This window comes from Gossypium arboreum, chromosome 4, assembly GCF_025698485.1.
Source record: "Gossypium arboreum isolate Shixiya-1 chromosome 4, ASM2569848v2, whole genome shotgun sequence".
NCBI lineage: Eukaryota > Viridiplantae > Streptophyta > Magnoliopsida > Malvales > Malvaceae > Gossypium > Gossypium arboreum.
This window is the reverse complement of record NC_069073.1, coordinates 117359985-117421889: the sequence shown is the minus strand read 5'-3', so window position 1 is coordinate 117421889 and position 61905 is coordinate 117359985. Positions and strand designations below refer to the sequence as shown.

The 61905-nt window shown below is 31.1% G+C and overlaps 7 protein-coding genes across 13 annotated transcripts; 2 read left to right on the top strand and 5 right to left on the bottom strand.

Moving 5' to 3' along the window:
• Window positions 1-11895: 11895 nt before the first annotated feature.
• Window positions 11896-14363, bottom strand: LOC108459781 (uncharacterized). Its single transcript, XM_017759184.2, has 2 exons — window positions 13294-14363; window positions 11896-12766 (listed from the first exon to the last, which is right to left on the bottom strand). Exons 1-2 carry the CDS (start codon window positions 14162-14164, stop codon window positions 12411-12413), a joined length of 1227 nt encoding a protein of 408 aa, XP_017614673.1. The 5' UTR covers window positions 14165-14363; the 3' UTR covers window positions 11896-12410.
• Window positions 14364-19743: 5380 nt separating this feature from the next.
• LOC108459476 (uncharacterized) lies at window positions 19744-22481 on the bottom strand. The gene is made up of 2 exons (XM_017758849.2): window positions 21501-22481; window positions 19744-20234 (listed from the first exon to the last, which is right to left on the bottom strand). The coding sequence occupies exons 1-2, from the start codon at window positions 22258-22260 to the stop codon at window positions 19894-19896; spliced, it is 1101 nt and encodes a 366-aa protein (XP_017614338.1). The 5' UTR covers window positions 22261-22481; the 3' UTR covers window positions 19744-19893.
• A 4053-nt stretch (window positions 22482-26534) lies between these two features.
• LOC108458214 (probable protein phosphatase 2C 9) lies at window positions 26535-28850 on the bottom strand. 3 transcript variants are annotated; one of them, XM_053026551.1, is made up of 6 exons: window positions 28598-28850; window positions 28214-28323; window positions 27749-27988; window positions 27349-27625; window positions 27105-27259; window positions 26535-27020 (listed from the first exon to the last, which is right to left on the bottom strand). In XM_053026551.1, the coding sequence occupies exons 2-6, from the start codon at window positions 28238-28240 to the stop codon at window positions 26880-26882; spliced, it is 840 nt and encodes a 279-aa protein (XP_052882511.1). In that variant the 5' UTR covers window positions 28241-28323; window positions 28598-28850; the 3' UTR covers window positions 26535-26879. The 3 variants fall into 3 exon arrangements, with proteins under 3 accessions (XP_052882511.1, XP_017613008.1, XP_052882512.1); XM_017757519.2 differs by having other exon boundaries at window positions 28453-28849; XM_053026552.1 differs by lacking the exon at window positions 28598-28850 and adding an exon at window positions 28442-28549.
• A 4060-nt stretch (window positions 28851-32910) lies between these two features.
• On the top strand, window positions 32911-36355 carry LOC108457892 (ubiquinol oxidase, mitochondrial). The gene is made up of 4 exons (XM_017757093.2): window positions 32911-33526; window positions 33989-34117; window positions 35007-35495; window positions 36112-36355. Exons 1-4 carry the CDS (start codon window positions 33185-33187, stop codon window positions 36169-36171), a joined length of 1020 nt encoding a protein of 339 aa, XP_017612582.1. The 5' UTR covers window positions 32911-33184; the 3' UTR covers window positions 36172-36355.
• Window positions 36304-39109, bottom strand: LOC108457893 (copper-transporting ATPase PAA1, chloroplastic-like). Its single transcript, XM_017757094.2, has 4 exons — window positions 38677-39109; window positions 38351-38404; window positions 38110-38263; window positions 36304-36640 (listed from the first exon to the last, which is right to left on the bottom strand). Exons 1-4 carry the CDS (start codon window positions 39037-39039, stop codon window positions 36600-36602), a joined length of 612 nt encoding a protein of 203 aa, XP_017612583.1. The 5' UTR covers window positions 39040-39109; the 3' UTR covers window positions 36304-36599.
• An 847-nt stretch (window positions 39110-39956) lies between these two features.
• LOC108460584 (potassium transporter 7-like) lies at window positions 39957-46890 on the bottom strand. 2 transcript variants are annotated; one of them, XM_017760129.2, is made up of 11 exons: window positions 46471-46890; window positions 44899-45464; window positions 44393-44621; window positions 44021-44269; window positions 43832-43882; window positions 43077-43337; window positions 42763-42815; window positions 42518-42635; window positions 42152-42406; window positions 41393-41915; window positions 39957-40926 (listed from the first exon to the last, which is right to left on the bottom strand). In XM_017760129.2, exons 2-11 carry the CDS (start codon window positions 45190-45192, stop codon window positions 40389-40391), a joined length of 2571 nt encoding a protein of 856 aa, XP_017615618.1. In that variant the 5' UTR covers window positions 45193-45464; window positions 46471-46890; the 3' UTR covers window positions 39957-40388. The 2 variants fall into 2 exon arrangements, with proteins under 2 accessions (XP_017615618.1, XP_017615617.1); XM_017760128.2 differs by having other exon boundaries at window positions 46484-46812.
• An 8194-nt stretch (window positions 46891-55084) lies between these two features.
• LOC108460805 (serine/arginine-rich splicing factor SC35) lies at window positions 55085-59634 on the top strand. 4 transcript variants are annotated; one of them, XR_001867670.2, is made up of 9 exons: window positions 55085-55361; window positions 55467-55545; window positions 55636-55715; window positions 55819-55885; window positions 57110-57169; window positions 57662-57868; window positions 57955-58141; window positions 58283-58339; window positions 58699-59634. XR_001867670.2 is itself a non-coding variant. In XM_017760464.2 (8 exons), exons 1-8 carry the CDS (start codon window positions 55286-55288, stop codon window positions 58286-58288), a joined length of 762 nt encoding a protein of 253 aa, XP_017615953.1. In that variant the 5' UTR covers window positions 55085-55285; the 3' UTR covers window positions 58289-59634. The 4 variants fall into 4 exon arrangements, 1 of the variants encoding a protein (XP_017615953.1); XR_001867669.2 differs by having other exon boundaries at window positions 58696-59634; XR_001867667.2 differs by having other exon boundaries at window positions 58283-58383; window positions 58696-59634.
• Window positions 59635-61905: the final 2271 nt, after the last annotated feature.

Here is a 61905-nt window from a genome sequence, read left to right as displayed (position 1 = left end):
GGGGAGCATACGACCATCGATGCTACGACAACCACCAACCCATGTTACGACATCCAACTTTAAACCAAGAGGGGTAGCATTCGGCGTGAAATGTTGCTACTTCGATTCAACAATGGCCAAATATAATGCACAGGGTGTTTTTGTCTGTATAATCATATTTAACTTGTTAATAAGCCTATAATTGACCTAATTAGGTCATACTACACAACTACTATATATATCAGCTCAAACCAACTGATTAGGGGATTTTTTTCTACAGATTTCTATTTAGCTGTTAGTAAATTAGGGTTTTTGCTTTTATGTTTTCTTAGTCAGAAGATTTCTATTCCAAAGTTGTGACGATTGCGAGCGGAGAATGTTTCAAATTCATGCTTTTAAATTGATTCATCAATAAGCATTCTTTTTTCTCATTATTTTATTTATATATCTTTTATTAATTTTTTTAATTGAATGTTTGTGTAAATATTAGAATAAACTTGCACTTATATATATATCACATAAATCAATTGGTTAACTTATTAATGGATTAAGTGAATAATTATCTAAAATTGAGTATTTATTTAAGTTTGCTAAAAACTTAGTATACTAGGATTGACAATCCTAGTAACATATCTAGACAAAAGGGTATCCTATTAGGTAAACCTGTGGTAGACTTGTGATAAGCACTGAGACTGAAAATGTATCTGTATGCCTAGGTGAGCCCAAAAGGGAGTCCTAGGTAGTAACTTTTAACGAAGATGAGAATGAACGGGTAATCCTTGTTAAGAGTGGTGAATAACTCAATTAAAGGTAGTTATCAGCTTAGTTAGTAATTAGTGATTCAAATGACTCTAGGCTAAGTAACTCACATTCTTGAAACTATGAATAAGAAGTTCTGATAGTTTAACCTAGGTTTAGTTTTAGTTTAATTTAGTTTTGTCTTCAATCAATTTGGAATTTGCACCATTAATTCGTAACTCGACTAGATTAGTAATTATTTTTAGGTAATTAATTTAGTAATAATTTTCTCCAATCTAGTAATCCTTTAGGTACAATCCTCGAAAAACTTCCCAGTGTTTCATTGCAAACTAAAACTATATTACAATTTGATCTATTCGCTTGCAAATACCGTTTTTAACATATATATATTCAATTGCATATTTTTAAGTCCCTACGTACAAACTTTAGGGCGCGATCAGAAACTGAGGAATGCCTTCCATTGATGATTCTGGCATTCCCTTATATAAGCTTTGCAAAAATGTCGTGAAACCACCGCACAACCGTGTGGTTGGACTATTTGCTTCCTGTTCCTGAAACAAATTAACTGGAATTGTTGTCAAACTCAGACCACCTTCCTCTACATTAACAAACTGGCATATAACTCTAGTATAACATTTTTAATTGAGCTCAAATGTATCATATCTAACAGAGTTCATTGAGGGTACATGTCTATATTTCAAGCTTGGAATTCTCCTCCATGTTGAAGTCGAGACTTTCCCTCTAATTCTTAACAGAAGCTCATTTAATTTGATGCTCAAGTTAAAAGGCAATTTTGTAAGTTAGGCTGATACAAAAACGACCTATATTTCGATGTCACAAATTTGACCATTGTAATAAATAGCAGCTCTAATTTCTCTACTCATCTTCGCCAAAAAAATCAATTTCACATGTTTAATATAAAATTAAAATGAAAACGTTATACAGAAAAATAAATACTCATTAACCGAATTAAAACGACATCAAATTTACTTACTTGAACTAATTTACTTTGTTTGGTCGATTTTTCAATTTTAGATTTTTAACATCAATAACCTTCTCCTTAACATACAAATCTTCTGCTCAAAATTTAATTCTAAAAATCTCTTCATATCAATCTTCATTTTATCAGAAACTCTACCACTGAATATGAAACATATTTCAAAATGTTGGAAAAGATTGAACATGACAAATAAATAAATAAAACGCTTTTAAGAAGTGTTTTTCTAAAATGTTTTTAAGATCATACGAAAAGAAATGAGACATAAATTTTATCCTAAGACTCTTGAATTTTCATAAAACTTTATACCAAAATTCTCAAATTTTCAAAATTCAACCTAACGATTACTTTTTAATTATTTTTAAGTTTAATCAGACAATACAAATATCAAAATCAATTTATTTTCTTAAATATTAATTAAAACAAGTTAACATATGCCTAATTGTCTACGGAAAAGTATACTTTTATTCAAAAGCTAATCCCTAGATTTCAATTATATGAGTTGTCAAAATTTAATATTTGATGGGTCATGGTCAGAATTTGCACTAATAAGTCTAATATACTGTGTAAAAGCACGTTGCTAATTCCAGATTGAAGGCCGTACTGAATTTTTTATTTTATCTATTACAATTGATTAACAAATAATTGTGCCATCAGAATCTCAATTATATTCTTTAATACATCTAATTAATTATAGACTTATAACTTCAACATAAAAAATATTAAGAGAAACTAGATTAGAATTTTTAACATAATTTATAATTTATTTAAATAATCTTGTTATAGATTCTTATCATATTTATTTTTTAAAATTATACCTAAAATTACTCATAATTCCTCTTCAACGCATTTGAACGCAGCATTTTCCAGCATTAACAATAATATACATACCAATCGAGTTAAAATTCTATCGCTATAAATAAATTTATAATAAAAACTAATTAATACAAATATAGCGATGTGTACATAGGACAAATTTGATAATTTGGTGGGTGAGTCAATATCGTTGCCCTTAATCATCTTTGACATAGTCGTCACTATGGGCCCACTCACAGCCTGTCCTCTCCTCTTGAATATTCAGGATGGTTGTATTGAATTTATTGAATCGATAGTGGATTAATATATTAAATTAGAAAAAGATGTTGAATCGATTAAGGTTAAAATGTGTTTATAGGTACTTTTAGAATATTATAAATTTTGTTTTTTTTAATTTTAAAATTTAAATTTAATTCTTAATATTTTTGTTATGATATTTTGAAATAAAAAATTACTTACTTAGTAATTATGTAATTAAAAATAAAAAGACTTCTCTAATAAGACAAATATATTTTTTGATAATTCATTTCAATTACACTAAAGTAGAAAAGATTGAGGAGGATCTCAAGGTAGTAAGTCCTCTGCTAGATTTTCTGATTTATACACCTGAATGTAGGCTGGTTTTTTACGCAAGTATGTTGTTTATTATGTTAGGTTCGTGTTGCTGAGTATGACAATGTGCACAGGCAACTTAATGCCATAAACCGAAAGCAAAGTGGAAAGTTTGACTACTGCTTCACTTGATTGTTGCATATGCAAGAATGTTTTGTTTTTAATAGCAAATTTATTTTTGCCTATTTTTAGCTTGGTTGTTCATGATCTATTTAATCTAGTCACCCTAGAGTATATCATTACTTCGGAACACTTAATTATTGGAGAAGTTTTTTTTTTTTTTTTTATTCTTTTTGGTTTTATAAATTTATAGACGTGAAATGCCTCTATTTTAAAAGTTAAAAGTTTTGGTTAAGAAGTTTAAGAATTAAATTGATAAAATTTGTAAATGTGAATGATTAAATTTATTGAATTATATAGAACTAGAATTAAATTGATAAAAATATAAATATTAAGGACTACAAGTATTATTATAGTAATTAAACCATTATCAATTCAACTACGGGCAATCAAAATAGGGAAAAATGCTAATAATTCATTTTTAAAGTGGCTAGCTGCATAATTATTTAATATATTTCTTCAAAAATAATTTATGATTTAATATATTTTATTATTAAATCATTTGCAATTAGTTTCGACATGACACTATTATTTAATATAATAATTGAATAGTCTTTTATTATTATTTTTATATCTGTGGTTATCAATTTTTTATCCACATTCCACTGTCATTAAAACGGGTAGGCAACGTGGCCCTTGCCAACCAACATTTCTGCTAATTTAATAAGGTTAAAATATGTCGTTAATCCCTATACTTATATAAATTTTGAGATTTCATCCCTATATTTTTAAAGTTAAAATTCAATCCTCCTGCTTTTCATTTTAAAATAATAGTTTAAAATCATTATCATTGTTGGTAGTTTTTTTAAAAAAAATTCAATTTAACACGTGTATTTCACTTCATATGTGAACAGCCTAATCAAAGTTTCAAGTTGATAAAATTTGACAGAAGATATTTACGACATTAATGACTAGAAAAAACTTTTAAATAAAAATAACTTTTATAAGTACATAAACTAAATCTTAAATTTTTACATTTTGACCACTTAAGTATTAGAAACATCCATGTTCTAATTCCCACTAATCATTCATCTAATTTGTAATAAACAAAGTATTGCAATCAAATCATTAATTATATTTTATAAAAAAAAGATTATACAAAACAAAAGTGTCAAAATAGTAATATTTCCATATAAAAAATTAGCTGGTGAAAACTACAAGAAGATACCGCATCACATGCACTCGAAAAAAACAAAAGAAAAAGTGAGTAAAAAATTTAAAACTAAAAATTATTGTGTAGCCATCAGATTTGAGTTCGATTTCAAATAATCTTATTTTTCTCCATTAATTATTTAAAAATTATTGAATGCAATATATAATATTCATAATTTTATGATTCTTTAAATAAAATAATTATTATAAAGTAAAAAAAAAATTGTTAAGGTGCAATCCTAATAGTTAAATTTGTTTATTTTTACTGGTAAGTAATCTTTTGTTTATTAATGTATTTTTATTTTCATCACTCAAATACGAAAAGTTATAAATTGATCATTATATTATTGAAAATGTATTTTATGATCATTTCTCCATTAAATGTTTAATGGAATGTTGATATGGGTTCTTTTTCCTTCTTCAAAACAAGTCCAGAAAAAATAATAATCAATATTTGCTTTGATACTGATTTTTATGAACCTAACACATAGTGCAATCTGAGTTTGAGTAATCAACTATCTCTAAGTTATCAGGTAAGCACGTAATCTTTTGTCTCTTTAAGGAACATTATCGTTTTCTTCATAGCTCTTCAGTGTTCTACATACCAAAATTAAATGCAATATCAGTTCTAATACAAACTTGAGCTTACATTAAACTTCCAATAGTAAAAGTGTATATGATACTTTAAATTTTTGTTCTCAAATTAAACCTATCATCTCTTATAAAAAATCCTTATAATTAGGAGCAAGTAAATATCATCCACATAAAAAAAAACAAGAAGGAAACAAGTTTCACTCCCACTAATTATAAGATACATATATTGGTCCATGATGTTTTATCTAAAAAAAACAATAAAAATTTAAATACCATTGGCGAGAGACTTATTCAATCTATATTTAGATTTATTAAGCCTGCATAAAATTGTTAACCATCGCTAAGGAGGAATCCTTCTGACTGTTTGATATAAGTATTCTCCACTAAGAATGCTATTTTCACATCTATTTGATGTTGTTCCATATCAAAATGGGCAACATCATAATGACAGGATTTTTTTTTTTTACATTAATTCTAAAACTCAACAACTTTTTCTCAATTTTAATCCATTTGATAATGTAATTTTATCACTTAAAATTATATTTTTAATAAAATTTAAATTATAATATAACATAATCTCAAAACATCACGTTTCTAGCATAAATTTGGAAAAGATTAAATGCGGGAGGCAATATCGAGAAAATACTGCACTTTTTCATTGATGTTGTGTGTTAAATTGTGTGGATAAAGTCGATTAACGTGTCTCTCCGGCCCGCGCGCATAATGCTATGTATTTTTCATCACCTAGGACCTTTTTGAAAATTAAAAATTAAATTTGAAGTTGTTTTGCATTAATTAAATACTTTTAAGATTTCTGTTTATAATTCTTCAGCATTAAATGCAATAATTTTATTGAAGATTTCTTTTAAGTAATAAAAGAAAATTATTTGATATATTATCAATAAAGTTTTAAATTTTACAAATAAAATTAAAAGTTGATAAGTATCTTATAGACAAAGACATAATTAGAGGGCTGATAGGGCCTCAACTCCTTAAAATGAAAAATTTTATATTTAAACTTTTAAATTTATAAAGATATAAACCATTCAATAGTAAAATTATATTTTTATTATCGTAAAAATTAAAATTTAGTTTCAGTCTCTCTTAATGGAATTTTTGCCTTCACCCGTATTATAGAGATATAGTAAAATATTAAAAAAAGACACACATATTAAATTTTTAATTACTTGTGAAATAAAATAAATGCACTATAAATGTACCAAATATTCACCCTAATTTGCTATTTCTTTTAAAATTTACTTGAAGTTTCTTTTTATCCTTAATTATGTAATCTAAAAGTTAAATGATTTAAATTACGTAAATTTAAATTAAAGTTAATTAAAATTGAATTGAATTGAATTTAATAAATATTAATTTTAATTGAATTTTATAAATATATTTTACTTAAATAATTAAAAATCAAATAAAAGTTATTTATAAAAATAAAATAAATTTTTTATTTTTCTAAAAATTTCAGTGTTTAACTTTCTTTTAATAACTTAATGTTAACTACTAAAATAAAACATTTGAAATAATATTTTTCTCATTAATTTTTCTTTTCTTTTGATATAATAATAGAAGTGGGGATGGGATAATACATTTCAAACTCTAATTACTTGATAAAAGGTTAAAAGGATGAAGCATACTTCACTTTTAATAAAAAGTAGATATTAAAAAAGAAAAAAATTATGTGATACATTATCAAGTTCACTTTATCATCCCTACTACTCTACCCTCTTTCAATCTTTACAACCCCTTCTAATGTATATGAAGAAATTGATAAGAGAATCAGAGCTTTCTGGTGGGGTTATAATACCAATGTCAAGAAAATTCACACCTGTAATTAGATATGCTTTGTGCACCCGTATTCTAAGGGGGCTTGGGCATTCGTAAGACCGAACTCTTTAATGAAGCTCTTCTCTCCAAAGTGGCATGGTGTATAATGACCGATCAGCCTTGCCTTCTATCAAAAGTCCTTTGAGCAAAGTATTGCAACAATGCATCTATCAATCGAGTCAACCTCAAACCATCTAACTCATAATTCCATTAGGCCCTAGTATTATAATTTGGATCAAAATAAGTCGCTCAGATTACTTGATGTTAATAAAGCAACTGATATTTTTAGTAGAACAATCTCTTTTCAAATGAAAGAGGACAAGCTTGTCTAGAAAGTTGATTTCAATGGTATTGTTTAAGGGTGGGTTTGGATGAGCAGTGCATTTACCTGCGATTATTATAAAAACAGTAGTGGCGGTGAGATTAGATATTGTAGTGATATTGTATCGTGAGACAAAAAGTAAACTAAACGCACCACATTGCACGCCTCCACCCATCCAAACCCACCCTAAGTTAAAAATGCTTATGATCTTCTTTATCAAAGGAGTTCCAATGTTACCCGCCCAAGTTCACATCAAATGATTTGGACAAAACTTTGGTAGCTAAAGATCCCTTTTAAAATAATCCTATTTCTATGGAAGATTTGTGATGGTTATCTCCCCACCGAGGACCTCATTTCAAGACAAATTTCTAATATTGATTCTAAATGCCCGTCTTACAAAGAGGGGCATTCTACAAAGAAAATAGGGAAACCCAAGACCATCTTTTCCTTACTTATAATTTTGCTAGAGCATTATGGTTTGGCTCTCTTTTAGCCCTACACACTGACTCATTTGATAATTCGTCTATCTTTGAGTGGATCTTACAATGGCTATAGGGTAATGAACTCAACTCTCAAGATTCCAGGAATTTATACACATCTATTGCCTGCACCCTATGAATCATTTGAAAATTCAAAAATGACCTTATATTCAAAAGCTCCAACCCAAGTCCCATTCCCCCTGTCAAGAAAATCTCTATATTTACCATTAGATCATCTGCTCCATTTTTAAGACTCCTGATCATTCCAATCAACAAAGGATTCAATCGACTATCTCTTTTGAGGATCTCCTTGCAAATTGGACTCTCCTTTATGTATTACTCAAAATCGATATCGGAGGAACTATCATTGCTCAAATTTCTTACGACTTCCAACTTTTATCACATGATAGTGCATTCATATTGAAACCTTTTTTAAATAATTACGTTTATTTTCTTTAAATTAAGTGTTATATTTTTAACTTCATGAATTATTTATTTACATTATTATTTTCATGTGTAATTATTTTATTTGGTTATCTAAGTAATAAATTCTATTTCATTAAAAATATTCTACATATGAAATTCTACATCATCCCGTTAATTTTTTAACAAGACTTTCATCCAATTTGTTAAAAAAGTAAATTGAAAAAAAAGAATAAATGTTGATGGCCAAAAAGCACAAAAATACAATTAATATCATTTTGACCAAACATGTAAACATTAGTGTTCAAATTTTTCGGTAATCCTTTATTATTTAAACATGTAAATGTGATTATCATTTCATTTTCAGGCTATATTTTAATATTTTTATTATTGATGAATCAGCAGCATAATTGGATCCTCAATTATTGATAAAGATTTCAACAAAACACGTGGTCCACTAAAGCAATTAGTGCCGAAATTTTTGGCAATTTAATAAATACATTCACTTTTTTTAAAAATAGGGAAAAAATTTTAAAAACAATATTTACACTTTTAGATTTAATATAAAATGCACTTATCTCTATGATTTATGTGTATTTTCTCCTTATTTTATTAATTTTTATAAAACTAAAATTGAAACACTTTAAAATTAAATATATCTGATTTATTTTACTAAAAAATATATTTGATTTTAATTAAAATTAAGTATTCTAAATTTATATTTAATTTAATTATATATATTATTTTTAGCTAAATTCATTAAATTATTTGCATAATTAGTTATAGAAATTTAGAAGATTTTAAAGAAAAAAGAAAATGATTAAAATATATAAGTAATGAAATAAAAGGAAACGTAATTACCTAAAAGTTAAAACTGTGTGATTGTTGGCGGTGGGGTTGTCCAATTATGTGGGAGCCTTCTTGTTTGTGTGTGTGCTATTATTTATGTTTTGGCCATTATTTTTTATTTTTTTTTTAATATTTTACCACAATAGTTTTAGTATTTTCTTCGATCGGAGGTTGACTGCGTATGTTGGCGTTCATACGCCGAGCAGAGATTTAATACAAATCTAGATTTAAAAGTAGTTTTAATTGTAAGTGTGATAGGTCAGTTGTAAATATTTGTGTGTTACAATAAAACACGGAACGAAACACAAAGTATTCCGAGAATTGAACCGAATAGATATTGGTTGATAAGGTGAATGGACAATAATCAAGCATGTAATTAGGAAGTCTAGTTAGCTAATGGCTAAGTGATATTTTACGACAATTCATAACTCAAGGTTGATTAAACTAAACTATACTTAGAAGGATTAGATTGAATAAAATTCAAAATTACATAAATATTAATTTGATGAAATAGAATGGTCAATTGATGTCCATGTTGCTAATTTATTCTAGGGTTAGGGATTTAAATTGCTTAAACTTCTAATTGGTCCAATGTTACCTCTTTGTCACCATTTTACCCAATTAGACAATTTAGTCCAATTTATCTCTTGACCTCACTAAACTAATTCGAGAAAATTGAATCTGTTCGCAATGGAATCTCCTCTTGGTCTCACCTATCTAAATATTCCCCTAGAGTCGTCAACTTTTAGGGTTTAAAATTTATCTGATTTAGTTTAATTTTTATGATTTAGTCACTAACCCTTAAATTAATCATGCAACATTTCAATCAATCAACCACTATAAAGCTTAGCTCCTACTTATCATCAAAACTTAAAGCCCAACCAATGTCATGCTCAAATGAATCATCAAATAACCACAAAAGAGGTGAGGGTTAAGAAATGCTTAGTAAATCTTGAAGTGTCATTGATCAAATTGATGGCAAGCAAGAATATTCACAAATCCACAACCCAAATTAATACTATGCACTTTTGATAACTAAAAACATGTAGATATCTATTGAAACTAAAAGTGCATAGTATAAAAGCTAGCATTGAAACTAAAAACTAATAATTGATAATAATAAAAAAAGCATTAAAAGACTCTTAAACTATTTTAGAACATGCTCTTTAAGTACACGAGAGAGCGTAATTTGCTATATCAAATTACGGCAGATTAGAGATCCATCTAGTGTCCATTGGAGTTGTTTTTTTACGATAGCTAGTAGACTTGAAGATCTTTAATGCGTACGGTCCATTTTTCTTTTGGAATATTATAGCTCCGGGTTTTCAACTTTCAAAATTAGCCACTTTTTGGGTGAAATTCTCAACTTTACTCTTTATTTTGCTTGGGATTACTTGCTGATAGCCTTTGTTGAGTTATATGCTCTTGTTGTGGCTTTATATAGTAATATTCTAGTAAGACTTTTGATATAGCAGAGCTTTTGGTGGACTTTCAAGTCTCATAGTTTTTACCCTTTGATTTAAAGGGGGTTTCCATGTAAAAATTGCTTGTCTCGATTCTTTATTTTTGCTTACAATATTGTGGTTTACTTGCATCAATTGTTGATATATTGTGTTCTTGGGTTCGCCATAATTACCGAATTGATTTTGCTAGAGATTGTGTGACCCAAATCTCATCACTTGTTGAAGAAATAAATATAGTGGAAAAATAAATACCACACAAGTTGAGGTCGTATAGAATTATACTTCTACGATTTGACTTTGATTAGAACAGGGTTTTTTAACCCTTAAATAAATGCAGTCGAAACTCCTTTTCATTCCTCTTCTCGTGGTTTTTCCCGAAAGGGTTTCTACGTAAAATTTGTATATTCTTATTTTTCTTTTCTTATTATTTTGCGATCATTCTACCGTCATTATCGATATTTATTATAACAAATTTATTGAGAGTGAAAGAACGTCTATTGTGCTTCAGCATTGTTTTGTTGTGTTCGACTTCATCCCAACAGTGATAATATATAGAATTAAAACAATACTTCGCAATTTACATAAAATAAATTATTAACTTACAGAAAGTTATGTAAATTTATAAAAATTTAGATAAAGAAAAAAAGTATATGATAAAAACTCATTTTTAACATGTGTTACATTCTTAAGGTAAAACTTCTACTGTGCTTAATGTACGGTTTTTCATTTTTTATAATTGGAGGAGAGGAATGGGATTGTTTAGGATCGAACTCAAAAATCTCATGCCTACAACATAATACTCTTGTCACTAGACCAAAAATGTTTGGATAAAAACATTCCTTTTATATGTAGTAATGGATATAATAATTTATGTTTTATTTAATTATTTAAATTAATCTAAAAGTGTAGTGATTTTTTAATGGTGTTAGAACATTTAAAAATCTAATAATGCTATTTTATAAGTTTGTATAGATACATATTTTAGTTAACTAATGGTTTCACAACTATGCAAAGGTGTTTATTATATTAAATTATAAATATAATTTAAATGAATTAAGTAGTAATTAGTTAACTTATTATAAGCAAAAGGGATGTGAAAGGAAAGTAACGACCAATAACATAAGGATATCTTAGAAAAAGGAAATCCGATTACTAGACCCTTCTAGCTCTAGCCAAAGTATTTGAAAATTAAATGGTTAAATTTTTTGTTAGTCCCTGTACTTTGATAAAAAATTAAGATTTAATCTTTGTACTTAAAAAGTTAAATTTTATGTCCTCATACTTTTTCGATTTAAAAATCTCAATCCAATAATTAACATTATTAATATCTCTTGTCAGAATTTATCAACTTCATACGTTAATTAGTTTGTCTTCATATAGTATGATATATTATTGACGAAAAATAAACATGTTAAATTGACAAATTTTGAAGAAAACTATCCATGATTATAACCGAACTAAGATTTTAAAATTAAAAAGTAGGAACATTAAATATTTTTAACTTTTAAATACAAAGATTAAAACTCAAATTTTATTAAAGTACAAAATTAATAACATATTTTAACCCATAAAAATATAAAAGAATCTTGAATATTCGAGAATAAAGATATAAACATATATATTATTTTATTGTAATTACATTATATTAATTAAATTGGATGATAACTAGATCTTATTATTTTAGGCTTAGTGGTATAAAAGGTACTCAAACTTTTTTTAAAAAGTTAATTAAGTTCTTGCGATTTTTTTACACCAAATTAAGTCATTAAATTAATAAAATTAGCCAAATAAGTCATTTGACTAATATTAACCGTTACAATGCTAACCTGACCGTTAATGATCACGTCAATACTGTAATGGTCAACGTTGGTCAAAAAATTTATTTAACCAGTTTTATTAGTTAAGAGCTTAATTGAGTAAAAAAATATCCCAGGAGTTTAATTAATTTTTTAAAAAAAATACGAAGGAATTAGACCATTAAGCCATAATTGTATTACGACACGAAATTACTAAATACTCAAGTGAGAACAAAGAGCTTTGCGAGATGTGGTGCACCAACGAGTGTATGATGCATGGAGGTTAGGCCAATCGGAGGATGGGCAATACGTGAAATGGTGAAGCCAAAGCGAAAGCACTTGCTCTTGTTCCTCTCCTTCTAGCTTTTCAATGGCGTCCTCCAATATCTTCTCGAGCTCGGCTCTCTCGCTTATGCTCAGCACCGGCACGTCGCTGCCATTGCTCCCTCTGCACAACAACGGCAGCCACGATGTTATCATTTTCATCTTTGTTTGACTCCACTTTTCTTTGCTGCTTTCTTCACGATCTTCTTCCACCCTAATGTTCTTCGCTTGGTTGAATAAAAATGCTGCATATGGTATCGGATCAATTTAATCCCTCGATTATTTATTCTCTATATTACTAAAAAAAAATCAAAGAAGTCCAAATTTTATTACTATTAAAAGAAGAATAATTATAGGGTAGCAAGGTAAGATGTTGACAAGTATAAATAAAATATAATTTTCATGTCATTTTCTTAACGATGATGATAACTATATTCTAATTTAACATTATTTGATTCTTCTTAATAATATAATAATTAAATTGAAATTTTTAATATGAAAGTGACTAATTTGATAGAATCCCTATAATAGAGGGATTTATGAAGCACTTTCTCCTTTAATTTTGACATGTATTCTTTTATCATGTAATAGACATATTCTAAACACGATTCATAGCATAAGCTAACCAAAGGGCCTGCTTATACAAAGCTCAATTAAAATGTTTTAAACTTTCGGGATTAATTTAGAATCTGAAGATAGTTTAGGATGCATGATGTAATTAATCCTTAACTAATTATTTTTAGTGATGAAATTAAAAAGGATTAAAACATACCCGTAACTTTAACGAGGGAACCTTGAAGACGCGGCTCAGCCAAAATAGAAAGCGAAGCCAAATTCGAAGCCGATGCCCATTTCTCAAGAGCCTCATCAGCAAACCCACAAGCAGCTAATTTCTGCGCCAACCAAAGCAACTCAGCCGCCATTTTCTCAGCCGAATTCCCCGACCGGTTCACATCCCTTACCACCCCTTTCCCCGCTCTACCCCACACCCCATCCCCAACCGATCGAACCGCCCGCAAGACCCTGACCACCTGATACTGAACCGGTCTAGCCACCGAACCATCAAGACCGACCCTGTCGTGTTCGGCCATTGCAGCTTCAAGCTGGCAAAGGGTCCTCGAGAAAGCCGCGGATAAAACCACACGGTTCATTTCCCGCAAAGCCTTGATACCTTCCCTACAATTCTCTTCGATCAACCTTTCAGCCAAAGACCGTACGATTTCGTACTTTCTGGAGCTAACGGGAATGTCATTAACACTGGCAAGTAACTGCGAAAGCGCACGAGAAATCCCCGAATCGCCGACCCCAACACCGGCGACGGCATAAGCATCGTTTTTGTGGGTCTTAATCGAGTAATTCTCATCGGGTTGTAGTGATAAAGAGAGTAAATTAGTAGGAATAAAAGAAAGGATTAACTTTAAAAAGAAGAGAAAACAAGTGACGACGAGGTAACGTATCATCTTAAGAAGCTTATATCGTTCCGACAAGTAGAAAAGTGATTTATCGGCGGAAACCAATACAGAAGATACCAAATTACGGAGCAGCAAAGGGAATAAAATCGTGTGTGGCTTCTCCATTAAACCCATGGTTTCTTTCTTTCGTTCTTCGATTTGGATTTGCTGGGTTGAAGCTTGACTGAACATTGGTGTTTTGTTCGTGAGAATGAGAATGGTTTTGGAAAGGTTGTGAAAATGAGGGGAAGCTGAATGGCGAAAAATCAGAGGGTGAAGAGCAAGAGACGGTGTTCTCGGCTCTGGTCTTGTGGGTTGTTGAAAACATTATAATGAGATGAAGGAGACATACGGGACTGTGTTTAAAATTGTCGTCACATTGACTTTTTGTATTCCCACTTTGTATTTGAGATGATGCTTAAACTTATCCATAGTATTTCCAAGTCACATAGAAAATAATTTGTTTCAGTATATTTAAATTCATGTATTTTTATATTGAAAATAATAATAATATTATTCAAGTTAAGAATATTTATATCTTTTTTAAATTAATAGATAAACTATTAAATTAGTCACTTTTGCTTGTTTCAGAATACATTTTAGTTACTTATATTTAAGATAATATATTTTAATCATTTACATTATCATTTTTGTAACATTTTAGTCACTGAGCCATTAATTACCATCATTAGTGTAACATTAAGTTGACCTAGCACATTAAATCATCATTTTAAACGAAAATTTTAGGTTAAATTCTACAATTGGTCCTTGTATTTTTTTTATTTTGAGTGATTTAATTTTTCTCTTTTATGTTCTTTTAACTTTCCTTCTTATTCTTCTTCTTTTTTTATTTTCCATTATGTTCTACTTCTCCCTCTATTTTCATCCCTTCTTCATTTCTTTTAACGTAGTTTTTCTATATTTTCCATTTGTTAAAACTAGTTCACAAGCTCGTCTCACTCGAAAAAATTAAATTGTTCAAAAAAATAAAAGTATGGGAACCAATTTTAACAAATAATAAATATAGAAAAAACTACGTTAAAAAAATAGAGAAGGGAAAAAAACAGAGAGAGAAACAAAAGAGAATGGAAAATAAAGAAAAAAGGAATGTTAAAAAAACATAAAAGAAAAAAATTAAATTGCTTAAAATAGAAAAATATAGGGACCGATTGTATAAATTAACTTAAAATTTTTGCTTGAAATGGTGATTTAACGTGTCATGTCAGCTTACCATTACACCATTAACAATAATTAACAGCTCAGTGACTAAAACGTCATAACGCAATAACGTAAATGACTAAAACGTAATATTTCAAACATAAGTGACTAAAATGTAATATGAGATAAATAAAAGTGACTATTTTAATAGTTTATCTTAAATTAATTGATGAAAATATACACTAATAATTTAGTGATATTAGGGATTTGGTTTGCTGATTGTGGGGTTAATAAGCTTTTTTTTTAATTTTTTTCAAACTCTACATGCTTCAAAATTATTAGTATGGACCAAATTTGGTGATTATGGGGTTAATAAGCTTATTATTATTATTATTATTATTTAGAACCCTACTTGCTTTGAATTATCAGTATGGGCCAATTCAATTGTAAAATGTATATACCGAACGTGGGATTAGCAGTGATTCTGAGTAAGAAAGCAAAATGATGGTAGGAATATTAAATTAAATTTATATAAAAGAATGTCGGTAACGTATTTGAAAATTTTATGTATTAAATTGCATAAAATCAAAATTTATGTATAGTTTTGAATTTATCCCGTTATTTTACTATCCAAATTTTCATAAAATAATATTTTAGTTATTCATTTATTTTTATTTTATTTTTTAGCACTTAAATTTGTAATATTTGTTAAATCACTTTAAAATAAATGAAAAATTTAATGTTTGTTAATTTTGTTAATATGGTATACATGTGGATTGTCACATGGATGCCACATATCAATTAATTAAATTTAAAAAATTATTAAAAATATTTAAAATTTAAAAAGTATAAAATTTATAAAAAATTAATTAATTATTAACATGACATTCATGTAGATATCACATCAACAATGTTAATAGACGTTAATTTTTTCATTCATTTTGGGATCATTTGAAAAATAATTCAAGCTTAAAAGCTAAAAGAGATGAAAAATTAAATAGAGGGTTAAAATTACCTTCTTTTTTTTTAAGTAAAATTGGATGGCAAAATAAATCATTATGCCAAATATTTTTAATCATAAGTACCATAATTGACACGTGTCTTATTTGTTTTATATACTTTTTTATCAACTAAATCGATGTTGTCTAAAATACATGAGATCAAATTTCATAAAATGCATTAGTGATTCATAAATCAATCGAGCTCGTAATGTAAATAAGAATGAAGAATCAAATTAATTGGCATTAGACATGAGTTTGAATTTTAGAAACATATTATTTTTTATTTTCAAGAGTGGATGAAAGTAAATGAAAAAGTGTTATAACCCATTTGTGTTAAGACACATGATAAGTCTACAGGAGACCTAGATAGTAAATCTGCCACCAGCAAGTCGGGAGATCACTTGTGAAATCATCCTCCTAAGAAGAATGCCACCCATACAACGGATGACCAGGTCTTCATTGGGAACACGAAGTCGTTTGGTCACCAAACATCACGTGAGCTCTAACTATTTATCCTATCAGAGTTAGAATGAATGACATAATTTGTCCTATCACAAACATCCTCATCCCATCAAAGAAGTTCCTCCCACGTGCTCTGTAACGATGGCTAAATAGCAAGTCCAACACGTTAACACCATATTATATGAAACCCTTGCTTATAAATGTAACGACCCGATTTCCAGTGGTGTCAGAAAATACGGTTTTGGAACCTTATTTCTATTAACTAGTTCATAAATATTAACTAGGATTATTTACGGAGTTAGTATAAAAATGTATTGAGATTCAGTTTAAGTAATTTAGTCGAAAAAGTGATTAATTAATGTCTAGAGACTAAATTATAAAAGTTCAATCGCTATAGATTTTTAATTAGAAAAAGGCTTAGGGACCTGATAGCAATTATCTTAAAAACTAAAATGGTTATTAAACCATTGTTGGGGATCGACCCGATTAAGCAATGAACAAGTAAAAATAGCGGAAGAAATTGAGAAATTGAACACACAAATTTAATGTGAAAAAACCCCTCCAAAGAGGATAAAAAACCACAGGCAAAGACAAACTTACTATAATGGCAAAAGAACGATGAGTACAAAAGATGGAGATAAAAACTAAATCTCGAAACTCGAAAAACAAAGAACCCTCAAAACGTAAACACAAAATTCTCCAAAAGTGTTTGAGTTCTAATCTCTAATTAGTGTATTTTCTAAGGTTGTAAAAGAGCCTATTTATAGGCTAAATTCATAGGTCAAACAATAATAAAATAATCTAGACTAATCAGAATTTGATTGAAACAAATAAACAGAGTTTAACTAAAAGATTATTTCTCAAATTTGACTGAAATAGGAGTCATACTTAACAACCATTGTTTTCTTATAGCTAGTGGACGATGATGATTATTTTCCATTAACTTAACTAATAATTAAATTGTTATAATAAAACCTAACTAACTAAGATTAATTAAGAGATAATCTTAGTATAAATAACATTTGAGTGGAAAGAAAGATGATATTATCATCTTCTTCCACCGTCCAAGAGAGAATAATAAAAGAAAAACTTCATTTTTGGAGCTTGAAGCATTCGTTCAAAATATTATTAAGGTAACTAAGCCTTTTTCTTATCATTTTTATAGATTCTTTTTGTCATGGGAGCTTGATTTAACTAGCCCATGTATCAATTTGTTCAATTGTTGAAGTTTTGATAAGTTTTCATCGTTAAGAATTGGATGAATTAGGTGTGAAATTGATAGAAATTAAGCTTAGATTATGAAAAAGACTAAATTGTAAAGTTTAACAAGATTGATTGTGAGCTTTGTTACATAACCTATTATGAAATTGTGGAAGGAATAGAAAGTATAAGGTCCCTAATAAGTAAATGTGAAATCAGATTTTAATCCGAAACTCTATACCAAAAGTTATGCTTGTCCTAGATTTAGGGACTAAATTGAATAAATTGCAAAATATGTTTGGCTTTAGGTGTATAAGTAATGAATTAATGTGCAAAAATGACTCTATGCATGTTCATATGGTAATGGAAGTTTTGGCATGAAATTGTATGTGAAATGGCTACAATGTGTGCATTTGAATTAAACTTGTATTATACTGACTTGAATCATGAAAATATCACTGAGCTTTATTGCTCAACGTACGATTTGTTTTCTCCGTGCATAGGTATAGATAAATTCTGAAATTCCAAAGTGTGATCCAGTATTTGGCCAGTAATCTTTAACCCAAAATGTTTGTATAGTCTCGTTTTGTTTAATTTTACACGATAATTTAATTAAATAATAATAATTAATCCAACACCGTGAAAACCATACTAATTATTAAGAGAAATAAAAAAGTAGGCAAATAATTGTTTTAAAGTCAGGTCCTCACTGTCTAAAGACAAACAGCAAACTGAAACACTTTAATAAAGTTCGCTTTTTCATTTAAATTATTACACTTTTTATTTTGGAAGATTTTAAATAATAATTTAATCTTTAAATAATATTTACGTGTACGTAAATTTGAGAATAAAATGGAATTTGCTTGGCGTTTATGCTTTCTTATTTTAATGCAACAAAAAAGAAAAACACGAAGGGTTTCCATCAATTACAGCTAATTAGGGCCAAGCTAAAAATAATATTTTGAATTAAAATTAAATTATATATTTTTATGATAGTTAAATATAGTTTTATAATTTTAATAGCTTATATCTTAATAAATTTTAAATGATTAAATTAAAATTTATTATTTTTAAGTAGACTAAAATATAAATTTATCATTATTAATTTAAAATTTTAAAAATTATAAAATATCTAAATGAATTTTTCCTATTTTAGAAAAGACCGAAGCCTGCTAATTCCTAGCCACTGAAGCTAATGATTAGTTTACAATTTTATTTTTAAAGAAGGTTTTAATTGTTTTTCTAATATATATTTAAGTCGAATTTAGTTTAGCCATTAAAAATCCAATAAAATTCCATTAAAAATATAATTAGGATAGCCATTAATATTAAAATATCCAATAAAATTTTAAACGTTAGTTGTTCATTGCTATTACGATTGAATATTGCTTGAAAAATGTAGTAGAAAAGTACTGTAAAAAAATATGATTTAATAATTTTTAAAGTTCTTCGTTATTGTAAAAAATTGTGATTGAAGGTTAAAATATATTTTTTGAACAAGACAGTGAAAAATAAAGAACTAGTTAAATTATATAATATTTAAATAATTTAATATAATGGTATATAAAATATAAATTTTAAATACTTTTAAAGTAATTAATATATATTATTTGTATTTAATATAATGGTCTATAAATTATTTTGTCTCTATATTATTCAATTTCAAATTTTAATTTTGACTCATTCAATAGTTGCTACGTTCATTAACTAAAATGAGATTTACTTTTTTTTATAGATACTATGTGAAAATAATAAATTAACATAATATTATAAAATACTAGGTACTACTTTTGGGTCTAATTCTAAATTCCATCCTTCTACTTTATAAACTTGAAAAACTAATCTTTTATTTTAATTTGTTAGAATTTGATCCTCGTACTTAATTAAAAGTGAAAAATAAATCAGAGTTGTTAGTACAGACATGAATCCACGGTTATGGTTGTACCAAGATTTTTCTGACTATACTTGGATCAAGAACAAACTTATATAAAAAGAAAAAAGATTCATACAATTTAGGCAGGTTCATAAAATAATACCCATATAAATATCCTAATCATTGAGCTTCAAATATTTATTATATAATTCAAAGATGATTCAGGCTTACATCTTGAATGGAGGAAGAAAGAGCTTACGAGAAGTGGTGCACCATCGAGCATACGAAGCATGGAGGTTAGGCCAGTCGGAAGATGGGCAATACGTGAAATGGTGAAGCCAAAGCGAAAGCACTTGCTCCTGCTCTTCGTGTTGTAGCATGGCGATGGTGTCTTCCAATATCTTCTCGAGCTCGGCTCTTTCGCTTAGGCTCAGTACCGGCATGTCCGTGCCGTTACTACCTCTGCACAACAATGGCAGCCATGAAGTTAGCATCTTCATCTTCGTTTGCCTCGACCCTTCTTCGGTCGCTTCCGAATCCATATCCTTCATTTGTTTGAATAAGAAAGCTGCATTATGAATAAACATGCGCAAGAAGATATGTTACTCGGACTTGGGTCATTTAAGATACAGGTAACAACATAAACACCAAGGTACCTAAAAGTCATTTATCAAAATAATCATGGACTTGTCTTTTGGGCCCTTATGTTGAAAGAATGAAAGATTACGTGAGGGAAATGTACAACAAAATGATAGTCAAACAAGATTAAGAGGGTTCGAAATTTGGCATAAAATAGACCAAGTCCCTATTGGAAGAATATTGCAAGCACTGTCAGCCATTCGAACAGGCGAACGGCCTAAGACTTTGTCTTTTTCGACTATTTTTCTTTGCTAAAATTATGATTTTGGTCCCATACTTCAATTCTAAATTTCTGATCTTTTTCAATGTCATTGATAGTAAAGTTGGTTAAATTTAGAGTAAATTATCAAAATATTCATTTTTGTTTACATCAAACTACATTTTAGTCACTTATGTTTAAGATATTACGATCTAATCACTTACATTTAACATGCTATAACATTTTATTCTTTGAGTTGTTAATTGTCATTAATAGTATAACAAGAACCGACGTGACACATTAAATAATTATTTCAAACAAAATTTTAAATTAAAGCATACAATTAGTTTCCATATTTTTTTTATTTTGAATAATTTAATTTTTTTCCTTTATATTTTAAAATTTTTCTTTTCTTTTTTCATTCTTTTTGTTTCTTACTTTGTTTTCCTCCTTCGTATTTTTTAATGTGATTTTTAATGTTTTTATTTGTTTTCAAGAAAATGAAAGTATAAAGACCAGTTCTAATAAATGGAATGCATAGAAAATTATGTTAAAAGAGATGGAAAATAGAAGAAAATAAAGGAAATGCAAAAAGATTGAAAAAATATATATATAAAAGTTAAATTGCTCAAAATAAAAAATATATATTAAGATTAATTATATAATTTAACCTAAAATATTTGTTTGAAATGATGATTTAACGTGTCATGTTAACTTACCATTACACCATTAACGATAATTAATGGCTCAAAAACTAAAATATTATAACATATTAACGTAAATCACTAAAACATAATATTTCAAATATAAGTGACAAAATGTAATATGAGGTAAATAACAATAACTATTTTAACAATTTACCCTTAAATTTAATACTATTAATCAAAATTCTGACATGTACTTTAGGATAGTAGAAGGACTAAATTATGGCGAATACTAAATCTTAAAATTTTAGGATAGTAGAAGGACTAAAACCAAAAATAGAGGGAAACATACCCGAAACGTTTACCAGGGAACCTTGAAGACGCGGTTCAGCCGACAAAGAAAGCCCGGCGAGATTTGAAGCCGATGCCCATCTCTCAACAGCCTCTTCCTCAAATCCACAACCAGCCAATTCCTCCGCCAACCAAAGCAACTCAGCCGCCAGCTTCTCCATCGAATTCCCCGAACGGCTCACACCCACTCTCCCACTCCCTACCCCAACCGCACGTAAAAGCCGATTCAACTGATAACAAACCGGTCCAAACCCAGCACCATAATGACCAACCCAGCCTTGCCCCAATTCAAGCATTGCAGCTTCAACCAGGCAAAGTGTCCTCGAAAAAGCCGCCGATAAAACCGTCCGATTCATTTCACGCAAAGCTTCAATATCTTCCTTATTGTTCTCTTCTATAAGCTGTTCCGCTAAAGATCGAACGATCCCATACTTGCTAGAGCTAACAGGAATGTCATTAACGCTCCACAGCAGCTGCGAAAGTGCCCGACCGATCCCCGAGTCACCAACACCACCATAGCCAACGAAGTAGCCGCTGCTTTGGGTGGAATCATCGTCCGCTTTTAAAGATTGTGAAAAAGAAGGGAACAAGCGTAGGAAGAAGGGAAAGGAAGCAATGACGAGATAACGAAAGATTTCGAGTACCTTGTATTTTTCTGCTAAAACTAAGATGGATTTATCGGCATAAACAAGTAAAGAAGTCACTGTGTTGCGAAGGAGTAATGGTGCCATGAAAATTGCAGAGTTCTCCATCATGCCCATGCTTTATTTTCTCCCTTTTCCTTCGGTTTTTTTGTGGGATATGGTTTGATTGTGTAAGTAAAAGGGAAGAACTTTGATGGGGTTAAAGACTTGAGGCAGAAGGAAGTGAATTTGTAGGTTTTAGGCTTATTGGGGTTGAATCGAAATTGTTTAGTATACGAGGGATGGAGATTTGTGGGTAATACTTGTCAATGGGAATCTCGAGTATATACTGTCGGAAAATATTGGATATCTCTTGGAAATAGCTAATATAGATTTTTTTTATTTAAAGTTAAAAATATAAAATTATTAGGTTGCTGAGGTATTTAGAAAATTACAGTCACTCAATTATGATTTTTATTTTATTTTAGTCATTTAATTATTAACTTTTTATTTAATCACTAAAATTTTTAAAATTAAATATTTTAATCAGTAATTTTTTATTAATTTAATAATAAATTTAACTTTTAATATTTATATAATTTATCTTAAATATAAAAAATTCAATAAATTTTAACTCTAGATTCTAAAAAAAATATTTTACTGTCAATCCTACATCCCAAGTGCTCACTTAAACTAAGGGGCCTGTCTACCTAGAGACCTACATTATCCGATGAAAAATCATTTGGAAGACTTCTTGCAATACATGTGTTACATCCCAATGCATGTTATAGCACCAGCTGTCTACTTAGGAGCCTTCTTCATCTAATCATATAGTAGGAGTCCCACAACCCTACTACATAGCCTATAAAGGTTGCTGTTCATTGAAGCCTACAAGCAGTTCATCTTCCACCTTTGCATGAGTATTTTCTTTTATTTAGTTTATTTTTTTTGTCTTATATTATAATATTTAATTTTATTTTCACTGTTAACAAACCGTCCATCTAAAAGGAGAAACAGGCAGAAAAGGGTATTAAATCCCTTAAGTGAACCACAAGCTGAGTAATCTTTGAAAAATTATAGTCTAATTTAAGTTTTTTATATAAAATTTATACCTTTGACCCTCAAGAATTTTTAATTTTATTTCAACCCCTAATAGAAAATTCCTAACTCATGTATATTTCATAAAAAATAAAAAAAGTTCATAAATTTTTTTATATTATTCGTAAGTAATAAAATACATATAAACTATCACGAGAGTTATCACATTAATATCATTAATGTAACATTATTTATCCGATTCGATCATCGGACTTAGGTAATAGAATGCTATAAGCAAAAATCAAATAAGTTGCATGTAATTTATTAACTAAAATTTCAATTAATTATCATCAAATCACCTACAATCAAATATAAAAATATTTTGCAATTCTATATGGACCTAATCGTGAAATCCAAGCAAAAAATAGAGTTGAATTGTAAAATTTCAACATTTTTAAGTTGGTATCGATGCCGTTTCGATACTTTATTTGGTATTGATACCAAATCAAGATTCTGATTATTTACAAAAACAAGGGCATCGATATTTTATGAACAAAAATCGATACTTGTATAAGCATCGATATCATTTTAGCATTCTATTAGCTTTAAAAACTGCTCATATGGTCAAGTATCGATACCAAATGCCAAAATATCGATACTTGAGCTCAGAAATAGTAATAACTTATCTTTAAAATGTTCATTTCTATGTCCAAATCACATACTGATCAAAAGTAAACTATATCAACCAAAGACATCTTAATATCACCTACACAATCAACCTAAATGTCTAACGAATGTGTCTACACCTCAATATCAAGCCAAATATTCAAGCATTCAAGCATTCAACATTTGATTTCATATAAGCTTTATAACCTAAATACTTGAACTACCAAATAATTTTCAAACATAACATAGATATAAACATGAACTTACTAGCTGTTGATAAGCTTGAACTAAGCATGCATCACTTAACCCTTCCAATACATGATAAAACATTCAAATTCACTTATAAAACATACACCAAATACTGTCATCCGTTGCAAAACTATGTACCAACCATCATTATCACAACTTTGCATTAACCAAATACGCACCTAGCATATTAACTTCTCAACTATCAAACCATTATGCACATAACCAAACTACTATAGCAATATAACATCAACTTGACCATTTCCATCAACCACATATAGAAACACATATACACATAACATTCAAATACCATCAAGATACAAAATGATCATATTGCCAAAAAGACTTCCTAAGCACATGCCAAGAAAAAAAATTTATAACATCACAACATTTGAGTTCGGGATTGCCGCTGGATGTTGAGTCGATGATCGATTCTTTAAAATTGGTGGTTTGAGTCTCTCTCATGCAAGTGATTTGCATAATTAATATTTTACAATATACCAACACTTATCTCATAAACCTTGCAGGTCGTATTACTACTGACAGAAATGCTCTCCTCTATGAACTTTAAGACTCTTGACAAAAACGAGAGATAAAACTTAAATACAATTCAAAAGATTTAACTGATTGTCCAATAGACAACACCTAAAACATTTTTTCTCGCAAAATCAATCTCCCTCAACAACAACCATATCTTAATAAAAGAGAGTACATAATTACATTTTTTTTTAAAATAAATTGAAGATTCAGTTCATCAATGATAATAAACAAAGGAAAAAAATATTTCTTTTTTCCTTTAAAAAAAATGACAGACAGGCAACACGCCATGCCTTTGGCAGCCACGAATTAAAGATATCTATTTAAACGAATTAATTATATATTATATACAATAATTAATTCACCAAAAATTAATTAAAAAGTATATTTAATTCATAAATAAGGCAATTAAAATAAGTCTAATTGCATATATTGGACAAAGATATCTTAGGGTATAAAAATGATAATGGGATATTTTTAAAATTCTAATAATATATTAATTATTTATAAGAGAGAATATAAATTATAATATTAAAAAAAATGTTGTACTAATATAGTTGATTAATATATACTCTAAGCAAGATTTTTAGAACTGGACCAATGGTCGAATTTGTCATGCCATTGGTTTGTAGGATTCAATTAAATAAATCATTAAAAATCATAAAAGAATCCGGCTCAATCCATTTTTAGTTTGATTCAATTAGTTCGTACCAGTTCATAGGTCAAACGACCTAATGCCTCTCTTCAAGCCGATACCCCAGCCAATCCGGTCCGGATCAAATAACCATGACTCTAAGTCTCTATACTTTGCACATTTAGAATTTAGTCCTTCTACTTTTATTTTTAAGAATTTAATCCCTCTAAATTCTGGATTTAAAAACCTACTTTCAAATTATATATAACCACGTAACATTGTAATCGAAAAGTTAACTATATTAACTATTTGAATTAATCAATAACATTATAAAAATATAAAGAAAGAATTATATTAAAATTAAAGTATAAGGCTTAAATCTCAATTTTAAGCATATTAGAAGGACCAAAACTGCAAATTAACCCTCATTATAAAATGGAAAGAAGAAAAAGAAGAAGAAAAGAGACAGGGTAAGTGTGTCACGTGTCAGTATGAGATATATAGATATATATTTAAAATTTTAGTTTATTTTAAGGAGTAAAATTGAAATTATATCACTTTTAAAATCTCAAAAATATATATATATATATTATAACCTGAATCATTCACATAATAAAATTTATATATCTTAAGTATAATTATAATAAAAGGGTTACCTGAAATATATATAATAGAAAAGGTAAAATATACAATTAGTTATTCAATTATTAGCTTGTTTTTGTTTTGGTCATTAAATTATAAAACTTTATATTTCCATCACTAATGTTATTATTTGTTTCTGTTTTAATCACCCCTGTTAAATCATTAATAAGAAAGATGTAACTTTTTTAATTAGTGAAATTCAGAAATAGAGAGGATTAAATTTATTCAATTATTGTCGACTAAATCTTTGTTCGATTGGCATCAACATTGGTATCAATACAGGAGGATGTGGGTTTAAGCACACTAAAGCACGTTTATTCTCCTATTTAAGGGTTGGGGAGGGGGTAATGGGTAGTTCTAGGTATTATATAAAAAAATTGTTGAACTATTTAGAATTAAAATTAAATTGATAGAATATGTAAGTATTGAGGACTGAATATAAAATTATACCAATTAAAAAAAATTCACAACCTCCCATCAAAATAGAAACAAAAGAACTAACATGATCATTTTTATAATTTGGTGACAAAAAAATATAATTTTTTAGTGAATTTCAATAATTAGACAAAGCCCGAACAACTGATGCTACTAGCATAACTTGAACTCAAGTCACACTTGAAACAAATGAACATTCTTAACTATCATGCTATCACATGGAACTTTAAATATTATAAAGAAATTAAATGTAATAAAATATATAACTACAAACTAATTAATTTGAAATTCTTAAAAAAGTTTTGAATATTTTAAACTATAAATATTAAGATATTATAAAATAAAAAGAAATCAACTGTAAATATTTTCCCTGGAGCTTTTCCAACTATAATTGAAGAAATCAAGCAATATATGAAAGCCGCATTAGAACATTAATTTTACAAAAGGAGACAGGAGTATATGGAGACACTGAACCATCACCATGATTCATATTTACTCCCATTGATGATTCGTATCATGCGCAATCGGGGATGTGTTTTGGGTCGCATTCGGTTTTCATTCACCCCTTCAAACGAACTACGATACAGGAGATATCGTCCTTGCTGTCTCTGTTCAATGCCTCCGCGGCTAGCTTTTTCGCCGCTCGTTGCGGATCCTTGGTCTTTTTCGCAATGTCGACTGCTTCTTGGTTCGACATAACCTGGATTTGGTTCGATAGAGTATGAAAAAAACGAGATAAAAAGAAACATGAGAAGTTGTTGGTGTCCGGAGAGGGATGAATTACCTTCCATAGTCCATCACTTGCAAGGATGAGAAGGTCAGTATTCGAGTTAATATCGGCATTTTGTATGTCGGGATCAGATCGGAGGTGTAATTTTAAGTTCTTGTCCCCGAACGCACGGGAAACAGCAAGTTGGCCGTTCACTCTTGCAACATCCCCTGGGATAAAATGCAATGCATACAATGCGTAAGCCTCCCCGAAACAAACTTATTTACTTTGATTTATTAAGGGTAGTTTTCGAAATAACCTGGCAAGTTCGAGACAAATCCGCCTCGGTTCTCGATGCTTCCTCGCTCTGTGCTGGGCTCATGATCGATACTCATCTGCATTGCTTGTCCATTCTTCGATAAAACGGCACGTGAATCTCCGACATTGGCTACCCATAGTTTTCGCCCATCTATCAAAATCGCAGTGACAGCAGTCGATCCCCCTCGTCCTAAGTCCGGACTATGCGAAAGAATCGCTTGGTCTGTTTTCTCATAAGCTTTCAAAATCGACCTATTGGGATCGGTCCAAAACTCCTCCTGCAATCCATATAACAAAAAGTTGAAGGACGTACTTCAACAAACAATGCATGTAACCAGCGAGTTCCGGCCGGAACAACTTGAAATTCGGATTATTTCATATTTGATTGTTCGGGAACTCACATCCTTTAAGATATTGGGGAGCAAATGCTTTTGCAGATAGGCAGGCACACTGTCCCCCAAATGACCATCATATATAGCAAAAAGTCCGAGTTCGTGCCCCTGAAGTTGCGTGAACTTTGCGACATGATAATCCTCCATAGGATGATTCGCTTTACCTTTCAGTAAAGCGAATCCATACTTGACAGCGCCGTTATGGCTTCTGCCCTTCCCGGAACTACATGAAGATCGTCCTCCAACAATCTAAAAGAGAATAATAACAACAATTATATGTATTTTGCATAAGATTTTCCATATGATTTCAATGTTCTTGCATAACATCAAAGATAAACACAAAATTTGCCGTAAAGTCAAAGCTACAAATTAGGCTTTTATATATAAGATTATATAAAAGCCTAATTGAGAGCTACAAATTAGGAAAAACAAAAGAAAAGAAAAATCGAAAAGAGAGTTAGTTGAGAAAATTACAGAGTTGAAGCAACATAGATTATCCATATGAATTGAATCCACTTCCTTTTGCTACAAATCAACATCTAAAAAGGAGCCATTTGTTTTCTTTTTTCTGGGAATTCTTCAATCTGCAAAATCAATCAAAAAAAAAAACACAAAATCATGAAAAGGGTATCTAAGAATTTACATAACCGATCAAACAAAAACACCCAATTCCCGAGAAAATTCAAAAGAAAGAAAGAAAACCCAGAACCGACCAAGACTTGAATTGCACAATTCTTGACTATAATCTTTTGAAAGATTTAAAAAAAAGAAAAAGAAAAAAGAAAGTCTACAGTACAGTAAGTGTTATAAAAAAGAAAGAAAACCCAAAAAACAAGAAAAGTTTTTTTGAGGGCCTGCCCTTATTGACTTTTTTGGGTTTTGGAATTTTCTTCATGGTTTTACAGAGTGTAGAAAGGAAAAAAAAAAGGGGTTAGTTTTGTGTTTAGCTTAGGCTCCTCCCATGGTGGAACAGTGGGGGGAAGGGTGAGAGACCCCACAGGGGGTGAATTTTATGACTGAAAATGAAATTCTTAGACTGTTATGTCCAATCAAAGGGCTTCTTCTTTTTTTTTTCCTTCCCCCACCGTATTAAAAGATGTGTTTTTATGATTGGAGGTTAAAGCCAAGTATTAAGTGTTTGATTGATATGTAAAATTCTATTAAGGGTTTAATATATAATTTGACCCCGAACTTTGTTTATTTCTATATAGTTAGTCTCTAAATTTGTATTTTGCCAATTAAGTTGGTACCTCCACATTAGTACTGCTAGTTTGTGCTGATGTGGCACTACTAGCCAATTCGGTAGTGTTATGTGATAACCTTTTAATGAGACACGTGATAAACATAAATTTAAAAAAATAGAAGTATATAAATTATGTTTGTCACGTGGTATTATGAAGAGACTATCACATGACACCATCAGATTGGATAAAAATGTCATATCAACATAAGTTAACAGTGATAGCTGAAGAGACCAACCTAGTTGATGAAATGCAAGCTCAGAAACCAATGAGGTCAAAAAAAAAATTAAGGACCAAATATATACAAATAGACAAGTTCAGGGGCTAAATTATATATTATCTTATCTATTAACATCAAATTTAGCATTTAACATTTACCTCCTTTTATTAAATTGATCATTATTCTTTTTTAAGCTAAATTTAATCTTTAACTTTTAAAATGTCAAATTTGACCATTAATTTTTAAAAAAGAGTCAAATTGTTTTTTAACCAAAATATTAGCTAAATGTTAATTTTTAAAACATTTCAACCTGCATGATAATCCAAATGTACCCATACTAATTTTTTTCTAAATTTTTAGAAACTTTTTATTTTGAATATTATTTTTTATTTTTTACAATTTTTATAAATTTTCAATTATTTTAAATCAAACCGTGGTCAAATCGGTTAGACTATCGATCCACCAGTTCGAATAAAAAAGATTAAAAATAAATAATAATAAAAACTCAATTTAACTAGTTTTTTAGTCGGTCCATATCGGATCTCAATCAAACCGGTTCAAAGCCATTCTTCAAATCGATACCCAACCAGTCCAGTCCAGTTCAAACATCCTTTAATATTTGTTGACATAGTATATAAGACAAATAATATCATATTAGCATGAATTATATGTGGACTACTAAGCGAGTTGTCATGCTAATATTATTAAAAGAAAAAGTAATGTTTCAGACTTTTAATTAGTATTTCCATTTAAAAAGTGATTTGACTCATTTTTAAAGATTAAAGGTTAGATGTAGCTTAAAAAAAGTTAAAGCCAATTTAACAAAAGATGTAAATATTGAGGACTGCATTTGACATTATATTTTTTTTATATGCAAATTTTAGTTTTGGTTTCTCTATGCATAAATTTGAAATCTATTCTCTATAATTTATACAATGTTAAAGTTTTTCTATTAGTCATTATACTTTGTGAATGTGATGGACATAATCCATGTACATTAATTTGGTCATTTTTAGTCCTTATATCTTTCAAAATTTAAATTTCAATCACCGCCAAATGATTATTGTTAAATTCATCAAGTTAAGTTTTGTTATTTCTAGAATCTAATCGAGTTCGAGTTTTGAAAATTTTTAAAAATATAATATTAAGAAAGTTTTAGTCTCTATTTAGAGATTTAACTCAACTCAACTCGGGATATAATCAAAACTCAATGCGACAATGTGACTATTACATGTTAGAAGTTGTTAATAAGATAATGAAAAATAACAATTTTATGTTATGTTATGTATAATTGTAAAACAATTTATATGTAATGGAATAGATATAAATAAATATAAAAGGACGAGCCTTTGTTGTATTCATGGGTTAGTATCTTCACTCGAGATAAAAGTATACCCACATTAGTTAATATCCCTTAACCATTAAGCTATTATCGAGAGTTAGATGAAATAATGAATGAAATTATTTTATCAAATATTTATAAATATATTTTTTTCCTTAAATAGAGAAAAGCAAGAATAATTAAGGTCAAGAGAAGCCAATGAAAGCTCGAAGGTGTTCAAAGCCTACTGCATTGTTTCTTTTTTCAAGTTTTCTGTTATTTATTGGTTGATGCTTAATGTTGATGTCTTGAAGAAGAAGTCTTACACTTTCAAAGGCTGGTTGAAGCTTCCATCCTATTTTAGTACATCCCAAAATTATGTCTACAAAAAATAATATCATAAGATTTAAGCATAAAAAAGATAGCGCGGAGAATAAGGATTTTGGCTTGGAGTTTGTTCGCAAACTTGAAGTGCAGAAAATAATATCAGAAGCTTAATTTAACTTGTATAATTTCAATTTTAATAAATAAATAATTTTATCAAATCTTAAAATACATATTATTTTACATCATTTTTGATTATTTGGATAAAGTTGTTCCAATTTGAGGGCCGTGACTTCATCAGGAATCATGTGAATTTAATCCTACCGGCTAATTGGGCAGTCAAACTTTGTTTTGGGTTTGATTTGCAAAATTGTGTCCTATGGACCGTTGACCGTTGACCGACGTCGTGTTGTGTATTTGTAATTATTTATTATGATTATAATTTATTTGAATGTATTACTTATAATTGTAATTCAAATTTTTAAAAATATATATAAGGAAATTGTAATTAAACATTTTATTGAATATAATAAAAATAAATTATTAAATGAAAATATAAATTAAGAATTAAATACTTTTTAATCTTAAACAATTCTTTAATTGATATATACACTGGGTCCTTGTTAATTTAACATAATTTTAAACATTTGGTAATTACTTTTATTTGGTAAATTATTTTATTGAATTAGAAAAAAATTGTAAAGACATTAATTATATTTTTCTACAAATATCATCTTAATTAAAAAGAAATAACATTTAAAAAGAATATTTTTTTTGGATTTTTTACCTGTCTAATGCAATGCAAATAAAAAATTAAATACTCAAATGGTATGTCAATATCATTATTTATCAAAATGGTATGTTTGAAACAGTAAGAGGGAGAGAGATGGCAGCACCTATGATTTTTCTGACACACTCATTGAATCATCATTACAAAATGATGTGTGTTTAAAAAATATATTTTTTAAGGGTGAAGAGGGAGAGATGGGCAGCACCAGTATTTTTTGATGCAAAAATACGGTATGACTGGTGGAGGATGAAAGAGAGGCAGCACCACATTGAAATTTGATGACCTAAAATATTCAGAGACTTAATATGTAAATTTGTTATTTTAATTGATTGCTAAATAAAACTTTTAGGTGCCGGCAAACTTTAAAAAGGTTAAATTGTTTCATAAGCCTTTTTATTTACTATTTTCATTTATTTTCTTTCAGCACAAATAATAGAGAGACCTAATTACCAATTAATTTTAAAAAGTTTTTAAAAAAGTATTTTTGTAAAAATCCAATTCCAACTAGAAAAAATTTATTTATCTTTAAAAAATAATTTTACAAAAAATTTATCTAAACAAAAATATATATTTTTAAAAAATATTTTATTATTGTTATGAGTGAGTTTTATTCAATTTTATTAAAGTATGTAATTCATTTATTTGAATGAAATTTATAATCTGTGAGGGCAATATTAGTGACGTAACGTACTAAAACATCCTTTTATTAGACGCGTTAAAGACTTTTCTTTTTCTTTCGAGGAGTTAGACTTTTCAAATTATTGTAAATATATTTTTATATTCCATATTAGAAGAAATATAATTTAACTTCAAATTATGTCTCTAATTTTAAATTTATCTTTAAACTTTAAATTATTTTAATTAAATTTTAAAATTTTTAAGGTTATGTCTATTAGGTCCTTTCGTTATTAAAATCTTTAATTTAATTGTTAAATGACACATTAGATCTTATATAATATAATTTAAAATGGAAATTTAAAAAATAAATATTGCAGAATAGATGTTTTGAAAATATTAGATTTGAAGTTTTCAAAGCTTTTATATTAGTTTTATCGTTTACTCTTTTTTTTTTCTGTAATGAAAAGACTTAATTAATATAATATCAATAGTTTAAGGATCTAATTAAAATGTTTTAAAATTTAGAGACTAAATTAAAATATGAATCATAATTTAAGGATATCTAGTGTAATTAACTCGTTGAATCAAGCAAGAGAACTCCAAAAATACATCCCATCAAATTGGAAAAAGTACATTCAAATGAGAAGATTATTGTTGGCCGCCGGAGATATAATTCAGTAGTGCAAAAGAACATAAAACATGTTACCCTTTATGAAATATCAACCCTTAAAAAAATTTTGTCATCCTATCAACGGCAGATTAAATATCAAGAAAATTAAAAATACACCGCGAAACACTGAATCATAAACCGTTTTCGCCCCGCCATTCTTTCCTCGATCCTTCTCCCGCTTCTCCACTCCTATATATATTATTATGGCCTCTCAACAACGACCTTATTAAGTCATAACAAATTCAAAAAAGAGAGAAGAAAATGAATCGTTTTGTATTAAGGTCAGTGAAGCAATGTCTGGTCAACGGCCAGAGGTACTACGGAAGCGGCGGCGGCGGCGGCGGAATGGTGTATGGATCCGCCTTGGTTGGGAGGAGCGTGCACTTGAGCGGACAGCGAAATGGAGTGATGTTTGGTGGGTTTGAGTGGCGAAGGATGATGAGCTCTGCTCCTGCTTCAATGGAGAAAGCGCCTTCGGAGAAGAAGGAACAGGAGAAGGAAGAGATGAAAGGGAAAGACGTAGTTGCGTCAAGTTATTGGGGGATTTCAAGGCCTACGATCACCAGAGAGGATGGCACCGTTTGGCCCTGGAACTGTTTCATGGTACCATTTCATCTTTCGTTAGACTTACTTTATTCCTTCACTTAAGAGTTAGTTATTTGGTTCAATTTTGGCAGTAATACACACGCACGCACACATCTATATAATATTCATTTTCTCCTCTCTTTGATCAGATCTGCGATTTAACTGCTGAATTCTTCGTTTCCACCTATATTCTAAGCTGCTATGTTTTTCTTTTAAGATGAAGCTGCTATATTGTTGACTTGTTACTGTTGATCAATCTTCGTGTTTGAATGTCAATTTTTTTTTTTTTTGAAAAAGTGCAACTTCTCTTTTTTCTCTTTAGCTGGGAATTTAAATTATTAAAATGAATAAATCGGTTTTTACCGTTACTTCAATTTTTAAATAAAGATTTATCTAAAACTTCGTAATTATAAAATTCTCGATCAATCTTTCAGTTTGATGATCTAATTTTGCACTGTTTGTTTATGCTCTATAATGCAGCCATGGGAAACGTACAAGGCAGATGTTTCAATTGATTTGAAAAAACACCATGTGCCAAAGAACTTCCTGGATAAATTAGCTTACAAAACAGTCAAATTTCTTCGAATTCCTGTAGATCTGTTCTTCCAGGTTTGTTGTGTTTTACTTTCTCTGTTCCATAATTACAGCATTCCATAATTTGTTTGATTGTATTTTATTATGTTCTTAATATGTCAATAGCTTTTAGATTTAGACTGAACTCTTCATTAAATTTAACACATTTGACATTTATATACCTGTGCCATCAGTTATTTAGATCCCAAACTGTCTTGGTATGTTTAAAGATTCTAAGGGATTTTTTTACACATTAGAAAACAAAATTGCTGTGTTTCTATATTATTATTTTCATTTCTATTGTATCATATATAAATTATTCAAATTCAGATGTGAGTGTCAGATATAAGTATGTGTCAGATATGTATATATTCAATATTTTAAATTTTTTTCTACATTTGTAGACTATCTTTGGAGTGATACATACTCGTACCCATGTCTTGATATGTATCATACATGGACGTGCACAGTGCACCTTAAGGCATTACACATTGTGGGTCTTTTGTAGATTTCTTAGTTAAAAGCTTACTCTTTGATGTGCAACTCTTTTAACCTCTTATATGCCCAATATGAGTATCTTTGGTTACAAGGCATTGAAGACACTATCCTTGGAGTGGTATATACTCGTACCTATGTCTTGATATGTGTCATATACGGATGTGCACTTCAAGGCATTGTAGAGTGGCTCTTTTGTAGACTTCGTAGTTAAAAGCTTATATTTTATGTGTAAATTTTAGCATCTTATATGTCCAGACATAAGTATGTTGAATATCTTTAAAAGATCTTTGTCCTTGAGGGTTATTAATCAATACCCATGCCAGTATATATCTCGGACAAGAATGTCTAGCACAATTACTTAAAAGTTTTTACATTCATATTTATATTCAAGGCATTGAGGTTCCTTTGTGGTTCATTTGAAATGCAGAGACGTTATGGCTGTCATGCAATGATGCTGGAAACAGTGGCGGCAGTCCCCGGCATGGTTGGCGGGATGCTTCTGCATCTCAAGTCTCTCCGTAAGTTCCAGCAAAGTGGTGGATGGATTAAAGCCTTACTTGAAGAAGCAGAGAATGAGAGGATGCATTTGATGACGATTGTGGAGCTCGTGAAACCCAAGTGGTACGAAAGGTTACTTGTTCTAGCTGTGCAGGGAGTGTTCTTTAATGGCTTCTTTGTTCTTTATCTGAGCTCCCCAAAATTGGCGCATAGATTTGTTGGGTATTTGGAAGAGGAAGCAGTTTTCTCCTACACCGAGTATTTGGAATCAATCGAAAGTGGTGAAACAGAAAATGTTCCAGCCCCTGCCATTGCCATAGATTACTGGAGGTTGCCTAAAGATGCCAGACTCAAGGATGTTATAACCGTGATTCGCGCTGACGAAGCTCATCATAGGGATATTAATCATTTCGCTTCTGTATGTATCACTCATCTCTTCCACTTTCCATGCTCATTTTCTTCTTTTAATGGTTTCTCTATAGCCATCCATTTTAACATTGCCAAGTTATTGTCTTTCAATAGTAGATCAATTTGGAATGTGACCCTTATAAATTCGGTCTGAACCAACTTTGACTTACTAAGTGTTTTGTTGATCCCAGTCAGTTTAGCCTTTCAAGTTAAGCTAGTAGCAGAGCCTTTAGATCAAATTAAGACGTGATCCCTTTTTTTTCCTTAGCTTATAAGATTGAATTCAGTATGAACCAAGCTTAAATTACTAAAGGCTTTATCTAATCTTTGATCCTGGTAAGTCTTAACCTTTCAGATCAACATAGTAGCTCGATTTTTAAATCAAGTCAATACATGACCATTTCTAGCCTAGCCCATAGGCTTGAATTCAATCTGTGCCAAGCTTTAATTATTAAATACTTAGTGCAATAACAAGTTTAACCTTTCGAGTTTAGATTAAGATATGACCCATTTTTGACTTAAATCCATAAGCTTGAATTCATGAGCTAACTTGAATTACTAAATACTTTGTCCAAGACTCAATCCCTACAATATGCTTATTTTTTTTTTTTGGGGGGTATATGCAGGATATTCAATTTCAGGGAAAGGAATTAAGGGAGGCACCCGCTCCAATTGGTTATCATTAACTCAATTCTATGTTGTATTATGGATATTCTTTTATATATTCCTATCTGATGCAAAACTTTGAATAGTATTTATTTCGCATTTAGAGTATAGATAGTTTAATTTCCTTAAAGGAAAGAGAAGAGTGTGACATATTGTAATCCTCCAAAAAAAATCAAATGCATATGATTTAGTTTTTATTCGATAGACACGTGTGAAAGATGATATATGATACCATGACATGAATCATGTGATATACAACAACAACAACAAAACCCTCTAAATAAATTCTACATTACCCCCATTTTGTAAAGTTAATACAAAATGAGTAAATGTCTTGATGAATTGTACAATTAATGAAATCTATAACTTCAAAGCCCATACTGTCACATCTAAGGACTTATTATGGTTGCTCTTTCAACACAGTTTTTTTTTTTTTCTTTTTTTTTTTTTATTGTGGTGAGACATCTCCAATAGCTTCCTCACCTGCCACTAAAAGCACAAATTTGCATGAATTATGTGGAAAACCAAACTTCACAAGCGTAAATGAATCACTAATCATAAGTTTACAAACAACAGGAAAAAAAATTGGCGTAAGATTTACAACATTTCATAATCTACTTGCAAAAAAGAACTTCATAAATTAATAGGCTGAAATTGAGGCCCAGGTTGCTCATATAACGGTCAAGCATTTCAAAATTGTTAAATAAAGTCTAGAACTTTTCAAACGTGCTCAAATAAGAAATTTTCAATTGTCGTATATTGGGTTTCAAATTATGTTATGTATATATTTGCTTTCCAAATAATGTTTTAATTCAGTTGTCATGTAATTCTAAACATATAAATAAAAACCCTAATTTGAGCACATTTGTAAAAGTTTAGCCTCTCAACTATTTTGAAAAGTTTAACCTTTATATGAGTAACCCCTAAGATGTTGAATCTTAATTAAAGCATTTAGCACCTCCAAAGTAACCAAAAAAAAAAAAAAACCTGAAATATTCAATGACCAAACTCAAAGAACTACAACAACCATGCGTATGACACCAAAATATTAGAAAATGGTCCCTAAGTGTATAGCTCCACATTAAGGTACTAAAACTTAGATAATATTGTCGAACAAGTAGGGGTGTTCAAACAATAGGTTTGGTTAATACCTAAATTGAATTACTTAAAATGTAAAAATCTTTAACCGTTAATCAAACCGAAATTTTTTTCAAATACATTAACTAAATCAAAATATTTCGATTAATTCAGTCGGTTAACCGAATTAACTGAAATTTATATGTATTTTATCTTTTGATTAAAATAAGTATAGAACATATAAAAAATACATTGCTAATGTTCATTTCAATTTTAAATAGTTCAAAAACTTTAAATAGAGGTGAAAACAACAAATAAGACACTAAAAACACTACATAATTAATTTCGACAAAATTATAATATTTATTATTTAATTATATATAATAAATATTATTTAATTCGCTTAATTAACAGATTTTGAACAGAATTAACCGATAACTAAAATTCTAAAAAGTCATTAATCGACCTTCAACAAAATTAAATTCGACCACCGATCGATTAACCGAATTAAATCGGTTCGATCAGTTATTCGGTTTTAACCGAATTATGAACACTCCTACGAACTAGGTTATGTATCTGAGTATGGTCAGATGTTTTTAAAAAACAAAAAAAAAATCATTTATTTAGAGCATGTGTCAGACACGAATAATTCAATAAAAAAATAAGAGTCAGTGCAACATAAGCAAGCCATGAAATCAATATTCAAGGAACAAGAAGTTGACCAAGAACGATGGCAACGAAAGCACTTTTATAATTATTCCAAGTTTCTTAGATTCAGGTGTGAGTATTCGACATTGCACTCAACAAGGGTATAATATATTCGACTTTTTTCATGTATTCGAAATGTCTCGGATTATATCACATACATGCTGAACACATACCTCGAAGCTCAGATTCGAAACCAGAACTAGTCAACTGTTTAGCTAATGCCTCCCCCAATTCCTTTTGCCAATTGGGTACAGCCTTGGCTTCGGAAACAGGCCACACCATTGCCGTCGCCGTTTTAAGATCGACGGTCGCGGAAGAGACTTGGGGCTGCACATTAAAGCAAAATGACACACTAAGAAATGTAAATAATTCGATTTAAAAGGGAAGAAAAAAACAATGGAGACATTAACTTACTTGACTTTCTAGTATTTTCTTCACACTCGAAGCACACCCGCCGCACATCATTCCCTAAATCACAGCAAATTCAAGAACAAAAAATTAGTAGCATTTTACCTTTTTTCTTTTTTTTCTTTTTCTTTTTAATTCTTCCTAAATTCAAAGAAGAAAAAAAAGGTTAATATGCCATTAGGTACCTGAATTTGACTTCAATGTTCAATTTGGTACCTGAAGTTTTTTTATTCGGTGACTTTTTTTGAATTAACTACCTATATATTTTTTCCAAGTATCAAATTGAATATCTGAAAAATAGGAATAATAACCTTAAAAAATCATTATCATACCCCAACATTAAGAATGATAACATCGGGAGACAAGGCAGAGAGATCGTCAACCACTCCAGCTCCCAATTTCGCCTTCGAATCACCTCCACCCGTTCCTTCCCCGCCGCCACCGCCACCGCCGCCGCTACTCCCATCATTTCCACCAAATTCGCCGCCGGTACCAGAAGAGACGCACTCCAAACGGCGGTGTAGGCGTTTGGGAATGGAGGAGATAGTCCTTAGAGGAAAAGAATAAGAAAGGACGGCGACATGGCCAAGGAGTGGAGACTGAGAGAAAGAGAACAAAGGGGATTTAGGGTTTAGGGGTTTAGAAAAGGAGAATGGAGTAAAAGCGGAGGGTAATGTTGAAAGTGTTGATTCCATCTCAACAATAGCGTCCGCGGCATACGGAACCGCGAAGGCAAAACACACAACTCTATTTGTTGATTCCCAAATATGTTATCTTACATTCTTTAATAAAATTGCGCCAAAAGTCCTCAAACTACTACTCATATTTTAAATTGATCTTAAATTTTAAAATTTTTTAATTACATCCCTAAACTTTGGAAATTATATAAATTAAGTTCTTCTGTTATTAAAACTATTAATTTTAATTTACTCCATATAAGATTATTAACAATTTTGATAGCGAATGACTTGATTGATATAAACTCCAATGTTTGAGAATATAATTAAAATGCTTTAAATTTTAAAGACCAAATTCGAATACAAATCATAGTTTGGGGATATTTGGAAGAATTTCTTTTTCCTTTTTCTTTTTATTGAAAATCCAAAAAAATGTGTTTTATACAATGGAGATTATATTATATTTTTTATTTTAAAAATTAAGTAAATTAATTATTATAGGCTAAATTAAAAATTAAATAAGTTGTTTCCATGAAAAATTTCGTCTATTTTTAAGTAGAATATTCGTAGATATCCAAACTTGCATCATTGTATATTATACTAACTTAGAAATTTTAATTTCTATATTTTAATTTAATGAATATTATGTGATCTTTTATTGACCTGTACTTTTATCTAGTCGTCATTTTTTAATATTATATAAAAATAATAAGATGAAACGTTTGACAAAATTAAACTTAGAATTCATATTCTATGATTAATGGCAAGAAAAATCATGAAAACTTTAAAACAAAATCATTAAAACTCGAGCATATCATGAATTATTAATTAAATTGTTTTAGATACTTCTTTAGAAATATAATACAAATTAAATTGTGACACACTCACAGTGTTAAGTTAATAATAATAAAATGCAACCAATTTATAAAAAAATATTTTAAATACCAAATAGTGAAATTAAGATATTAAAACAAATATTTCTTTTATTATTTATTATTTCATAATTAAATTAAAATCTAAAATCCCACCTCCTCAAATGATCACACTGAACTACTAAAAAAAAAAACTATTAATTACAACTATAGTCCATTCAATTTTTTACAGTACACTGATCATAACCATTCACACGTGTAAATCCCACCTATGAATTGTGTGTAAATAAAATATTTAATTAAACTCGTATTGAAGAGTAATAAGCGCGTGGAAGAACAAATAAACATCAGAATGGATACATGATACTAAAATTTGCTGATTCAAGCGCCCAGCTTTGCTCAACACAATGGTGAATTTGCATCTCTTGTAGCATGCTATTTGAGCGCCGGCCTTTCTTAACCACTCCTCCCTGATTTGAGTACACACATCGGTTCTTAAACCATGTAAGTCATGCCCACCTGAATAAGATGTGAATGCGGCACGCTCAAATTTGCAATACCCCTCCTGCAGTTCTTTCTCAAGAAAGCATAGAAGTAATTTATAACCAGTTTCTTTATAAACCAAGAATCTTTTCTAGCCCTAATGTCTCCATGTCCGAGAAGATAAACTACCCCAGATTCCTTAGCCTGCCGTATAAAAGATAGCTCCCTTTCTAGACTATGCTCGGCATCAGATATCAATGGACTTGCAGGGGAGCTGGGGTTTACCTCTTCAGAAATGCTTGCTTCTGAAATGGAATTGCTGGAGCCCCTAAACTCAGCCAGCAGAGGAACACCAAGTGAGTAAACACTTCCATTAGGATCTACGAGAACTCTTGAGAAAGATGTATCCTCCTCGGAATCTGCGTCTTCGTCACCATCACTTTCCAATTGCCTTTGCTGAGCTTCCCGACGAATGAACTTCTCAAGACTCTCGATCAGCAGCTGCTCAAATGCCTGGTGATTTTCCTTACGGACATCCTTGTAACCATACCTGAGAAAGTGGTTGGTCAGTTATCTGAGAGAATGCTACAAGGGGAAAGGGTGAACAAAGGCAAGAAATACAAAGGAATTGCGCACATAGTATAAAAAAAAAAAGAAGATATAATATATCAAAGATGCTTGTTCAAAAGAGATTTAGTGAAGTAAATTAGTTCATCCTTACTCAATTTGACCCCCAAATTAATTCCACAACTCCTGTCCGAGTAACATTTTAACAATTCCAATTAGTTATACGCATATATATGTGTGTGTTTTGAGGTTGCAAATCCTTGGTCACTGGAACGAAAAGTCCAGCACTTCACCAACAGACATGTCTATTAGACATTCCAGTTAGTTTTTATGAAAAATCTTGCAGTACAAAACTTGAACCTGTAAAGCGATAGCACACAGCATTGGAGGAAATGGAATATTGATCAGGCAAGATAATAGGATCTAAGTTTCCAGCCAGAGAATCTTACCTAGCAATACACCGAAACAGATGGTAACTTTTGGGGCAGATTCGCCTGAAAAAGAATCTTTCATTCTGAGGGACCACAGGAACAGGGACATATTTTATGCAGACAAAGATGATCATGGAGTGGATAGCAGGGAGTGTGGTTATAAAATGACCGAATATAGCTGGTACTCCTTTCGCCAGCTCATTGTAAAGCAAGCCAATGCCAGGAGCTCTGATTGTTCCAAGATTGCAGCCTATTTCTCGCATCAAATCCATTGGCAGTTTTCGCTCCACTTCAGTTTCATACTTAAGCTTGCTACCATGATTCCAAATGTACATAATGACAAACATTATGACAGCAAAAACCAATATTACCCAACTTCCATCTGTCACACTCCATAAAACTGACGAGAAAAAAGTCAATTCCAAACCCAGGAAGAAAACCACAAAACTCAGCACGATTATGATGTTTAGCTGCCATATGAGAAGCATGACAATCGTGACTAAAATAGTGGTCATCATCATGACTCCCAGCTCAGCTATACCTAAGAACAAATCAATAACAAGAAAGATGAGAAGCCGGTTTAATTTAAAGCAAGGAAAAGGGTAAGAAGATTTCTTTATCTTTAGTAGTTTGATTCAACACCCCAGAAAAATAACTTGATAGTACATTATATTCCACGAATCCAAAATTTTTTTTAGTTACATGACACCAAAAATTCATTCAATGATGACAAAAGTGATGACTTAGTATAACCAAAAGACTAGGAAGGAATATTACCATATGCATTTCCAATCTCGTTAATGCTTGACATAGAGCAAACTAAGACCAGGCAACCTACCAGCAAAAACCAGTTTATGACAGGAATATAGATCTGGCCCATGAACCTTTTAGATGTGTGAATGATTTTAAGACGAGGGAAACAACCAAGATTAGATGACTGCTTTATGCACGAAAATGTGGCTGTTGTCATTGCTCGGCTAGCAATCAAGGCAGCAATATTAGCTATCAGTAAGACCGGCCAGAAGATGCCACCTACGTGGGGCAAAACAGTTTTTCTGTTTAGAGTAAGGCAAGTGTGACAATTTTCCAAAATAAAAGAAAAGGTTTTAATCCAACTAATTTGTGATAAAATGTGAAACTTACTAGGAATTGAAAGAAAGAAAGGATGCTTCTCGGCACCATTAAGATTTCCTGTAAGGTATGCTGCTTGACCCAAATAACCCAGCAACAGGCAAGGCAATACGAGAAACACAAATGTAAGCTGCAAACAACCACTATCACACAAATCAAAAGATTGTAAGAATGAGAGTAGGGGACTACCAGCAATTATATCTACAGGATGTGCAAAACGCAGAACATTAGGTGACTGAGTTTTCTTGCTCCATTACCTGAATTGATCGTACAGAAAAGTAGCAAAGATCTGCAAACATTGCTTCAGACCCTGAAACATAAACCATCATCAGAACAGTAAGATCGTATAGAATGACCTATATGACCATTGATGTCCTAGTTCAAATTCATCAAAGCTCAATCAACTGCATTACTTTAGCTGAACTTTGTTGACAAATTAAAAAGTTACTTTCCAAAAAGATTTTGCAGTGAGACATTCGCAGAAATTATCCTTCACAAAAGAAGGAAAATTGATTAAAAATAACAATATTAGTTGACCTTGAAATACAATAATCTTCACTTAATGTGTTACCTGTTGCACATAACAGACAACCTCCCAGCGCATACCAGGCGTTAACTGAGTTTCTCTTGAAGTACAAATAGATGTGAACGGGATTAAATGCCCTCAAGACACTTGCATCATACTTAATAAGATTGTAAATTCCAATGCCTGCTAAAGAACAAAACCATATGAACAAAGCAGGGCCTACAGCAAGTCCTACTTGACTTGTTCCAAACTTCTGTACACTGAACAAAATTACAAGAAAGGTAACTGATATCATCACCACTTCATCTGCAAGTAAAGAAAAGCAAAGAAGGAAATAGAAGAATTAAGTTAATGAATATTTACCTGTAATAATATAGCAAAAACTATTAGATGTAAAAGCAGAAAGGCAAAAGGAAAAAGACCACATTGTTTATAATACATGCAGAGTTAGGATTTAGCCAAATTATAAGCTATAGTCTAACTAAAGTTAAATTATCATTACAAATGGCACACGATCAAGACAAAGGCTGCTGAAGAAACACAATGAACAATTGTTGACTCAGGGTATTCAAGAAGCTATGCGATCTACAAGCTAATAATATGCACCACCATCCCATACTATATCCAAATAACAAGTAAATTTCAATAACATATTAGTCAAAATATGCAAATGAATCCTAGCCAACAAGGTCAATTGAGAACAGATGTCCTTTCTGAGAGAATTTACTAACAGTGGAAAAGTGAGGCAGAAAAGCAATAATGTTTTATAAAGCTGATAATAGCATAAAATACCACCTTACCTTGTTCAATTGCAGCAACTCCAACCTTCAGACCACCAACAGCAGACATTACTATAAAGAGATATATACACACAAAAGTTATTATCTAAACATTGAAAATGAGAAATCAAACCACTTAATGCTCTATTCCATCATAGCAGTTCTGTAAAAAAAAAAAAAAAAGAAGGCAAGAACAATAGATATGGAAACCTGACATTGCTGGGGTAACAACCCCATCAGCTATCACCATAGAAGTGCCAGCAAGCACTAACACCAGAAGGAGTTTCTTCAGAGTCAATGAAGCCTCTAGTCTCTCCTTTATTTTAAGTGATCTCTCAAGTTCAGGAGATGGCAACTTTAGTATGAAGTTAGATATCCGGGTATCTGATGGGAGCTGATTTGGGAGAAGACTGACCTTAGCATGCCGGCAAATCAATGAGTACAATGCAAAAGTACCACCTTCAAGAAACCAGCAACAGAAAATGTAAAACAGTTGACTTGGAATACATATATTTAACATATATGTTTAAGGCCTCCATAAAAGATCATGAATAGGGACTTGATTGGGAACATCTGACATACCCTCACCGTCATTGTTTGCCCAAAGTACAATAAGGACATATTTCACAAGGGGGACCAAGAGTAAGGTGTATAGAACTAGTGATAGTGCTCCAATAACATCTTCGTCTCCCTTGATAGGTGCCTTGCTAAACATCACACTGAATGTATATAATGGACTTGTTCCCACATCACCAAATACAACTCCGAGGGTCTGAAAGGCATGTATTATTCTCCTTGCTATACCTAAATCCTGAGATCAAATTTAAGTAGAGACACATAAAAAGTAAGCAGCAAAATTAAAGAACATAAAAAATAAAATAAAACTAATCTAATTTTCGTTACCATGGTTATTATAGGATTGCCAAATCATAACCCATTAACTTCCATATAAGCCAGACAAATTAAAAGGTCCAAATGCATGCTTCAATGCAATCAAATCAGAAACCAAATAAATTCGAGCTTCCAAATTATGAACAGAAAAAATAACCTATTAGATTAGCAGAACAAACTCGTAAAGAACAATGTACCTCGTAGTCACTTCTATGTGCGCCATGGACTTCGAGTGCTTCGACGTCAAAGGAATCCACGCGTGGTTCAGTGCGGATCAAACGGTGTTCCTGATTATCCTCGTCTTCGGAGTCCACCGCAGCTCGATGCGGTAAATCATCGTCGCCGTCGCCATTGTCTTCGATCTCAAAGTCGTCTTCGCCTGGGAACACCCACCGAGAATCTAACGAATCCCTCGAGGTTAATCCTACTCTTATATTGATCTCTCCTTCTCTTCCCGAAGATCCGCTACCAGAGATGACCTCCTCCGCCATGAGAGAAAAAATATATATAAGAGATCAAGACAGTAGTACTATAAAGGGAAAAAAAAGCAGTGAGTTTAGGGTTTGGGTTTTCGCATTTTGGGGTGTAAATTTTGGGGATGGTTCTCGAAGATCATGCCGTGAACGGAAATGGAAAACGCTGTGTTTCAGTGTGCGTGTTATTTTGGCAACTTTCAGAGTTCTAGCTTAGCAGTAGAATATATCCACAGGAAGTGTGTTGAGCTTCACACGGTCAGGCACGCGATGATCTCCATTTTGATATCCTGCAGGATTCTAATATTTGTCACATGTTTGTATTAAAAACTTGGGTAAACTATTCAAAAAGTCAATTTTGTTTACTTCAGCTTCCATTTTATTCACTTATATTTAAAATATTACGTTTTAGTCATTTATATTATCATATTGTAACATTTTAGTCATTGAGGTTAATTTCCATTAATGGTGAAATGGTAAGCTGACGTGACAAGTTAAATCATCGCTTCAAACATAAACATAAATTTTAGGTTAAATTGTACAATTAGTCCCTATATTTTTTTTGTTTTGAGCAATTAGGTTAAATTATACAATTAGGATCAATTGCTCAAAACAAAAAAAAATATAAAGACTAATTGTATAATTTAACCTAAAATTTTTGTTTGAAACAATGATTTAACGTTGCATTTCAGCCTACCGTTACTCTGTTAACGACAATTAATGACTAAGTGACTAAATGTTACAATATGTTAATATAAATGACTAAAACGTAATATTTCAAACATAAGTGACTAAAATGTAACCTGAATAAAATAAAAGTGACTATTTTGATAGTTTACCCTAAAAACTTTCAATTACCTGCCGATTAAGTCTTGGTTAGATTGGCATGTACATTGTTGCCAATGCAAGAGTATATATATGAGTACTTTGAGTGTATTGAAACGCATTATCCTACTATTTATAAATTGAGAGGAATTATGGCTAGTTCTAGACATTGTACTAAAAAAGAGCACATATATGAGTAAAATTTATAATGAAACTGTTAAAAAATCAATTTAAATGATTACTCATTTAATAATAACATTTTCGTTAAAAATTACAAAATATATCAGTACTTATATAAAGAAATTTTTCAATGAAATGTTATATTTAAATGGTGTTAACAGATATTATTAATTGATTTTTTTATTAATTTCCCTAAACTAGAATCGAAATTCTCCCAATAAATATCATCCTATCCTCTACTTAAATATCCGCTTTATTTTCTCACCAAACCCAACTAAAACCATGAATTACCTAATTTACTTACGAAGTTCCAACGCTCTGATCTCCGGCGTCGATTGTTGGATGGGTTCAGGATTTCAGTAGTAACCTTCCTCCCTAGTGTCTTTCTTTTCACCGTTCAGATTCTCAAACAAAGACTTGGAGCCCACTGAACTTGAAAACTCAAATCAGATGGATTTTTTTTCTCTGTGTTGTTTTTTCCTTTTCTGGTTATCTTGTTTCAACAACAAACAGGCGTTAGCTAGCCCTAGCAATTGAGGATTTGACAAAAATAAAGTACATGGAAAACTAAATTATACTCTCATCTTCTTCGAAGTGTAGCGTAGAAACTTTTTTTAATTAATAACATATAATTATGTAATGGAATTAGTGGTTTTTTATTTTTTTGGTGATAGGATGATGAAGGAGTAGGATTTGATAGTGAAGAATTGCCCAAATGAAGATAAAAAATTATCAAATGAGATGAATTTTGATGTTGAAGAAGAAAATAAAAGATCAAGAATTACCCAAATGATTTTTATTTATTTGATAAAAATATTTAATTATTTTTAACAATTTTTAGATTTTTAAGATTTTATGTATAATTTAATGTTTATATATATTTTAATAGAAAAAGATATGTGGCGAGATTTAATTGGCTACCAATTTTGTTTAAAGTATGTTAATAAAATGAACTAAAACTATAACATAAAAATATTCTAGTGTGAAATTGGGACAAAAAAATACTAAAGTAAAAAAACGAGTATGCTTCAAGGATCAAATCATTAATAAAATTTTTATTTAGAGATGATATAAAAGTATGAAAAGAAAAAAATCATAATAATAGTAATAATAATTTAAAAAGATTAATTCTGTAATTTCATAATTGAATTAGTGATACATTTAAGTAGAAGTGATCATGGGCCGGGCCGGGCCGGGTTCGGGCCGGGCGGGCGGGTTCGGCCGGGCCCAAATAAAATTTTAGGCAGACTACTAGGCCGGGCCCGGCCCGCCCAAATATGGGCCTAAAATTTTGCCCAAGCCCGACCGAAATAAAATTACTAAGCCCGAGCCTGCCCGGCCCATATTAATTTTTTTTCTTATTTCATTAAATAAAAAATTTAAAAATATAATAAATCAAATATATTTAAAAACATAAAATAAATATTAAAACAAATAAAAATAATACTAAAACAATTCTTAAAACAATACACAAATTAACAATATAATAAAAATAGTTATATTAAAAATTTAAAATAATTAAAAATAAAATAAAAATATATATTAATATATAATTGGGCCGGGCCGGGCCAAAAACTCTTACCGAGGCCTGCCCGTTTTTAAACAGGCCTCGTTTTTTGCCCAAGCCCATTTTTCGGCCTATATTTTTACCCAAACCTCCCATTTTTCTAAGGGCCTTTGGGCGGGCACCGCCAACCCATGATCACTCTACATTTAAGAGGTGACATAAAATTAATAAAGTGCTTAAATAATAGTATAGTCCTCTCGTTTATATCTTTTGTCAAATTGATTCTTTTTTAAATTAAATTTGATTATTAATATTTTAAAAGAGTTAAATAATTTTTAACTGAAATACTAATTAATTTTAAGGCGTAAGGATAAAATAAAATCCTAAAATGAAAAAGCAATTAAGCTTTTGGGAAAAAAATTTATCCTTTTAAACCCTTAATGATTAAAAAAAAATCGTTTAAGTCTTTCTGTTAATGATGCTAAGATGGCAAACAACACTGAAGTAGACGTTAAAATTTAAAATTTAAAATTTTAAAATTAAAATATTAAAATTTATTAAATATTATAAAATTTTAAGTATGTAAAAATCAATAAAAAATATGATAATTTCTTTTGCTTTTTTCAAGATTTATTAACTACCCAGAAGATAATATATCAGAACAAATTCCATAAAATTGAAACTTGAGCACTAAATAGCCTAAACATAGTAAAATTCTTGAATCAGTTATCACAGTTCATCAAAACTTCTCAAACTAGCAAAACACCAACAACTACCCCTCATTTATCTCCTATTAGGCTCCCACCTTCAGAAGCAATCTACCAAACACCAAAACTAGAAGGAATTCGAAAAACGCTTTCGCGTTAGCTATTTCCTTTGAATCCTTTGAAGCATTTTCACAAGCATTTAGCAGTCATGGCAAAAGATGGAGCCGCAACAGCCTACAACTGCACGTCCATAACCAACGCCAAGAAAATCACCTTCTCTATCAAGGTGGGGGCTTGCCCAAATGGTCCGTGGCGGGGTCATTGTCGAAGTCTCAACCCTCAACCAAGCAAAAATTGTTAAGGGACAAATCTAACTGATCAAATTGATAAAATACATAATTTTTAAAAACTAAATTTTCCATTATGCCTAAAAAAAAGTAAATCAACATACTTTAGTTTAAAATTGTTTATGGCTCAAATTATATTGTTTTCTACATTTTTAAACTCTAACTCAAATTACACTCATCAAAGAATCTAAATAATCCATTAAATTTAAATAAAATATTAGTAAAAGGAACTCTTCTATCTTTTTAATTTCAAAATTGAGTATATTTTTAGTATATTAATTCCTTTTAAAAAGCGAGCAATTTAATTTCATCAATTTTGAAAGCAAGTAATTAATGATAATTAATTGTGATATTAATATTTTCAGTCGATTGTATATAAACTTGATTGGTATAACTGTTGAAAAGTCAATTAAAGAGGGAGTTGAAAAGTCAAAAATGGGAGGTGCAAGTGGCACCGAAAGAAAAAATGGGAGGCAAGTTGTTTAAAGTTGAATGGGATAATTACAATTTTGGTCCCTAATTTTTAGGCCATTTGCAAGTTAGTCCCTAAACCTCAACTATAAATAGGCCTAACCATTTCTCATTTCAATTATCCCAACCAATCTTTCTCTCTTAGTTTTTTCTCTTCTCCCATTTGAGAATTCTTAAGGAATTTTATTTGTTTGTAATATTTTGGAGATAGTAAAGTTATCATCTGGTGTTAGTGCCCGAAGACGTAGGTATAATTTACCGAACCTCATTAAAACTCTTGTGTTTTTTCTTATCCTATTTTTCTTTCAATATTTGAGAGTATAATAGTAGTATTTAATTGTGCTATTAAATTACGATAGAAGGGATATTCTGACTAAGGAAAGACTTGGTATTAAGAGATCCTTGTGATCTACCTCTCTTTCCTGAGAATTGAACTTTGTGTGATTTTTTAGTACAATAATTTACACGCTTCCGACCCTATTGGAACAACAAGTGGTATCAGAGCTGAAGGTTAATCGTAGTATGCTCTGTGGTTGCAGTTTAAACTGATCTTCCACATCAGAAAAGATTTCCTTAAGTATATTGAAAGATTATGGAGAAAACGGTCGGTATAGGAGCTTCAACATCGTCCATGTGGACAAGACCGACAATTGCAAATGCAAGATTGGCCGTGGAGATCTTTTATGGCACGGGCCATTTTGGTATGTAGCAAAGTGAGGTTCTAGATGCCCTTTTTCAGCAGGGTCTAGACATTGCCATTGATGAAGAGAAACCAGATGATGTACAGGAGAAAGATTGGAAGGCGATCAATCGGTTGGCATGTGGCACAATTCGATCATGCCTTTCTCGAGAGCAGAGGTATGCTTTTTCAAATGAGACTTCTGCAAATAAGTTGTGGGTGGCACTTGAAGAAAATTTTTTGAAGAAAAACAGTCAAAATAAGCTCCACTTGAAGAAAAAACTGTTTCGTTTCACTTACGTCCCAAGTACCACAATGAATGATCACATCACCAAATTTAATCAGTTAGTCACTGATTTGCTGAATATGGATGAGACATTCAAAGATAAAGATTTGACTTTGATGCTGTTGGGGTCACTTCCTGAGGAGTTTGAGTTCCTAGAAACTACTCTACTTCATGGCGGAGTGATATATCTCGAGCGAAGTCATGCGCCTTATACGATTATGAGCAGAGAAAGAAGGACAAACAGAAAAACTCAATCAGAGATACAGAAGCTTTAGTAGTCCGAGGTCGTTCATACACTCAGAAGAAAACTCAAAAAGGGAGATCAAACTCAAAGTCTAGACTCGGGAAAGATGAATGTGCCTTTTGTCATGAGAAAGGCCATTGGAAGAAAAATTGTCCAAAGCTGAAGAATAAGGGAAAAGCTGCTATAGATGCTTGTGTTGCAAAGCATGATACCAGTGACGCTGAATTATCACTGGTTGCATCATCATCGTCGTTCCATTCAGATAAGTGGATATTGGATACGGGTTGTACCTATCATATGTCCCCTAACCGGGAGTGGTTTTCTGATTTAGTAGAACTAAATGGAAGAGTTGTTTATATAGGCAATGACAATGCCCGTAATACTGTTAGGATAGGTTCAATCCAATTAAAGAATCAAGATGGATCAACCAGAGTTCTGACTGATGTTCGGTACGTGCCCAGTTTGAAGAAAAATCTCATCTCATTGGGAGCCTTGGAATCCAATGGTTCAGTTGTTACTATGAGAGATGAGGTTTTAAAAATGACATTAGGCGCACTTGTGATATTGAAGGGCATTAGGAAAAATAACTTGTATTACTACCAAGGTAGTATAGTTATTGGAGCAGTCGCTGCAGCTTCCGGTAACAAAGAATTGGACTCAATGCAATTGTGGCATATGGAGTTGGGACATGCCAGTGAAAAATCCTTGCAAATTCTGGCAAAGCAAGGATTGTTGAAAGGTGCAAAGGCTTGCAAATAAAATTTTGCGAGCATTGTGTTCTGGAAAAGCAAAAGAGAGTGAAATTCGGCACTGCTATCCATAATACAAAAGGTATTTTGGAATATGTTCACTCAGATGTATGGGGGCCTTCCAAAACACCTTCGTTGGGAGGAAAACACTACTTTGTTACTTTTGTTGATGACTTTTCCAGAAGAGTCTGGGTGTATACCATGAAAACTAAGGATGAAGTGCTTGGAGTTTTTCTTAAATGGAAAACTATGATCGAAAACCAGGCTGGCAAGAAAATTAAGCGGCTTAGGACGGACAATGGAGGGGAATATAAAAGTGATCCGTTCTTCGATGTGTGCCAAGAGTATGGTATTGTTCGACACTTCACAGTTAGGGATACACCGCAGCAGAATGGAGTGGCAGAGCGTATGAATCGAATATTGCTGGAGAAAGTTCGATGTATGTTGTCCAATGCTGGGTTGGGCAAGCAATTTTGGGCTGAGGCTGTGACATACGCTAGCCATCTTGTTAATCGTTTGCCATCATCTGCATTAGAAAGAAAAACTCCTATGGAGGTATAGTCTGGAAAATCAGCTACAGATTATGATTCCTTACATGTGTTTGGATCCACTGCATATTACCATGTGAAGGAGTCAAAGTTAGATCCGAGGGCAAAGAAAGCTCTCTTTATGGGAATCACTTCTGGAGTGAAGAGATTCCGTCTTTGGGGCTTAAGCACAAAGAAAATGATCTGTAGCAGAGATGTTACCTTTGATGAATCTGCCACATTGAAAAAGGTAGTAGATGAAGATATTCAGACAAGCGATACTCCACAGCAGGTGGAGTGTACTCCAAAACAGGTAGAGTTTGAGCAGATGGGATTTGCCCAGTTAATAAGTCTAATTCTCCAGCCACAATGGAGGAATTAGAGGTTGAAGAGGTTTTGACCCAAGAACCATTAAGTACACGAACCGATTGCAGGTTGCAAGGCCACGGAGAAAAATTCGTAAACACCGCTCGATTCTTGATATGGTGGCCTCACGCCTTCCGTTGTTGATGATGATATTCCTGTCACTTATCAAGAAGCAATGCAAAGCTTAGAAAGTGACAAATGGAAATGAGCTATGGATGAAGAAATGCAGTCTCTCCAGAAGAACAATACTTGGGAGTTGGCGCAATTACCGAAAGGTAAAAGGGCAATCGGATGCAAGTGGGTATTTACAAAGAAAGATGGATCTTCTAGCAAGAAAGATGTTCGCTACAATACAAGATTGGTAGCAAAAGGCTACGCTCGGAAGGAGGGAATTGACTACAATGATGTTTTTTCCCTTGTTGTGAAGCATTCCTCCATTAGAATTTTGTTGGCCTTGGTAGCGCAGTTGAATTTGGAGCTAGCTCAACTTGATGTTAAGACGGCTTTCTTGCATGGTGAGTTAGAAGAGGAGATCTATATGACTTAACCCGAATGATACAGAAATGCTGGTGGTAGAAATTGGGTTTGTAAGCTGAACAAATCGCTATATGGATTGAAGCAATCCCCAAGGCAGTGGTACAAGCGATTTGATAGCTTTATGAGAAGGCAGAAGTACACAATAAGCAAATATGACAATTGTGTGTATTTGCAAAAGCTGCATGACGGATCTTTCATTTATCTACTCTTGTATGTTGATGATATGTTAATCGCTTCGAAGAGCCAAAAAGAGATAGATAAGCTGAAGGCTCAGTTGAATCAAGAGTTCGAGATGAAAGATCTAGATGAGGCCAAGAAGATTCTCGGTATGGAGATAAGTAGAGATAGACAGAGAGGCAAGCTTTGTTTGAATCAAAAGCATTATCTGAAAGAGGTATTACAATGTTTTGGTGTAAATGAAAACACAAAACATGTAAGTACCTTACTTGCTTCTCATTTGAAACTCAGTGCTCAATTATCTCCGAAGACTGAAGATGAAAGAGAATATACGGCGAAAGTCCCATATGCTAATGCAGTTGGGAGTTTGATGTATGCGATGGTGTGTACTGAGGCCCGACATTTCACAAGTTGTTGGAGTTGTGGCGGTATATGCATGATCCTCGAAAAGGACATTGGCAAGTCAGAAATGGATTCTACGGTATCTTGAAAAACCGTAGATGTTGGTTTAATTTTAAGCGGGATGAAGCACTTGGTCGGTTTGTAGTTGGATATGTTGATTCCGACTTTGCTAGTGATTTAGATAAGCGTCGTTCAACTACGGGGTATCTGTTTACTCTTGCTAAAGCCCCAGTGAGTTGGAAGTCTACCTTCGATCTCATGATGGTATGTGTCTACTACTGAGGCGTAATATATGGCGATTCTGAAAGTCATTAAGGAGGCTATTTGGCTTAATAGATTGTTGAAAGACTTGAGAGTTGTTCAAAGTCACATTAGTCTATATTGTGACAGTCAGAGCGCTATTCATTTAGCGAAAATCAAGTCTATCGTTCAAGAACCAAGCATGTCGATGTAAGATATCACTTTATGCGAGAAGTCTTTAAAAAAGGAAAAAATTCTACTTCAGAAGATTCCGACAGCAGATAATCCCGCAGATATGATGACCAAGGTGGCAACAACAATCAAGTTTAATCATTATTTGAACTTGATTAACATCCTGAGAATTTGAGCACCTTTAGGTGTATGGCGCTTAAGAGCGCATTCGGAGGCACTACAAAAGATAGCTTTATCGAATTTGGGGAGTTAAAGGAAATGTGTGAAGATGTGATTATCCTAATCAAATCTTCAAGGTGGAGATTATTGAAAAGTCAATTAAAGGGGGAGTTGAAAGTCAAAAATGGGAGGTGCAAGTGGCACCGAAAGAAAAAATGAGAGGCAAGTTGTTTAAAGTTGAATGGGATAATTGCAATTTTGGTCCTTAATTTTTAGGCCATTTGCAAGTTAGTCCCTAAACCTCAACTATAAATAGGCATAAACATTTCTCATTTCAATCATCCCAACCAATCTTTCTCTCTTAGTTTTCTCTCTTCTCCCATTTGAGAATTCTTAAGGAATTCTATTTGTTTGTAATATTTTGGAGATAGTAAAGTTATCATCTGGTGTTAGTGCCCGAGGACGTAGGTATAATTTACCGAACCTCGTTAAAACTCTTGTGTTTTTTCTTATCCTATTTTTCTTTCAATATTTGAGGGTATAATAGTAGTATTTAATTGTGCTATTAAATTACGATAGAAGGGATATTCTGACTAAGGAAAGACTTAGTACTTAAGAGATCATTGTGATCCACCTCTCTTTCTTGGGAATTGAACTTTGTGTGATTTTTTAGTACAATAATTTACACGCTTTCGACCCTATTGGAACAACAATAACAACAAATTAGCTTTTGATATTTACATGTTTTATCAATTTTGTCTAGATTCTAAAAAAATCAACAAATTTAGCTTCAACATTTACATAATTGCATAAATGTTGTAGGTCAAATTTGTTAAATAATCACTAAATTGATAGAATGTGTGAGCTTTAAGAGTTAAAATTTTTATTATACCAATGAAAATTGTGTACAGTCGACTGAAAGCTTTAACGCCGTGATTAATTGTTCTTAATTTCTCAAATTTGAAATTGATAGGATTAAATTGCTTCAAATTTCTTAAGAGAGACCAATTTACTCGATTTCAAAAATAAAAAAACCAGAAAAATATTTTTAACTAAAATATTAATATAAAAATAGTCGATAATAATAAAAGTAAATACTATAATAAAATTATAATATTAGATAAAAAGAAAATTATATAAACCACACTTAAAATAAACACTCTGGACAGGCAGTCTCTAGTTCAGATCCAATCGAAATCCGAAGAAATGAATTAGACTCTAGAATACACCAGAAAAAGATAAATAAAACGTGGCAAAGTTGTAATTAAACGCCACTCCAAAATCACATATAAATATCCCGACTTCGACCATTCTCGAAGTCTTTTATTTTTATTTGTTTTTTTAATTAACACAAAAATTGTAACTAATATAAACCCTAACCGTAACCGTTTTTCTGGATTTTACTTTCACATCCACAAATATAAACCCTAACCCCGTAAAACCTTTTCTATTTCTCGATCTCTGTTCTTTCCCCCAATTTTTTCTTCTTCTTCTCATCAACTGCGAAGAAAAAAAAATGTCTCACTTTGGAAGATCAGGTCCTCCCGACATCTCTGATACCTACTCTCTTCTCGTCCTCAATATCACATTCCGTAAGCTTCTCTCTTTAGCGGCTTCGTCGTTTTAACTTCTTTGCTGCGATTTGGCTTATAATTTTTTAACTGAAAAACATTTGATTTTGTTTGAATTTTGTTTAGGTACGACCGCTGATGATTTGTTTCCGTTGTTCGATAAGTACGGGAAAGTCGTTGACATCTTTATCCCTAAAGATCGAAGGTTCTTCGTTTTTTTCTTTTTTGATTTGTATTTATTCTTTTTGTGGTGGTTGTGAATTTATAAGAGAATGATTTTTATTTGTGATTATAGGACTGGTGATTCTCGAGGTTTTGCATTTGTACGATATAAGTATGCGGATGAGGCACAGAAAGCTGTGGATAGGCTCGATGGTAACCCTGCCAGCAACTTCTTTTTTTTTGTTTTGATTGTGATATTGTATTGATTTTGTAGATAACTCATTACAATTATATGGAATTTTCCTTCTTATTGCAGGGAGAGTCGTTGATGGTCGGGAGATAACAGTTCAATTTGCGAAATATGGGCCTAATGCAGAAAGGATGTAAGTTGTGTGCTAGCTGTCTTTTATTATTCAATTGCTTTTACAGTTGAACTGATTTTTTGAGCCTGATGTAGAGAAGATATATGCTGGGTGACAAAATTTTTTATTATTGTTTAACTATCATGAAGCAAAAAGCGATCTTGTTTGGCTTGAACATGAAATATGTCCACTTGCTTGACTAATTTGTAGTAGTAACTTATTACTGTTCAAGTGATTGTTTGGAAGTAGGAAAGCCAGTTTGGGTTGCTCGCTTAATTGTTGTGCAGCAATCTCTGGTTTTATTTTTATTGTCTATATTGCTGTGAAAAAAAATTATTTTAGTTCTGCTTTAACTTCGTATCGCTAAGGAAATTACTTTATTGTTTGGCTTCTATTAGGATAATGTCCAACCGCATAAGTATTGTGTAGTGGTGATCAGCTAATTACTTTTTCCAGTGATTAGCTTATCTATTCTTTTAATGCCTCTTATCCATATATCTCCTTTCTTATATGGTTTTAATATTTGGGTGAGCAAAGCGATTTGATTTGAAAAAATCAAAAAAAAAAATTCAAATTTCTACTTAATCTATCTGAGTTATTTGAATTATTCAAGTCAACTTGAATAACTCGATTTGAGTTTCGAGTTCGAGTCAAGTTGAATTTCATAATTCGAATAACCCGAATAATTCGAATAATAGATTAGTGTAAATACCCTTTTGGTCCCTGTCAGCTTTGAAAATAAGCAAATTGGTCTCTCACACAACAAAATTACAAAAAAATTCAAAATAATATTCAAAATTTCAAAATAAATTTTAAAATTCTAAAAATGATATAAAGAAAAGTTAAAATTTTTAAAATTTTCTAAAATAATAATTTTGGTGACCTAATTAATGATTTAAATTTATCATAGTATTTTATTTTTTGTGATTTTACTTTGAATTTTTTTATATGTGGTTTTAAATTTATGATCTCTAACATGGAAATAGTTATTCTGTAACAATATTTTTATTTGACATGTTCAAATTTTTTAATTTAAAATAATTTCACTCGATTTGACTCGACTTGAATTTCATTTCACTTGGCTTTGATTCAAAAAAAATTTAAATGGAGTTAGGATGATAAAATAGGACTAGTGAACTTGACTAAGTCTAATTTTTTTTACTTGATTCGATTGAAGGCTCACATCTATTTCTAGTAATTTCAGCCTTAACTCTTAAGGTCTCTGATGTACGATTTCTTTTGCAGTCACAAAGGAAGGATTATTGAACCAGTTCCAAGGTCAAGAAGTCGCAGCCCACGCAGAAGGTAAGTTGTTTTAACTGCTTTTTTTTTTTTTTTGCATAGACAACTTTTGATTTTCACATTTTTGTACTGTAATTTCATTTTCTATCTATCCCTCCCCACCTTTTTGAATAAATTATGGGCGACATTGATGAAGTGATAACTGTGAAGGTTTACATGGTTTGCTCTTTCTTACTAACTAAAGCAGTCTTGATTATTGGTAGCATGAACATGATGGTGCTAGGTGTTGGTAGCTCTGAGTTAATTCATTAACTGAATGTTTATCTTCTTGTTCCTGAACTAAATGTCTGGAGACACTAGTTTTTTGCCCCTTTTCACCTTGGCATTTTTAAAGTAATGTTCTTTTATCTGAGTTGATTTTAAAAGGGGAAGCCTGCTTGGTTTGTATATGTGATTCTTTTAAGCTTGTTTGAATAGCCAAAATATAGGGATTAATTGTATTTCTTTATTGTCTCATTTCTAGTAACTGGTGTGCATTGTATTCAATATCTTCAGGCACCGGGATGATTATTCCAGAGATAGGGATTATAGGAGAAGAAGTCGTAGTAGGAGCTATGACCGGTATGAACGTGATCGATATCGTGGGAAAGACAGAGACTATCGGCGTCGCAGCAGGAGTCGTAGTGCAAGTCCTGACTATTCTAAAGGTCGAAGAAGAGGGTGCTATGATGATGATCGGCGGAGTAGCAGTCGATCACTGAGGTCTGTATTTTATACTTTGCTCTTGCAAATAGAATGCCAATTTCTTTTATGCTATGTTGTTGTGATACTTTTTATTTTTATTTCAGTGCTGCTGCTGCTCGCTGCAGCCCTAGTCCTCGTAGGAGTCTTACCCCACGCAAGGCCTCTTCTCCAAGGTGTGAAAGTCCTTACAGGCGCAGCCGTGATGGAGGGTCTCCAAGTCCTCGAAGTGTTTCACCAAGAGGCCACCCTACTGATTCTCGTAGTCCATCTCCTCGGAACTCAGATGTTGATGTAAGTTTTTCACTTTCTAGTTTATTCTTCTCCGCTTCCCCATTTCTGTTTAATCTTTTTTTTTTTTTTTTCTTTTGTAAAATCACCTTTGCAAAGCTGTTCTAATCCTTCACTGTTTACTTTTGCATTTGAATTTTGTAGGAATAATCTTGCGGATGGATTACTGGAGACTCTAAGTAGCACGTATCTTGTTGCTATGTTAGTGTTGAGGACATTTATATATCTTGTGTTCTCTAGTATTGGTAGGACTGGTTTTTTGGTGTTTTAATTAACTGTCCTGAACCTTCTTTCTCTATCACTTAAGCAGTATCTTGGAGTCTGAACTAATGTAGTTTCTAGCTTGATGTTTCAGTACCCACCAAAGATTTTGTGATGTAAGCTGGTTGTTTTAGGTTGCTTTCCGTTCCCCCCTTAGATCTTATGGTTGGCTCCTTGTTGCTTGTCTCCCAAATTAATTTTTCATGGAGCCACTCCAGTGTTTCTTTTTAGTTATTGTGTTTCCCTTTTTTTCTAAGAACGCTGATTCATCTGAAACTATCTGTTGAGTTTTATAGCAGTGTTCGGGGGAAAGAGTGACTTGGGCAAATGGACATGATGTTGATGTTGTGGCTGTTGAGGCTGTTTGTATCTGTAGATGAATGATCGTGATTGTGATGCTGGTTATAGCAGTATGCTGATTGCAGGGACAATCTGTTAAGTACTTTTAATTATAATTGGTAAGACCTGTAGTTGAGTCTTGATTTTTGAAAGCCTTGCATCCTTTAGGTTTCTGATATTTCTATGCGGTTACCCTCTTGATTTGCACTTTTCTAAAATTGAGACCGAGGTTAAGTTGCGGTGATGGTAGAAAAGAAATTTGAACTGTGAAATGCTGCGTATGGACCTATGATGCAGGTTCTAAAATAAAGAGAGTAATGTCTTGATCTGACCCTTGCAACTGCTTAATTGAACCGAAATAACCTTGTGTATAATGGTTTCATCGGTGTATTTAATCGCACCCTATTATTGCTAATATTTTGAGTTGTAGCAAAATTGTACGTGACTGATGCTGTGAAGTGGTGGTTGTGCGTATCTGTTGTAAGATGCATATGGCTGGTGTTTTAACCAAATAGAGGCGGTTGCTGCGTTTTTTTGTTGGTTGCTTTCGTTGCCGGTCTGCTTGAAGCTGGCTGTTGCTGCCCCCTTTACAGGGCCATGTTAGTTCTACCTTTATTACCAGTTTTTATCTTTTTAAATGTTCAAAAAAAAAAAAAAAATATCCTTGGGAACCGGTGTAGTGGCATTGTGATCTAGTCTTGGTTCATTCCAAGTACTACAGGTTCGGTAGGATATATTGAATTTTTTAAATTATGGGAATAGCTTAAATGGATGAAGATGTTGTATAAGTGAATAAAAAGGGGTGTGTCCTGAAAATCCAACCTGTGCTTATATTGTAAGTTGGCTTTGATCTGTTTTCTATTGCATGCTCGTGAATGATGATTTACACCAAGAAATATTGTTAATAACTTTAAAATTAAAAAAGAAATTAAATCATTGAAGATTGGCAGCGGTGGGCCATTTTTAATATTGATTTAAGTTTGATTTGAGTTTAATTGAAGGACTTGCAACTTCACATTTGAATTTTCAAGAGAAGTTTATAAAGGTAGGAAAAGACGGTTTCAACTTTTTTCTGTGGAGACTTTGGCTATATGAGAAGGTGAAAGAATATGAAAAGATTCAAACAGGGTATTAAAAAACCCCAAAAACAGTTGAACAACGAAGACGATGGATTTTTTTTGTGTTTATATTTCCATATTTGTAAAAAAAAAAATAAAAATTTACTCCCAAGATTGTCAGATTTATAAAAATAAAATAAAATATTTCTTTTTAAAGTTATTGTTAAAAAATTAAAATAACGATTAAATTTGTAATTAAACATTTAGATTAATGTGTTACATCATCATTTAAGAGAAGAATTAATTGGATTATTTTCATTGGATTAATAATTATGGGTGTAATTATTATCTCTATTACAAAATTTTCAGTTAATGATAAAATTTTAATTCAATGAAAATGAAAATTTTCCTTCTGCTCTTCCTTTGTCTCTCTCGCTCCTGCAACTTCTTCCTTTTATCTCAATTAATTTAGTGTTGTACACAAACTCTCCTGCAAACTGACCTATTTACACGACTGGAGCTTCAAGTCTCCATATTTATTTGAAGAAAAAAAAAAGTCCCTTACCAATATGATTCATGGAAGAAATTTCTACATCTTTTACCATTAAACATAAAAGGCATGTTTAAAGCTTGAGTTTCATCATACCTCACTGCAAAAAAGTTCCAAGTAAAAGCGGTCATCTGGTTAAAGACAACAAGTCTAAGGAACCTGTGCAAGAAAAATATTATTTGAATCGGAGCTAATGAGGTGGTGGCCATGGAAACCACGTTTTTGTCTCTACCACCAGTTGTGGTCGTAAAACACCGCCTTGTGTTGGTTGCTTTTCTGGACGGTACTGTTGGAGCAGACGAATGGTTTGTCATGTTTTCGGCAGTGTTCGAGATTGTCGAGGGTGAAACCTTTCGGGTTCCAGTAAAGAGTTGAACGGTTAAAGAGAGAGAAGGGAGGGGGAGGGTGAAGATGAAAGGAAGAAGATGAAGATGGGGAAGCGGGAAGAGTGAAAGAGAGTAGGATTAAATAATAATTTATTTTTATTTAATATTCAATTTAAAATTTTATTATTATTATTATTATTATTATTATTATTATTATTATTAAAATGTCACGGGATTTTTCTTAAAATTTTAAAATTATATTTTAAGTATTGATTCGATTAAAAATAATTTAAATATTTATCTTAAAAAGCGTTATAATTTAGAAGTTTTATCAAGCCTAAAAATTGATAAATTTCCTTTTTTTTGCTCTCTCTTAAATTAATTAAATTTCTGTCTTAATTCACATTAATAAAACAAAGAGAAAATTATTAAAATAGTCATTTTATTTGTTTCAAGTTACATTTAATCATTTATGTTTGAAATGTTACGTTTTAATCATTTAAGCGATCATGTTATAACATTTTAGTCAATGAGTCGTTAATTGCCATTAACGATTATAAAGATGGTGACGTGTACGTTAAATCATCATTTAAAAAAAAGATTAAATTATACAATCGGTCTTTATATTTTTTTTATTTTAAGCAATTTAATTATTTTTTTTTATGTTCTTTTAACTTTATTATTATTATTTATTTTTCATTCTCTTTTGTTTCTCTCTCTGTTTTCGCTCCTTCTTCATTTATTTTAACGTAGTTTTTCTATATTTTTCATTTGTTAAAACTAGTCCACAAGCTCACCTCGCTCGAAAAAAATTAAATTGTTTAAAAAAGAGAGAATAAGGACTGGTTTTAACAAATGAAAAACATAGAAAAACTACGTTAAAAGAAATGAAAAAGGGAGGAAAATAGAGGGAGAAGTAGAAGAGAATAAACAATAAGGAAAAAAAATTTAAAAAAATAAAAGAACAAAAATATGAAGATCGATTGTATAAATTAACCTAAAATTTTTGTTTGAAATGATGATTTAATGTGCCATGTATGTTTATCGTTACACTGATAATGGCTCAGTGATTAAAATGTTCGCAATAAAGTAAGTGACTAAAACGTAATATTTCAAACATAAATGACTAAAATATAACTTGAGGTAAACAAAAGTAACTATTTCGGTAGTTTACCCTAAAACAAATTAATTGAATTTTTAAATAGTTTTGTATTTCATTATGTTGAATTTTAA

Coding starts and splice junctions, on each gene's coding strand:
- LOC108459781 (XM_017759184.2), bottom strand. CDS start 14,164: ATGTTCAGTCAAGCTTCAACCCAGCAAATCCAAATCGAAGAACGAAAG. Junction 12,767..13,293: donor TTCCCTCGTTAAAGTTACGG/GTATGTTTTAAT, acceptor TACCATATGCAG/CATTTTTATTCAACCAAGCG.
- LOC108459476 (XM_017758849.2), bottom strand. CDS start 22,260: ATGGGCATGATGGAGAACTCTGCAATTTTCATGGCACCATTACTCCTT. Junction 20,235..21,500: donor TTCCCTGGTAAACGTTTCGG/GTATGTTTCCCT, acceptor TTCATAATGCAG/CTTTCTTATTCAAACAAATG.
- LOC108458214 (XM_053026551.1), bottom strand. CDS start 28,240: ATGGATAATCTATGTTGCTTCAACTCT. Junction 27,989..28,213: donor ATCTATGTTGCTTCAACTCT/GTAATTTTCTCA, acceptor ATTCTCTTTTAG/ATTGTTGGAGGACGATCTTC. Junction 27,260..27,348: donor ATTTGTCTCGAACTTGCCAG/GTTATTTCGAAA, acceptor ATTTTATCCCAG/GGGATGTTGCAAGAGTGAAC.
- LOC108457892 (XM_017757093.2), top strand. CDS start 33,185: ATGAATCGTTTTGTATTAAGGTCAGTGAAGCAATGTCTGGTCAACGGC. Junction 33,527..33,988: donor GGCCCTGGAACTGTTTCATG/GTACCATTTCAT, acceptor TCTATAATGCAG/CCATGGGAAACGTACAAGGC. Junction 34,118..35,006: donor CTGTAGATCTGTTCTTCCAG/GTTTGTTGTGTT, acceptor TTTGAAATGCAG/AGACGTTATGGCTGTCATGC.
- LOC108457893 (XM_017757094.2), bottom strand. CDS start 39,039: ATGGAATCAACACTTTCAACATTACCCTCCGCTTTTACTCCATTCTCC. Junction 38,405..38,676: donor TTATCATTCTTAATGTTGGG/GTATGATAATGA, acceptor GCTGTGATTTAG/GGAATGATGTGCGGCGGGTG. Junction 36,641..38,109: donor TTTCGAATCTGAGCTTCGAG/GTATGTGTTCAG, acceptor TTGTGCTTTTAG/TGGCAGGTGAGGAAGCTATT.
- LOC108460584 (XM_017760129.2), bottom strand. CDS start 45,192: ATGGCGGAGGAGGTCATCTCTGGTAGCGGATCTTCGGGAAGAGAAGGA. Junction 44,622..44,898: donor CACATAGAAGTGACTACGAG/GTACATTGTTCT, acceptor ATTTGATCTCAG/GATTTAGGTATAGCAAGGAG. Junction 42,407..42,517: donor TTTCTTTCTTTCAATTCCTA/GTAAGTTTCACA, acceptor TGCCCCACGTAG/GTGGCATCTTCTGGCCGGTC.
- LOC108460805 (XM_017760464.2), top strand. CDS start 55,286: ATGTCTCACTTTGGAAGATCAGGTCCTCCCGACATCTCTGATACCTAC. Junction 55,546..55,635: donor TTTATCCCTAAAGATCGAAG/GTTCTTCGTTTT, acceptor TTGTGATTATAG/GACTGGTGATTCTCGAGGTT. Junction 57,170..57,661: donor AGTCGCAGCCCACGCAGAAG/GTAAGTTGTTTT, acceptor CAATATCTTCAG/GCACCGGGATGATTATTCCA.